This window comes from Vitis vinifera, chromosome 13 (assembly GCF_030704535.1).
Source record: "Vitis vinifera cultivar Pinot Noir 40024 chromosome 13, ASM3070453v1".
Lineage (NCBI taxonomy): Eukaryota > Viridiplantae > Streptophyta > Magnoliopsida > Vitales > Vitaceae > Vitis > Vitis vinifera.
The window spans coordinates 15717846-15789934 of record NC_081817.1 but is presented as its reverse complement, the minus strand read 5'-3'; the positions used below and the strand labels follow the sequence as shown (position 1 = coordinate 15789934).

Sequence of the window (72089 nt, the reverse complement as noted above, 5' to 3'; positions counted from 1 at the left end):
ACACCCTTGATCACTATTTGGTATCCACAATTAATCAATCAATTGCTACACTTGCTTTAATTTATTCAGTTGAGACCTAATTCTTAGGGCTTAGAGGGGTGTTACGGTTTATTACTATACCTTCGGCTTAGAGGGGTGTTACGGTTTATTACTATACCTTCCCGATAAGTAACCTGACCCCCAAACCCATTTCTGTTTTCACAAACCGTCTTTTCCAAATAAGGAGTCACACTTAGGGTTTTCTTTCTTATTTTGTTTTCCCTTTAAAATAAAACAAAAATAAGTGGTGACTCCAAACACTCTTCAAAAAATCAATTTTTCAAAATAAAAAGCGAGTTGTGTCATTTAAGTGGGAAACGCATGCATCGCTAAATACAGGGTCCATGGATTTATAAAATATTGAGTTCTTTTTTCTATATTTTTTTCAAATCAGTGACTGAAAACCCACTCTTCCTTATTTGAAAAGCTTATATGTCATAAATGCCCAAAATACCCTTAAGAGCCTTTTTGAAAAGAAATAAGATAGAATCCTTCACATGACATTTCATATATAAGTAATTGGTGGGATACATGTATAAATCTCCTATTGCAAATGAACATTTCTTTTTTAGGCTAGCAAGCCATGTTTTTAGGCTCATATTTTATACATTTTTTATACCAAAAATATTTTCTGACAATATAATAAATAATTTATTTATATTTTTTATTAGGATATATTCTTTATAGGGAGTTTTGTATTATTTTGTATCTTTAATAGTTAAGAAATTAATTTCTCATATAATATTTATGCTTACAATTTTTCCTTCATTAATTTCATAAGGGAAATTTTTATTATTATAAATCATATATTTGTTTATATTATATATATATATATATATAATATAAACAAATATATGAGTACTAGTCTAAAAATATGTGTGTGTGTGTTTTTGTTAGTATTTCTTGTCTTTTATTTGTTTTAATTCTCATAAATACTTTTCTTTTACTTTGCGAGTTATATGGTTCTAGGGTTGTATTTTTATGAGTACTAGTCTAAAAATATGTGCATTGCATGTGGTAATAAAATATAATATTTTAGCATTTTAGAAAATATAATGAAAATTTTTAATATTTTCCTTTAATTCTTCTGCCTTGATCATAATTTGAAAGACGGTGAAAATGTTTTCTTGATTTTGAAGATCAATCGAGGGTCACAAGTGGATTGTTTCCAAATGAACTCATTGAACAACGAAAATCACATGTATAGACGATGAAGATGTTTTCTTTGTAAGTAACTTATTCTCAAATGACTTTGTTGAAAAACAATGAACACGTGTGTCACTCTTTTATGATTTCTTGGGCTTGTAGGGAGATTTTATAAAACCTTTTGAAAATTTTGATTTTCTTTGTAAGACCAAATTTTGTAGTCTCCCAAATTTTTTCATGTGTCACATTTTGAATATATGTCATATGTCAAATATGTGTACGACCTATCACTCGTTGAGCCAAAATTTTGTTGAATTGAGAAGCCACAATTTTGAAGACCAATTTAGTGATAATTTAAGTCATGAAAAATTTTGATGTCCGCAAATGTCTCACCCCCACTTCAAGATGTTTCACGTACATGCCTTGCAATGTCTACGAGATGGGTCTTGAAATTTAACCTTCCATTTTCTAAGAATTTTTTTTTTCAAAGAAATATTTTAATAGGAAATTTCCTATTTCAAAAATATCTCTTTCTTACTTTTTCCAAATACTATTTTGTTTCTTTCCTTTCTTTCCACATGGTATCGAAGAAAGATATTATATTAATAGGAAAATTTCTAATTTGAACATCTACTTTCCTTTTTACATAAGCATTTTCCTTTCCAATTTATCCTTCATATATTTTTTTTTTATGTAAAAAAAGACAACAATTTAAGAAATCCAACTTGAACTCTCTTGGAGAGGTCTTTCATCCTTGGAGCATAGAGATGTGGGGGCATGCGTGGAGTAGCACTAGTGAAGCTACACCATGATGTGTGGATGACACACAATGAAGATGACTTTGTATGGATGACTCACCATGAGGATGATGATATGCACAACTCCTTAATATATATAAAGATATGTTATAGTGGAGTCGTATAATGGACTCTCGCTATCTTAAATACTTGTCGATCTTCATCATTTGCAGAGATTGAACAAATTTGGAATGTTGAAGCCCTTAAAAGCATGACATGATGTAATAAATTTGGAATTCATTATTTATTTAATGATGTTCCAGTTTCACTTTTATTTATCCTTATTCCATGTATTATACTTTATGAGCATTCTTGTCTGTGTCTTTTGCATTGTATGTGACTTAGGTGCATATGTGTTACATAGAAGATCTAAGTCATGAGTTCTTTGCAAATAGATGATTTGTTCACAACCGGCTCATGGGTCTAGGCAACCCATTAAGGGTTGTACTGTACTACCTCCTAATTGGAGAGATAATTGGTTTTGGCTATCGGGATGGGTTTCCTATGGTGAATGCACTAGTGTGTATAACACATTGGATAGGACCTACGGTGAGTCATGACTTAAGGCTATTAAAACATCATGACCTCACTAAGCTGCTTCATTATGTTATCTCTCAACCTTGAAAGAATATTGAGTTTGTGCTAAAGTTAGCAATGATTTTGACCTATGGGTGAGATCGTAAGTTAATCATATATTCCCTATGTATTGGGTCACCGTTGATGGAAATTAGTAGCAATAAGTATTTTTAATAAAGGCACCACGATACCTCTTGGGATTGAAACAATATGTCCCATTGGGTGATCTTAAGGAAGTGTGTTCATGGAAACTATGGTCATAGTACTTCCTTAAGTCGAACTTGACATAGGCTCTTTGAAAGCTAAGATATGACAATTGAACACACAATAGGAGGATTTGTAACTCAAGGATGGTAGATGTAGTCATGAAAGGTTGATAGCTTTCACATTGTTAAACTATGAACACCAATTCATGGGGAGACTGAACATAATGGATAGCAGGTCACGAACCCGAGCACTTGGTGTCTCGTTATTATTTATATAGGATACTGGAGTTCAACTGATTCTCTACAATGGGATGTTGAATCAACTTTAGAATTAAATTCTGAGGAATCTAGTATTCCTATGGGTCTTAATGGTCCCCTCTCTGAGCTCATATACCTTGTTACCATGGGTTATGAAGGTCGAATTGGCTTTAAGTTCACTTTTGTGCATAAGAGCATCTTGGTAATTACGTAAGGTTGCACAAAGGTAAGTGAACAAGGTCTCTAAATTGGGCTAATTGATTAATTAGGAGGCCCTATTGGGTTAATTAATCAATTATGACCCATTTTGGGCTAGATTAAGTGACTCAATCCCTTAGTGGGCTCAAGTCACTTAAGCCCAATAGAAAACCTTATAAATACCCCCTTAAGGGTTAAGTTTCATACAGTTTTTTTCTAAAGAGTCGTCTTCCATCCCCAGAGAGAGCAAGGAAGAGTCATAGCCTCCATCCTCCCTTCCATCCCCACCGGAAGTGTGTCAAGATTAAGGTTCGCATCATCGGGTGGAAGACTTCCGGTTTACGAGACTTTTTTCATTTTGTTCTTCATTTTCATCATTTGGATTTGATTTGGGAACATCCAAATTTGATGGATGGTTTTCGTTAGCACTTTCTGAATCCCCTTAAAGTTTAAAAATGTTATTTTTTTTCATTGTGCATAGGATTTAAAAAAGGCTTATAATAGTTAATGCATGTTCTTAACCTAATCCAAGCTTGGGAAACAGAGAGATCTAGATTTTTCCCTTCAATATATATATATTCTCTTTTGACTTCAATTGGAAAATTTGATTTTATTTACAAGACAAAATTTAGTAGTCTTCCAAATTTTGCCACGTATCACCTTTTAAATAAATGTCATGTGTCAAATATGTGTATGACTCATCACTTGTCAAACTAAAATTTTGTTGAATTGAGAAGCCACAATTTTGAAGACCAATTTAGTGATAATTTAATTCACTAAAAATTTTGATGTCAATAAATGCCTCCATTTCACGACATATCACGTACATGCCCTATAATATCTACGGGGTGGGTCTTGAAGTTTAACCTTTATTTTTCTTTGAATTTTCATTCTTTTTTCAAATAAATATTTTAATAGGAAGTTTCCTATTTTAAAAATATCTCTTTCCTACTTTTCCCAAACACTATTTTGTTTCCTTCCTTGCTTTCAACTTGGTACCAAAGAAAGATATTGTGTTAACAAGAAGTTTTCTGATTTGAACATCCATTTTATTTTTTACATAGGCATTTTCCTTTCCGATTTGCCTTCCATATTTTTTATATAAAGAGGACAATTATTTAAGAAATCCAACTTGTACTGTCTTATAGAGGTCTTTCATTCTTGGAGCATGGGAATGTGGGAGCATGCATGGAGTAGCACTAGCTAAGCTGCACCATGATGTGTAGATGGTACACAATGAAGACAACTTTGTATGGACGACTCACCTTGAGGATGATGATGTGGATGACTCCTTAACATATATAAAGATATGTTATAGTGGAGTTGTATAATAGACCTTCACTATCTTGAACACATGTCAATCTTTATCGTTTTTACAAAGATGAATTTACTTTCATGTAATTTTTTTTTTAAAAAAAAAATCACCTTAACACTTGAGAAGGAATTTTTAATAAACTTAAATATCCATAAAAAAAAATATGAATATTTAAACCTCATGGAATCAAGTTGTAGCCCTGATGTAAAGTGATATCATATTTTCGACACTTATGTGTTAAAGTCTTCATGGGATTGAGACAAAGTGTCCCATTGGGTGATCTTAAAAAGACATGTTCATGTAAACTGTGATCACAGTAGTTTCTTAAGTGGAACTTGACATAAGCTTTTTGAGAGCTAAGATATATCAGTTGAATATAAAATAAAAGGATTTGTAACTCATAAATAATAAAAGTAGTCTTAAAAGACCGATAACTTCCACCTTATTAAATTACATATACTAATACATAGGGAAATTGAACACAGACCTGAGCACTTAGTGTCTCATTTTTATTTACATAAGGTATTAGAGTGCAGTTGATTCTTTATAGTGGGATGTTGAATCAACTTCAAAATTGGATTATGAGGGAGCTAGTATTGTCCTATGAGTTCTAATGGTCCTCACTCGAGCTCATATACCTTGTTGGAATAGTTTGTGAGGGTTAGATTGACTCTAGGTTCACTTTTGTGCATAAAGGCATGTTGTTAATTACACAAGGTTGCTTAAGGGTAAGTGAATAAGGTCTTTGAATTGGGCTAATTAATTAACTAGTAAGCATGTTGGGTTAATTAATCAAATAGGACCCATTTTGGGCTAGATTAAGTGACCAAGCCCTTAGTAGGCTCAAGTCACTTAAGCCCATTAAGGAACCCTATAAATACCCTCTTAGGTGTTAAGGTTTCCATAGCTTTTCCATAGAGTCATAAAAAAAGAGTCATAACCTCCACCATTTCTTCCTTACCACTGGAATGTATCAAGATCAAGGAAGAGCTATTAGGCGTAAAATCATAGGTTTACGAGACTTATAAGTAGCTCTCAATATCTTATAAGGAAAATTTTTGAATAAAAAATTATAGTTAAATGAGTAACTCTCAATATTAATAAATTAATTAATAATAAATTCATATTCAATTTATAATTCCTAATTATTTACATTATATTAATATTTATTGTATTATTATATTCATGTATCATTAATAACAAATAATTCTTTGTTTTGTACCATTTGTACATTTAATATATTTGCCTTGTACAGTTAGTGTCACACCTTTGTATGGTAGCTCAAATTCTATACACCTTTTGAATGTCTGCCCATAGGTCAATTAACCATGTTGACATTAGTTTAGTCTAAAAGAAGGGGGAAAATTATTGTACAATTTTGTTCTACAATCATTATTATTGAGATAGGTATTCAAATGACCATGTATGAGTTAACTAAAGTGTATGGGATGAGTGTGTGATTAACCAATATGTGTGAAGAATGCCCTCCATTCTTAATCGAGGGAAATAAGCAAGTGAGTTTTTCTTAATCACTTGAAATCCTTCACAAATGGAAGCCTTGTACACCTCTTGTACAGTTAGTGTATTTTCCTTGTACACTTAATATAAATACCTTGTATAGTAGCGCAAATTTCATATACCTCCTACTCAATATGTACTTATAAATCAGTTAACCATGTTTGCATTGATTTGGTTTAGAAAAAGAAGAAAAATCGTTGTACAAGTTTGTTCCACAATCATCCTTAGTAGTGTAGATATTCAAATGGTCATGTATGAGTTAGATAAAGTGCATGGGATGAGTGTGATTACCTAATGTGTGCGAGGAATGTCCCTCATCCTTAGCGAGGAAAATAAACAAGCGAGTTTTTCACAATCACTTAAAATCCTTTACAAAAGACAACATTGTACACCTCTTGGACAGTTAGTAAATTTATCTTTGTACAATTAGGGTAACACCCTTATACAATGGTGTAAATTCCATACACATGCATAAATCATGTATCCACATAAGATGTATGAATCATATTTCCAATGGTTTGGTTCAAAAAATGGTAGAAGACATGAAACAAAAAAAAAAAATCCCAAATATCATTAGTGGGTAAGTATTCAAATTGTCACATACGAGTTAAATAAAGTGCATGAAATGGTTGTGTGATGGAGGAGTGATGGAAGAATGTGTGACATGAGAGTTTGTAGTCCTTGGATGATAAGAAGAAAAGAAAAGAGTTATCTAAAATCGATTGAAATCCTTCACAAAGAGTAGTCTTGTACGCCACTTGTATAGTTGTACATTTGTTTTGCACAGTTAGTATAACACCCTTGTACAGTGGTGCAAATTCCATCTACATGTATAAATTATGTGTCCATATAGGATGTGTGAACCATATTTTCAATGGTTTGGTTAAGAAAATGGTGAAAGAAGTAAAAACAAATTTGTTCCCTAAACATTACTAATGGGATAAGCATTCGAATTGTCATATGCGAGTTACATAAAATACATGAGAGGAGTGTATGATAGAGGAATATGTGGCATTAGAATGTGCAATCCATGGATGATAAGAAAAAAAAAAGTTGCTCAAAATTGATTGAAATTCTTTACAGAGGGTTGTCTTGTATACCCTTTGTACGATTAGTACATTTGTCTTGTACAATTAGTGTAACACCCTTGTACAATGATGCAAATTATATCCACATGCATACATTATGTGCCTATATAGGATATGTGAACCATGTTTTCAATCATTTGTTTAAGAAAATGATGAAATGTGTAAAACAAAAAAAAATTCTAAACATTATTTGTAGGATAAGTATTTGAATTGTTATATATGAGTTAACTAAAGTACATGAGATGAGTGTGTGATGGAGGAATGTGTGGCAAGAGAATTCCTTGGATAATAAGGAAAAAAAATAGTTGTTCAAAATCGATTGAAATCCTCCACAAAATGCATATACACCTCTTGTACAGTTAGTGTATTTGTCTTGTACAATTAGTATAACACCCTTGTACAATGGTGCAAATTATATCTACATCATAATTTTATGTGCACATAGGATATATGAACCATATTTCCAATTATTTAGTTAAGAAAATGGTGAAAGAGAAAAAAAATAATTTTTTTCTTAAACATCATTAGTGGGATAAGTATTCGAATTGTCATATGCAAGTTAAATAAAGTGCATGAAATGAGTGTGTGATAGAGGAATGTGTGGCATGAGAGTGTGCAGTCCTTAGATGACAAGAAAAAAAAATGGTTGTTCAAAATCGATTGGAACTCTTCACAAAGGGTTGCCTACTCCTTGTACAATTAATGTATTTGTCTTGCACAATTAGTGTAACACCCTTGTACAATAATGCAAATTCCATACACGTGTGTCAAATATTTTTCCAATGGTTTGACATTTAAAAGAAAAAAAAACAATTAAAAAATCTTTTTTTATTTTATTTTCAATGTAGAATGCAATTAAACATAAGATAAAGAAATTAGTTAAAACCTTTATTTCTTTGACCTTCTAGGTCTTTGCACTTTGTTCTTGAAGTTCAAGATTCAATAATCTATCATAAAATTATTAAATATTGTCACTTAGTGTTCAAACCTTTTGAATGACTATTATATTGTCAAATATGAGTTTTTATTTCGTAAAACTTTTTAAAAAAATTCAAGTCATACTATTAAATAATTCTAGGAAGTAAATTGTTTGATTTTATTATGCAAAAATTAATTGCAAAATGGCCTAAAGATTGAGATGGAGAAGTTTATTTAATCATAAAAATTATAATAAAAATATGTTAACAACAATAGAATTTAGTCATTATTTATTTATTTTAGTGAAGAGAAAAGTTGAATAAAAAATTTATTTGGCCATAAAAAATATAATTAAAAAATATGTTAAAAATAGAATTTAGCCTAAATTTATTTATTCATTTCATTTTATTTTTTGCTGTGAAAAAAAAAAATTATTTAACCATAAAAAATGAATATAAGATATGTTAGAAAGTAGAAATTAGCCCAATTTTATTTATTTATTTATTTATTTTATTTCTTGTAGTTGAATGTAGAAATAGAGGGAAAAGTATTGTGGACTTGCATTTTTCACGTGCGTTCCCGCTCAACTGACAAGGCTCGTCTTTATTTAAGGTGAAAAACTTTACTTTTATAAAAAACTTGAAGTCGTCACTTACTTTTATTTATTTATTTTTAAAAGGGAAAAATCAAGTAAGAACAAAACCCTTAAAAATGACTCCTAACTTTTGGAAAAGTTATCTGCAAAAAAGTTGAGTTTGAGTTTGAGGATCAAGTTACCTATCGAGAAGGTACCTCTAAAGAGATAGCACCCCTCTAAGCCCTAAAGAGGTCTCTACTAACTAAGTAGAGGGAAATATGGAAATTAGTCAATTGATTATGGATATTTAGATGGGCTAAGGGGATTTTTAAAATTTTATCAACACTAGCAAGACAAACAAGAATTTAAAGCACAATAAACAAATGATTGTATTGCATACCTAAACCTCAATTTAAGCACTATCACAAGACATCAATGGTCAGTTTAGAAAATAAAACACACATCATGCATTTTACTCTATTCTCTTAATCAAACATGGCAAGTCAAACAAACAATAAAAAAAAATATGCTAATGATTACTACTCAAAAACAACACATTTTAAATAATAATTCTCATGAATTCCATACCTTTTGAGTAGTAATCATACCTAATATTCCCAAGTAATACATTGTTGCCCTTGCAAGAGATACTAATGATTTTTGTGAAGTTTTGGAGATATTTCAAAGTGATTTTTGAAGCATAGAGTGACAAAAGAGAAATGGAATTGAGAAGGGCAAATAAAGTGGATGATGAGAAAGAATCAATGCACTTGAACTAGGATTTGGAGTTGATTTGGAGGTAGTTGAGGTGGATTCAAAAGGAAAAAATGGAAAAAATGACAAAAGAAAGCTTAAAAATCAAATATTTCCAGTTCGCATAGTCACGCGAAATGGACCAAAATGTGGAATTATGTTGCAGGCTAAGGAAAATATGCAAGCTGATTTCGCATGATCATGCGAAAATTTCATACAGTCATGCGAAATGCTCTAGAAAGTTGTAATTGCTACTATTGAATTACTGATTTCGCACAACCATGCGAAATTGGTTGAGCTCGTGTGAAATGGTCATTTTGTTTTTAAACTCCAAATTGCTTGATGAAGAAGTTTTCGGAAGACCTCTTAGATGATGTCAGTTGTCCACTTGACCTTGGCCTATAAATAGAAACTTGATTTTCTCATGTAAAGGGGTTTTTGGAAACATTTCTAATTGTAGAATTTTTTAAATTTTCTTTCTCAAGAGAATTCTCTATTTTCCTTCATTTTTCTCTTATTTTCTCACTAGCTAAACATGCCTTGTGAGACCAAACCTTCAAGCATGAGTGGCTAAATCTCATTTTTCTCATAGAAAGAATAATCTAGAGGTAAGATATATGGTGAATTAAAGAAATGAGCTTTAATTGCAAAGGTAATTTGATCCAATTGATTGATTAATTGAATTTTGGGGATTTTTCTCTTCAAATTGTCTTAGATGACTACTACAATGCAAACTAGGCAGATTCATTAAATTCTTAAAGTTAGATTTGATGAGATTGAATAGTTGCGTTGTGTGAATCATTGGAAGATAGTTTGAGATGACTTGAAATATGATTTGAATTGATCTCCTTGATTACATAACCTAATTTGAAGATAAATTAGATCTAGACTTAAAGCTATATCTAAAATCGGTTTAGATGAGAATTTAGGTTGTCAATATAACTTAATGAAAATTAGATCTCAACATATATTCACCATGGAAATTGTTTTCTAGAAAATCCTAACTCCAAGAATTTCATTTCCTATTCATTTTCTTCTATTTTACATTTCATTGTTCTTCTCAATTTGAGACCATTGTTAAATTGATTTTTCACTATGAATTTTCAAATCAATTTCACTTGATCACAATCATTTCTTATCCTCTCATTCAAGCCTTAATTACCAAGAATAATTCATTCTAGTGGATAACACCTAAAAACCACTATATTACGGTAGTTTGGACTAAAACCATTTTTGATCGGGTACAAGCTATTCTAGAATAGTGAATTAAGTTATGAATTGTGTTTTGATGCTATAAATCAGAAAAATCAATCAATCAGCTAAACATGACAATCACATATGAAACAATACATAATTTATGGAATTAAAATGTGAAGGTGAGATGAGTACTTGAATAACATAAATAACTCATAATGTGCTTTCACAAGACATGGAAGGTTAGATCAAAATTATAATAATAAATAATAAAAGAAAGAAATCCTAGCATGCTTGGTATCTAAATAACATAGTAAAAATGATCTGAGTATACAGAGTCATCAATTATCACATACACCTTGCATATTATTCATGAAAAATTGATGGTTATAATTATAACAAGTAGCAAAAGTGGCGGCAAAAATAAGTTTTGAAAAGATTCTTTATGTTGTGGTCCCATCAAATTCCCAATTAATATTCATAAGATTCACTTGTGTATTCCCATTAGCTTGGGAGCACAAGTTCAAATCTATGTTAAGAAAATAAAGTTTTAGAAAACTAACAAAAATGAATGCAACCTAGATAAAACTAAGTTGCATATTTTTTTTTGTTTAAAACAAAGTGAGATCTTGGCATTAAAAACCTAGATTGGATTTTTTTTTAAAAAAAATAATAATAAAATTCCTTTGAGAATGATTTTAGGAAAGCAAAAAAAACCATGTGATTGATAAATCCAAAACAAACAAGATTGAAGGGCTTTTTTTTTTTAACTTAAAAGGATTGTAAAAACAAGATAAATATCAACTTGGATCCTCTTTTTGGCCACCTTTCTTTGGGTTCAAGGGGCCAAATTCATGATGGAGAGAAATAAAAATTAAATTAAATTAAAATTAAAAAATAAAATAAAAATAAATTATTTTTGGTAAAACAAATTTTTATTCAACTCAATAAGTCATTTTAAAGAAAAGGTTTTTTCTAAAGAAAACCAATGCTCAAAGATGATCAAACAATGAATTGTAAATAAAGATATTAAATCATAAAATAAAGAGCAAACTTTCAAAACTGAATAATCAAGCTCCATGTATTTTAACAATGAGCCTAGATCTTAAGCAAATTAACAATCTTAGAAAAAAGAATAACAAGATTTCATGAAAATGAAGAAATAACATAACCTAAAATAATAATAATACTAAACCCTAAGAATCATCCAACTTTCAGGAATTAAAAACAAGAAAAACTAAAACTTAAGAACTACCAAATTTTCAAAAACAAGGACTTTTAATAAAATAACATTCTCAAATAACAAGAAAATTTTTAAATTTAAGAACCATTAAATCTTCCATAGATAAGAACTTCTAACTCGACAATCCAATTAACTAACGTACAAAACTATAAATAAATAAATAAAAAAGTAACTTATTCCCATGAGAACAAATAACCTAATAAATTAAGAAAAATTCTAAAACTTTTGAACTAAATAGGATCAATCAAAAACTAAACTTAATAACTTGAAAACATGAATTTTCAACATGGAACTAATTAAATTAAAAGATGCTAAAAAAAACAAAAATTGTAAAGCAAACAAACTAAATGGGATCAATTAAAAATTAAACTTAGCACCTTGAAAACACAAATTTACCAACATGGAATTAATTAAACTAAATTTAAATAAAAAATTAAAAAAAAATTAAAATTCTAAAGCACATTAACTAAATGAGATCAATTAAAAATTAAACTTAACAACTTGACAACACGATTTTATCTACATGAAATTAAATGACTAGACTTCTTAAATAACTACGCAATTTATATTTGTGAATCAAAACTTAAATAAAAGAACTAACTTACCTTTTTTAATAATGCATGGCTTGCTTTCCACCATTAAAAGTTTCAAATCTTTTTTTATTCATGCACCAAATTCAATCTCCATTGCTTCTTCATGCAAATACTTGCCTCCACGAAGTAGCGTCTATCATCCCCGCGCAAAACTCATGGCTTTCATTATCCATAAAACAACTCTAAAATATCTCGAGTTTTGACCCAAAATGCAACATATAAAAAAAAATTCCATAAGGTAAACCGATTTTGAAAATAATGCCCAATCTAGTGTGTCTATGCCACGTAGGAGTCCAAGTCAAAAAACCGTAGTCACCAATTACGGTTTTGAATTTTTTTAAATCAATCAAAGTCGTAGTTGGTAACTACGCGTTTTGAATCATTTTATCCTTTTCTCTTCATTTTCCTATTAGGCTTCTTTCTTTCCCTATTAGATTTCCTACCTTTAGGGTTTCGTCATTCCCGTTGCATCTAGTTCTCTTTGGTTCATCCTTGGCTCAAATTCAAAATTTTCCAAATTTTCATCTTGTTCTGTCATTAGTCAAGTAAGATTTATGAGTTTTTCAGTTTATATAAATTTTAATTTTTTTTGTAAATTTGTTTGGTTTTCACATATTTTAGTTTGTTGTTGTAGATGTGTTTGGTTTCTGATTTTATTTTCATCTTGAGCTTGGTAAAGATTTGTTTGATTTTATTTTATTTTATTTTGGTAGTGAGCTTAGCAGAAAGAAAAATGGTTTTTTTGGTAAAGAAAACGGATATGGAATGGAGGGCTACCATGAATTTTTTTGTTAAAGATACCAAAAATGGAGGGGACCACTGTAAAAAAAAACTTTTAAAATGAAGGGGACCACTCTTAAGAACTCCAAAAATGAAGTGGACGAGCGATGATTTTTGTTATAGGAATAAAAAAAAATAGAAGTACTCCACTTGTCTATGGTTTTTGGTGAGCTCAAAATTTTCCTTTCTAAGCCGATTTGGAATGCAAGTGTGTCCAGCAAGATGAGTTTCCCCTTCTTCTTCTTTTCAGTGTTCTTTTTTTTTTTTTTAGCATGAGAAATAGATTGGGAGAAAATTCTGACTATTGAGCAACTTATGAGTAGAGGTGAAGTTTAGTTAATAGGTGTTGCCTTTGCAATGAGAAAAGTAAATCCTCTATTCTGATCCTCATCCATTGCAAATAAAAGTCTTTTCTTTGTCTGGTTCATAATTGTTAACCAAGGCTCAACCACTCCCTAATTATAATACCTTGCTTGCTTAAGGTGTGCACTTTATTAGAGGCACACCTCGTCTACTTTGTTTTTTCCTTTTTAACACTTTGTTCTTGAAATTTTTTACTATGTATTAAAATTTATATAATTTCATTACTTTGTTGTTGAATGCTTCTTTAAAATGTTTGGGATCTTAAACTTTTTGTTGTCTGGATTCACAGTTGGCTAATATTTTATAAAATTGATATGCATACTAAGTTGCATTTCACTTTTCTTGGGAATGATTGTGCTTCAAGTGTGCCTTGCTCCTATTAAAACTACGGTCTAGTTTTCCTAAGGTCTTCCCTATTCAGTTAAAGATATTTTTCTTAATTGACATGTTGCTTTTCTTGGAGCCAAGCACAAGCAAATATGGAGGTTGATTCCTCCAAGTTTTTTTTTTGAACTACTAAGAAAGAGAGGAATGGGAGAACCTTTGTAAAAGAGTCGTGATCAAGCTTGGAGACGAAGTATATGCTTCCTAAGCCTTTTGTTTTTGTGGTCCCATGGTGGTTCAGGTTTTCTTTTTGAAAATAAATAAATAATTTTTTTTTTGGACTTCACAGATAGCATGTGGATCAATACCTAAAAAATAAAGTGTCCTAATTGGCTTGTTTGGGTGAGGTTTCTTTTTGTTTTCAGGTGCACTACTTGAATGGATTGTGTGTACATGGGTTGATGAACTTTGAATTTAACTTATTTGGATAAACTTGTGTATTAGCAAAACCTCAACTGCTACAAAACCCCAATAATTTCCTTTCTTAATTTTTTCTACTTGTAGTGGAAGGATTTGCTAGCTACATAGAATTAGCTTAGATTTTAGTAGTGGTATTTCTAAAGTGGGTTGCTATGAACACTCCAGTTTGACCTTTTAAGTCCCCTTGAACCATCTTCAAGGACAAAAAAATAGGACAATTTACTGAAAAGAACTTTGATTCTTTGCACTAACATTTGGATTTGTGTACTTGAGCTATCCTTTGGGTTTTGTCTATTTTAAGTTTATATATGGCATCCTAAAAATTGGAAAGTTGGAGCTTATCCCCTTTATGCTCTTCAAGGTGAGATGTATTGCTTCTAGGATTCAGTGTTCAGTATTGGCTGTTTTGGGTATTGATGTGTGTGGTATATCTGTTGTGGAGAGTAGACTCTAGCTTATTCCTATATCCCTTAGTTTTGAATGCATTAGGAGGGTATTGAAGGAAAATGGTAATCTGTTTGGTGTGAGCATAAAAATTAATTTTTTATTTATTTATTTATATTTTTTCATGTAAAGTGCACTAATCAACATTTGATCACACCACTTCTCCATAGAGATCAAATGAGGTATCATGTACAACAGCAGCTACTCAGTTGTTGGTAAGATTTTTTTAATTTAGAAATGGTTTATTAAATTATAATTAATAAAAAATGATCTTCATCTGTTTAACTTTTTTTTTTTTTTTAGATTACTAGTATGGTTGAGATTGCTAGTCGATCTACTAAGCCTACTTCAGGTGCATTAGGCGACATTCATCGGATTGCTATTGATATTTTGCATGTTATTGGAGAGGAACATCGCATACATTCAGTCCGTCAATTGCCTACATCATCATACCTATCCATGAGACCACCTGTGTTAGCCGCTACAGTTAGGAGGCAACCTATTTGAGGTCAAGGGAAAGATAGTAGGCGAGACGGTGGGTAAGCTAGTCAACAGCCTCGACGATCTATGCATCTACCCGAGACCATGTTAGCACCATCCACATCATCTACCCCATTTGCAATTGAGGCTTCCACACTTCCCCCTTCACCCCTACCATCACCTTCACCTAGACCTTCTCCCTTAGAGCATGTCATATCAGATACCACTCTACCATCACCTATATTTCCTCCCACAAAGGCCACTATACCTGATGTCACTACACCAGAGACTACCCCACTATCTACTAATCTACTATCACATTTACCTTCTCTCGAGGAGACCACTACACCACATGTCACCTCACCATCATCACTTATATCTCCTCTCCTCGAGTCCACTATATCAAATGTTATTGCACCAGCTACCACTACAGCAAATGTCAATCTTCCATCTCCTATATCACATCTCCTAGATGCTACCATATCAGATATCACTATACTTGAGATCGTCCCACCATCTACCACCTTACCATCACCTACACCTCTTCCCATAGAGACTACCATGTATCATACCCTTACACATGTTACACAGTTAGACGTATGTCCATCTAGGAGATGTCGTGGTCCATATAGACGTTGAGTCTTGCCTCTACCAGCTCCATCTCAACCTATACATACTGAGACATGGTAGATTGCACAGATAGATTCCACAAAGATGTCTCTGTATCATATGCGTCCGCAGAGAAAGAGGAAAACCCCATCATGTGGCACTCATTGAGGATTGTTTTTTAGTTTTTGTGTTTATTTTCATTTGCGTTATATTGTTAACTTTTTTTATTATGAACAAATTATTATATATTTAAATGAAAAATATGATAAATTTTAAAATTAATTGAACTTATATATATATACCACTTATATATAGCAATCTGACAATCTAAAAAATTGGTTCTAAGTTTAAATTTAAACTTAATTATACTTATAACTAATTAGTTACTACAACACTATATTGATATCGAAAAAATAATGCATTAAAAATAATTTACAATCTAAACCTCCAATCAAAATAATTCTTAAGAAATTGAACATTTGCATGATTTAAAATTTGAACTAAAAAATTGGTTTTAGGTTTAAATTTAAAGTTATGATCACCAACTACTATTTTGACCTTTTTTTAAAAAAAATTCAAAAACTATGATTACCAATTACAGTTTTGTGATGTGAATACCCACATGAATAAGACACACATCACATTGAAAATTATTTTGAGAATAAAATTAATTTATGAATTTTTTGTTTAAAAGAAATCATTTTTGCCCAAAACTCCTTAGTACCCAATAAAGAACATTTTTCTTATTCTCAATGAATTTATAAAAATATTCCAAAAGCATTTTCATCTATTTACCAAACAGTTAAACTAAATAGTGAATTGATTGGAAAAACAAAGATATTTTCTTTCTACAATTCTATATTTTAAGAAGTGGAAAAACAAATTCTATTAGGTTGGCATTTTAAGTTTAAAATTTTAAGCCTTTCCATTCCATTTTGATCCCATTTTGAAAGGAAAAAAATGGGAAAAAAAAAATTTTGTTGTATTTAAGTAATTTTCCAATCATTTACCCACTTGAAGTCATATTATATTTTGTACAAATGCATAATTGGCTTTAATTTTTGCACAAAGTTACAAAATAATATAATATTCTTCATTATGAGGGTATAAAATAGTATATTTATAACTAATTATATTTATATTGAGTATAGTGCCAAATATTTTTATATCAAATTAAAGACATCAATTATTTAATTTCATATATTACTATTCTTTAAATAATGAGATCAATTAAAGTTAAATATTTTTATTAAACTACTCACATATTTTTAATCAATATAAAATCAAAATAATATAATATTTTTATTAAAAAAATTTATATATAAAATTAAAGTTAAAGTCATAGTTGGTGACTATGGTTTTGACTATTTTTAAAGTAGTCAAAGTCGTAGTCACCAACTACGGTTTTAGAATTAAAGTGAAAGTCATAGTTGGTGACTACGACTTTGACTACTTTTAAAAATAGTGAAAGTCGTAGTCACCAACTACGGTTTTAAACTTAATATTAAAATTGTGGTTGGTGACTACGGTTTTGACCGTTTTTAAAATATAAAACTATAGTCACCAACTATGATTTTGTAATATGGCAATCTACGTGGCACAGACGCATTAGATTGGGCCTTATTTTGGAAATTGGTTTACTTTATAGAATTTTTTTTTTAAATGTTGCATTTTGGGTCAAAGCTCAAATATCTCCACTCACACTCACACATTTGCTCTGAATGTCAATTACCACCTTTCAACCCGGTTGCACCATTTCTTATAAAGAACCCTTGCGTGAGTAGCCTTGTCCAATGGGTTAATAATGCATGTGTGGAGATCTCTATGTAGTTGGCGGTGCCCTCTATTCTCCAATGGTATATGCATCCTACTAGTCCAATCGTCCACCAAAATCTATTCGTAGAAGGTTTTTTTAAAGTGGCAGTATGTGCCCAATCCTCCACTCAGAAAATTCTAGTGCTTGTGTTCTCTCCCAAAAATGCAATCTAATGATGTTTTTCTTCCAAAACCATGTCCTCAATCTTTAAGAGGAAATCTGGTTTTGTGCAAATTTGATGTGCCTTATTCTTAAGGACCAATCTGGTAGTGTTCTCTCACAACTTGATGATGACTTTTCTCAAGAAATTTGATGTTCTCCTCCTTCTTAACAGGTGCATGTGGGATACAAAGAAACTTTAACATTTTCCTCAATGGGCAACTTGTATACTGCTATAATGGGGGCGTGATAGAGATCCCTTAACAAAGCTGATTGTGAGCAAAATGGTGTCTTCCTCCAAAGACCATGCAGGATGATGATAAGATTTCCTCCTCTTGAACTCACGATCTTGTTAATCATCTGATACAGGTATAGTTTATGTTCTCAAAACGAAGACTTACACACACCCCAAAGTGGAGTTCTAAATTCTGTGTGATAGTGGAATCCTTCCTGCAACCTGAATTGATATTCCCTTCAAAACTCAAGAACCATCCCTAGTCTTCTCAAAGTGGATGTTAGAAATCATGTGAGACCTCCTCCATAATTTACACATCAACATTTGAATCAAACCCACAAAAACCCATTTGCCAACAACTGCAATCAAAGATGAATATGATGATGGTGATCAAGGGTTGGGGTGTTGACCCACTTCATAAATTGTTTAAATATTCATATCTCTAAAGACTTTTCTTTTTGTTCTCATCTTCGAGTGGCAGTCTCCTCCCGTTTTCAATAGTCCATCATTCCCCTCCTCCAAGACGTTCCTTTCTTCTTCTCCAAACGTCTCTTGAATGTTCCCCCCTATGTTGTTCTCTCATTCTCCCAAAAATCCATGTGATCTCCTTTTCAAAGACTCCTGTGATTCCCTTTTTCCCATGATGTCTTGAACCTCTCCTTCTGAAAACGCCACTTTCCAAAGTCCCTGGTTCAAATCCTAAAATCGAATGAACACTCCCAAAAAAACCTTTTCCAAAATGGCCACTTCCTCTTCTTCTGAAAATGCTTCCCTACCTTCCTTATTTAAAAATTGATAGATTAAATTAAATAGTCTTATTAAGAAAATAACATGTTTTAGGTAAAGTAAAATAATTTTAAAAAATTATTAAATTACATAAAAGCATTTTACCAAATTATTAACTTAAGTAAATAAAAATAATTTTAGAAAATGATAAAATAATAAAAAGAAGACAAATAAATAAAATAAAATAAAACAAAATAATGGACAAAATAAATAAATAGACAATAATAAAAATGAAAGTCACACAAGTCATGCCAAAAAAAAAGTGAACCATGAAAGTCATGCAAAAAATTACATAAGAAGGTGACCCAGGTAGGCTAGCCATGTCTAAGTGGGTTTCAGTGAACCTAAGTAGGCCTAGAAGTGCCCAAATAGGCCCAAGTGAACCTAAGTGGACCCTAGAGATTTGAAATGGCTTATGTGACATAGGGTGAGTTTGTGTAAGCTAGAAGGTGCCTAGGTGAACCTAAATGAGCCTATGTGAACTAGAATGGGTCTAGGTGAACCTAAGTGAGATCTAACCTAAGGATGAAGGGTGGCCAAGGTCACAATGTGGGTCAAAATGAGTCCCTCAACAAAGGGTCCTTGAAGATGGCTTAGAAAATGAAACTATACAAGTGTCGATGGGCCACCAAGGGATGACTACGAGTTAAGAGAGAATGATGGGAAGACGCCTAGTGTTACATGTACTAAGAGGACAAAATGGAGGATCTACAAGTATATTTATTATTATTATTATTATTATTATTATTATTCAAAAAGTGAAAATACATTCAAATAAATAACCTTAGGTAGAGTAGGAAAATCTCAACCTCCTAATCAACAAAGCATAAAAATAGAAACCTAGCTAACTAACCAAGATAATCTAGATTATCTATTCTAGATATTCGATTATTTATTTGAATCAAAAAAATAAATCCTAGCAACTCCTATAATCACAACACCCACTCTCAAGTTAGGCATACCCCTTTCAAGTTGGTGCATAGATTTTAGTCATGCCCAACTTCATTACAAGTTATTCAAACTTAAGTTTAAACAAACTTTTGGTCAAGACATCTGCAATTTGTTGTTTTGTAGACATAAAGGGCATGCAAACCATCCCACTGTCCAGCTTCTCCTTAGTAAAGCGTCGATCAATCTCCAAGTGCTTTGTGCAATCATGTTGCATCAGATTATGTGTTATACTAATTGTTATTTTGTTATCACAAAATAACTTCATATGAGAATTTTTTTTGAACTTTAACTCTTCTAAGATCCGCTACAACTAAAGTATCTCACAAACTCCATACGCCATAGTTCAATATTCCGCCTCTACACTACTTCGTGCCACAACCTTTTGTTTTTTAATTCCTCCATATAACTAGATTTCCCTCGGGAAATGTACAACACCCTAAGGTAGATCTCTTATTAGTGATTGAACAAGCCCAGTCAATATCTATATACACTTCTAGATTTCTCTTAACATTTTTCTTGAAAAATAAACCCTTTCCTGGAATACCTTTAAGGTATCTGATGATATGATAAACTGCCTCCAAATGTTCTTTGCAAGGTGAGTGCATGAATTGGCTCACAAAACTCACTACAAAGACAATATCCAGTCTTGTATGAGAGAGGTAAATCATTTTTTCAACAAGTTGTTGATACATTCCTACATCCACTGAGACTACTCCAGTTTTCTCACAATTTTTTATTTGGATCCATTAATGTATCACTTGGCTTACAACTACTCATCCCGGTTTCTTGGAGCAAGTCTATAACATACTTTCTTTGAGAAACCACAATAGCTTTCTTTGATCTAGTAACCTTCATTCCAAGAAAAAATCTCAATTGCCCCAAGTCTTTGATCTCGAATTCTTCTACAAGGCCTCGCTTTAATCTGGCTATCTTTATCTCATCATCCCTTGTCAAAATAATATCATCTACATATACTATTAAGATAGTTATCTTACTATCATCTGAGTGCTTAACAAACATTATGTGATCTGATTGGCCTTTATCATACCCTTGTTTCTTCATTGAACTTTAAATCTCTCAAACCAAGCTTTAGGAGATTATTTTAGTCCATATAGGGACTTCTTCAATCTACATACTTTAGCCCCAAACTTGTCTTCAAAACCCAAAGGAACCTCCATATATGCCTCTTGCTCCAAGTTCCCATTAAGGAAGGCATTTTTTACATCTAGTTTGTGTAAGGGTCACTCTAAATTTGTAGCAATAGACAAAAGAACCCACATTGTATTTAGTTTGGCTACTGATGCAAAAGTTTCTTGGTAATCAATTTTGTATGTTTGAGTGAAGCCCTTTGCTACCAATCATGCCTTGTAGTACTCCAAGGATCCTTCTGAGTTGAATTTCATAATAAACACCCATTTGTAACCTACAAGTATCTTCCTTCTTCGTAAATCTGCATTTTCCTATGTGTCATTCTTTTCCAATGCCTCCATTTCTTTAAAGACAACTTTCCTCCATTCAAGAACACCTAAAGCCTCATGCATATTCTTAGGAACATCCACACTTGACAATTGTGAGGTAAATGAAAGAAACAAAGAGGAGAGATTCTTATAAGGCACATACTTAGACATTGGATACAAAGCAAATTTGGTACATGTTCTACTATTTTTCCTAATGGCAATTGGCACATTTAGATCATCAAGAATGGATAAACTTCGCTCAAATTGATTACCTTGACTTGACATAGTTGTCTTCTGAATCTATCCTCAAGTTAGATGATTGGCTTTGTAAGAGAAAGTTGTCTCCCCACTTTGTGTCTGCTTATGCCTCGAGTAGACATTCTTATCTTGACTTGATTTCAAATTTGATTTTGTCCTAGTCTCAATATCATTTTTTGGAGTTGATAAAGATTGATCCAATTCCATTTTTGAAATCTCAAGCTCCATGAGGTTAGGAACAGTAGCTGGTTCTTGCATACCTTTCTCCTCCGCAGTAGAACCTATGACATGGAAAGGTAAATTATTTTCAGGTTCCACATAAAAAAAAGTAGCAGAGTCTTCACTAGATTTCCCCTCTTCCCTAAAGAGAAGTTGTATCAAAGAAACTCTGTGACTCAACAAAAGTGACATCTATGTTCATGAAAAAAAAATGACTTATGATCAAAACATGATTGGTACCCTTTTGTGTTGGTGAATAACCAACAGAAACACACTTTAAAGATTGTGGATCTAACTTGCTTCTATTATGATCATGAATATATACAAAAGCAACACAACCAAATATTTTAAGAGAAATGTCAAAAATAAGGCATGACATGGGAAAAAGAGTTTGAAACTTATGTAATGGTGCTTAAAACTTTAACACTCTCAAAGGCCATTTATTAAGTAAAAATGCAACAATTAAAACAACTCCCCCCCATAGATATTTAGGTACCTTAGTAGAGAATATAAATGATCTAGCTACTTCAAGCAAATGCTTATTCTTTCATTATGCTATGCCATTTTGTTGAGGGGTATCAATACAAGAGCTTTGATGTATAATTCCTTTAGCTGCCCAAAACTTTGTTAAAATACTCTCTCCCATTGTCACTTCTAAATACTTGAATTTTCTCCTAGAATTGTGTTTCAACCATATTGTAAAAATTCTTAAACACTTGTTCAACTTCACCCTTCTTTTTAAGCAAATAGACCCACAAATCCGTGTGTGATCACCAATAAATGTAGATAACCATTTTTTTTCTAGAAAATCATGGTGATTCTTAACAAACCCCATACATTACTGTGAATAAACATGAACGGTTTAGATGGTGTGTATGGTTGCATTAGAAACAATGCACGATGTTGTTTTAAAAATTGATAAACATCATAATGAAAAGAATATGGATTTTGATTATGAAATAACTATGGAAACAATTGTTTCAAGTACTGAAAATTTGGGTGACCTAATTTATAATGCCAAAGCATAATTTTATTGTTACTAGGAATATAAAAAGGCGCAAAACTAGTCAAGTGAGCTTGTCCATGCAATTCACTTCCATCTTCATGGTAATGGAGTCCATAATACTCTTTAATATTGCCAATCAACTTTCCCGAGTTCAAATCTTGAAATTCACAATGAGGTTGAAAAACCTTAGCACAACATTAGAGATCTTTAGGTGATTTGTCGATCAATAGTAAATTAAAAAAAAAGATTTGAAACATAAAGGACATCTTTAAAAACAAGAGTGTTTGAAATAGTCAATGATCCTTTTCCAACAATTGTTGAAATAGAACCATCAACTATTTTTACTTTTTGATTTCCTGCACATGGACTATAAGACGAAAATAACTTAAAACACCTAGTCATACAATTGATTGCACCATAGTCTATGCTCCATGGACAACTAGAGTTAGAGGATACACTAAAGGCAATTGTTTGGAGATGATTACATGTTTGAGCCAAAGAACAAGAAGAATTGTGCGAATGAGAAAAGTTTATACAGTTGGTCTAGTTGTTCCTTACTGAAAAAAGTACTCCTATAGAACTTTCAGCATTTCTTGAATTCACCATTTCTTCTATACTTATGTCTTGAAAGGTTGCTATATATAAGCGTGGTTTCCAGTGTGGTGGCTTGCCATGTAGATCCCAACAGTTTTCCCTTGTGTGTTGTGGCTTATGGCAGTAATCACACCATATTTTTTCACCCATTTTGTTCTATTGTGGTTGTCTAGACGAAGAATAGGGATCGATTTTGGTGACTAGTGTAGAAACTTCGGTGGATGGTCGGTTATTATCTCTTAACATCACTTTACTTCTTCTCTTCTCTCTTCTTACTTCAATAAATACCTCTCATAGGGATGGCAATGGTCTTCTATGGAGCATCCTTCTTACCTCATCTACATCTTTATTCAACCCAACTAAGAAGATGTACACCCTGTCATCTTCTTTCTTCTTAAATGCGTTGCACTGTCCTTTGCACAATCCCATTCCTCATCATAACACAAGTCGAGTTCCTGCCATAAAGCAATCATTTCATTGTAGTAGTCAGTTACTTGTTGATCCCCTTCCTATGGGATGAGTTATCCACATCTGAATAGGTTTCACGAGTTGATTCCTAAACTTCTTTGGTTATTGGGCTCTAATATTGAGTTCACGAGCCATACAATTACCAAGGAGTTTTCAAATCTCTAGAAGATGGTGTACTCTTGTCAATATTGTACGTCGTCTTTACCATCATGAAGATCTAAGAAAGTATCTGTTCTTAGACCATGAACTTTGAAACAAAGGGAAAAGTATATCTTTTTTTTCGTTATTCAGAGAGTGAAAATACATCAGAATAAATAACCACAGGTAGAGCAGGAAAATCTTCTTCTCCCAACCTCCTAATCAACAAAACATAAAAATAGGAACCTAGCTAACTAATACATGATATATATTTGAGTATTTATTTGAATCAGAAAAATAAATCTTAATCACGACACCAATGAAGAAGAAATTAAAGATGAATAAAGAATTTATTTAATCATAAAAAATTGTTAAAAATTAGAATTTAGGCCAAATTTATTTGTTTATTTTATTTTTATTTTTTATGGTGAAGAAGACAAGCTATAGAAAAAAAAAAACATTTGTGAACAATTAGAATTAGAATTGTTTGTACAGAAATTGATTAGAAGAATAAGTACACATGTTATTGTTTTTTATTGACTAGTCACTCTTTTGTCCCTTATTTATGTTGGAGCGTTAGGTTTATAAACCGTGATTACAATATTATACATATTTGATGTGATACTTTACATGAGTATATTTTTTCTTTATTATTATATATCATTCACATCAATTATACAAAGTGTAGTGTATTTACACTAATTATCAGTCTTATCAACCCTTAAAACATAATAATTTTAAGAAAATTTGCCAAAAATAAAATATTCATGTCAAATTCTCTTTTTAACTTTAATGGAAAATTTTGTTTCAAATTTATATAATAATCTTAAAATAATATTATATATATTTGATGTGATACTTTACATGGGTACTTTTGTTCCTTATTATTATATATCATTCACATCGTATAGTCCATTCATACTAATTATCAGTCTCATCACCCCTTAAAACATAATAATCTTAAGAAAATTTGTCAAAAAGAGAATATTCATTTCAAATTCTTTTTTTAACTTTAATGGAAAATTTTGTTTCATTTATTTAGGAAATTTGTAAACAAGATATATCTTTTATCTATTTTTTTAACTTTAATTATTTTCTTTAATTTTATTTTGCAAAACTTGATTTTGTAACCTTCCCGATTTCACCATGTGTTACATTTTTTTTTTTTTATCACTTTTCAAGTCTAAATTTTATTGAACTAAATCACAATTTTTATTTTTATTTTTTTATCAATTTAATGGTAATTTAATTGACCAAATTTTTTTATGTATGGATGGTTCTAGTAAAAATAAAATATATACCTTTGATATGATTTTTAATAGATGAAGTGGCAGAAATTTGACTTGTTTAAGTGAATTTACGAGGTACAAGTGAAGTGTGGGAAAGAGTTATTCCCCTTTCCAAAGTTCCAAACCCTTTTTCAAAACTTTGAATTTCCAAAGACCGCAGAGTGGAGCAATCGGTTGCACGTCAAAATGAAAGACATGGAGACCTTTAACTTCCATTCTCATTACGTTTCTCAATTTTTTATGCGCTCCCGGGAAAATAAAAACAAAATACAAAATCTTTGGACAGTTGACTTTCTCGAGAAAAGCCCAGTTTGGTTGTCAACAACTTCTTTCGTTGTGGGGGATTCCATCTTTATATTTCAGATTGTTGCTTCATTATCCCATTCATGAATGTGGGGCTCTTTTGTTCTTTCCTTGGTGAATAACTCTTCTCTTTTCTTCTTTTCTGGCATATTTCACATATGATTTTAACTTTTAGAACATGGGTTTTGGCCTTTGAAGTTGGGTTTCATTTGCTTTTGGATTCACCACATTCGCTTTCCTGGATTACGAAAAGGCTGTGCTTGGTTGCACAGTGTTGGGTTTGGTATGTAATGCAACCAAAAGGGGATTTTGAATTGGAACCTCCAATCCTAATTCCATGCAGTCAAACAGGGTCTCATCACAAATTTCTATGGAAGCAGAGGGAATTTTAGGATAGTTTGCTCTCTCATTTTGTTTGCTTTTATACATTTACGGAATGGGGGAATTCTTTAGTTATTAATGGGTTTAAGTTTATGTTTGTGAAGGGTATAGATTCAGCTCTCCCCCTTTGATGATCAGAAATGGCTCTAAAGAATGGAGACAAGGGAAAAAAGGTTAGACATATATATATCTTTCTCTGGAGTTGATTTGATTTTCATGTCAGTCAATTTTGTGTGTGTCTAATTTCCTTCTAATTTTCAGTATCTTTTCTGGTTTATGGTATTCTAAGAGTTCAAGGGCATTGAGTAGTCATTGTTGTTTGATTTTGGTGCAATTAATTACCCTATGCTTTTCCTTATTTCTGATCTTTTCATATGTTTGTTTCAGTCCTTCATTCAGAAACTTTTTTCAACTATGGAAAGGACTGGAAGGAAAATGACTAAAGGGTTATTTGATTCCTCAGGTGAGTATAATGAAATCTCAGAATAGTTGCTCATCGTTGTGTGTGTGTGTGTATTTTTTACTTGTTTTTTTAGTTTCCTAATACATTATAAAAATAGAGTTTTAAATCTCCCTCAATGAGGCTGATTGTGTAAGGATATGTATATAAACATTATCTGTTCCTTTTTCAGTCAGACATATTATTCTAGTTTCTTTCTTCAAAAAGTGAATGTACTTTTCTTCATTTGAATTGAAGAATATTCCTTTTCTTAAGATCAAATGCCAAAGAAAATGTTCAAAGTACAGAAGAGAATATGCTTGGTAAGCCTAATCATGTAGAAACACGATTCGTTAAAAGGGTGTAGGAGTGAAAGGAGAAAAGAAACGGCATCATTGCACTTTGGTCGAAATTTTGAGAATATATTCATGCTTCAACTTGCCTATGTATTGTCTCTTTTCCACATCTTTGTTTGATTCCTATAAATCCCCAACCCTTAGATTTCTCTATGCCATCTGCAAAGGTAAACTGCTTAAACATCCTTCAGAAATTTATGACATTGATTTTTTCCCATTTAAAGAATTTCCCCTTCATGTTTCTAATTCACAGGAGCAAAGTCCAATCTAGACATTGGGAATCTATTTTTCTGTGGTGAAGGACCTCCTATGTCTAATGGTCAAGGTGTTGAGCCCGTCAGGTACTGAGAAGCTAATATGTTTCTTGGTTCTTTCTTCCTTATGTTCATCCCTTTCCTATGTTGCTGTTCGTTTAGATTAAATTATTTACTTTTTCATGTCCAGGGTTTTTGTAGCAACGTGGAATGTAGGAGGAAAATCTCCTCACAGTGGCCTCAATCTGGATGATTTTCTTCATGTCCATGATCAAGCTGATATATATGTTTTGGGGTATTGACTCTCTCTCTCTCTCTCTCTCTCTCTCTCTCTCTCTCTTTCACTCACTCTCTCACTTCTCACCTTTGAGCATTTAAACTTCAAGATTGCAAAAAATTAAAAAAAATAGAAATGAGAATTTGTTCTATCTGTTGTTTTTCCTCTTTTTCAGTTTTTTTCCTTTTTCCTATAACGTAAGTCTGTTGATGATTGAAACTCCTGTTTTATGTCTAATTTTCTAGAAGCAAGAATATCTGCCTCATGTATGATTTGTCTGGCTGTGTTGATCTTGGGACAAGAATGAGCTCATGCATTTGGAATACTCTTTTATTTATGCTCATACATGTTTCCATTTTGGATACTCATTTGATTTTTGCTCAATTTTTTTCTTCTTTTGAACTATCAGGTTTCAGGAAATAGTTCCATTAAATGCTGGAAATGTGCTGGTTGTAGAAGATAATGAGCCTGCAGCAAGGTGGCTACAGTTAATCAACCAGTCCTTGAACAAATCACCCGCAGTTTATGTGTTCAACAGCCCGACACATCCCCATGACAATAGATCTGTTGGTCTGAGGGGTCTAAAAACGACAGCCACAACTGGTGGCTCCCTGTTCTTCCCAAAGTACTCTCTGAAGGCTTTCAGTCAAACCTTCAGGACAGAGAGTGGAAAGAGGCTGAAAACTTGCAGTTGCACCAGTGAATTGGAAAGGAAGTATGGTAAAGATTGCTGTTTTCAGTGTCCAAAATCATCCATACGTGACGATGAATCTTCTTCAGAAGAGGATGACGAACCAAACAGCTTTTCTACTGCCTCTAGTACCAAGCACATGAAGTACAGCCTAATAGCATGCAGACAGATGGTTGGAATTTTTGTAACTATTTGGATGAAAAAGGAGCTTGTTCAGCATGTAAGCCACCTGAGGATCTCCTGCATTAGTCGTGGGATAATGGGCTGCCTTGGGAACAAGGTAAGGTTGAAGTTCAATTGGCATAGATATGCGCTGTCGTAGGTACAACATTTATGATGAAATAAGGAATGGCTTATTTTTCCATTTTAATCAAGATGTTAGTTCTCTGGCTGCAGGGTTGTATTTCTGTGAGAATGACTTTTCACCAGACAAGCTTTTGCTTTATCTGTAGTCACTTGGCATCAGGAGAAAAAGAAGGAGATGAGCTGAGACGAAATTTAGATGTCATAGAGACACTTAAAAACACTCAATTTCCAAAAATCTGCAGAACCCCTGCCAGTGGAGTGCCAGAGAAAATTCTAGATCATGAGTGAGCATCTTTGAATATCTTCCTAATAAGTTTATAATTCCTGCTTAGTCATAACTAATCTATATTTCTTATTTTTATGTTCACTAAATATCTTATTTTCCATGACATTAGGCGGGTCATATGGTTTGGGGATTTGAATTACCGGATTGCTTTGAGCTACTCTGAAACCCGGAAGCTTCTGGAGGAGAATGCCTGGGATGCGCTTCTTGACAAAGACCAGGTAGAGGATGGTCATCTGTTGCATAGATAGAACTTATAATTTTTAGATGGAGCATTTTGATACTCTCATACTCAATGGAGTTGAAATCATTCATTTGGTCTTCAGGAGCAATTTGACAGCAGATCTCTATCGCTTGGAATTGGTTCATTACTCATTACTTGCAAAATAGGTCCCTTTCATAAATTTAGCATAGCCTAACTGAAAGGGTCATTAGTCATTATTCACAAAATAGGTTTCATCATTGAAATTTGAGATCGGATAACTGAATTAATGTTTTTTAGTGGAATCCTGGAAATGACCCGAAATATGAAAAGAAAAGTACATGAATTTCATGTGTGAGGTAAAATAAATGATCCCTTTTCTCTTTTTTATGCCCAAAAACTTGGACAAGCATGGTATTTTATGCTTTGCATCTCATATTTTGTGATGTTTTCCTGCACACTCATATAGAGCTCTTCTCTCTAATAGCTCAAGATTGAAAGAGAAGCAGGACGAGTATTCAAGGGATGGCAAGAGGGGAAGATCTACTTTGCACCTACATACAAATACAGGAACAACTCAGACACTTATGCTGGTGACACTACTAAATCTAAAACCAAAAGGAGAACTCCAGCTTGGTATGTTCACATTCATCATAGGACTTGCCAAAACATGCTACATTTAAATTTAAATATGTACTTCAAACTTGTAGGTGTGATAGAATACTATGGCATGGACATGGGATACGACAACTTTCTTACATACGAGGGGAGTCCCAGTTTTCTGACCACCGACCTGTTTGTGCCACATTTCTGGTAGATGTTAATGTTCCCCACAGTAGAGCTGAAATGCTCTAATCTCCAACCAGTAAATATTTGCAGCGACAAGTGTAAGTTTGAGAATATACATTGATTAATTCTGTAGAATAGTGAGCTCAAGGGCCAGGCTCCATGATAAGCAGCTGTGAATCCCTAAGGGCAGTAAAGACCTGAAACAACAGGTAGCTTCTGGTGTAATGAGAGCTGCTTTCAGTCTTTTTGACAAATTCATTGCAGCCATTGGGACTCCACTACTTATCATGGGGCCTCTCTCTTTGATCTAGACTGGGTTTGTTTGCCTCAATATCCTTCACATCAAGAATATTTTCTGGATTTCTGCTTACTTTGCCAGGTATGGATGAAATAACTGTTAGCCATTGCAAGATTGAGGAACATGCAAACTTTACCAGTGAAGGTTTGAGAAGCTCTTGCAGTTCTGATGTGTGTTTTCTCAAGAGCCACCGTCCAATAGTTTCACTTTAATGTTGATTATAGGCAAAATTATGTTTACTAATGTCCTAAACTTGTCACATAAATATAATTTGTTTTTTTGATGCACCTCCAAGAAGAGAAAGAGGGAAAATGAGAATAGAAACCACATTGATGCTTCTCAATGAGGCAAGAGTTATCATGACTGTAATGTTCGTCTTTATTATATGCTTGAATTCTTTCGGTGTGACTTGATAATGACTACTTAACATTGTGTTTAATGTCACATTATAGAAAGGGAAATTTGTAGAGTAATGAAAGAGCATGCAAGCATGTTCTTCAAGTCCTTTCCATTGACCTTTCCAAAGTGGAGAACACATCTCCAACTCATATTCCACCCTCTGAAATTTGCCTCTCAGACCCAACTCATAGCCCACCTTCTCTTAAAAAATTCATAATCCAAGATTTGTATTTTGGGCTACTTTGGACCTTTGATTCTTCTTGCACAATACATATCTTTCTTCAGTCAAAACTGCTTTCTTACTCTGTTTTCTTCTTCCACATGCTCTGTTTTCCAGGATGCCCACAAGCCAAAGCATTTGGAAGGATATATACATAACAAGTTCTCATAGAAATGCTTAGCTTAGTGGGTTGATAGAGAATGACACGGCTGGAAAGGAATAAAGGAAAAGTTTATGAGTTTGATGATTCTCAGGAGCCAGAGAATGTGCTTAATGATCGATAGGACCTTACGCCAAACCTGTATGAGATCATTAAAGTAGATTTCTTACAGGCCAATCCTCTTTCAGAAAACTGATTGCTTTAATGAAAGGGGACAATGATGCTTTGCGTCTTCAATTCTGTACGTGGACCAAAGTCCACTTATGCTGCCTCTTTTTATCTCATAATCTATGGCTTTCAATAGAATTATTGTAAAGAATATTTTTTTTGTTTTCGAAAAATTATTCTTCATTCCATTTTGTTTTTAAAAGCGGTTTCTAGAAAATATTTGCCAAACAAGTCTATAAATTTTTAAAAATAATTTTATTATTTTTAAAAACTGAAAATGATTTTTAAATCACTCTGTAAAAAATAACTTTTAAGACTTGTTTGGGAACGTTTTCAAAACTAATTTTTAAACTCGGGATAAAAGTTTATTTTAATTTCGTTTTCTATATTTGATAATATTTTTTAAAAATAGCTTTTATGGTATTTTATTTTCAATCATTATTTATATACGTAGAATTAAATTTTTAAATAGCCAAGAAAAAGTGAAAATAATATAACAACGAAGGTATTTCTTAAAACAGTATTTTCTATCAAACATATTTTTTTTGTGTAAAAAATGGTTATTTTATTATTAAAGAAAACACTATTTAAAAAAAAACAGTTCCCAATCTTTAAAATAAGTTACTTGAAATATTTTTAGCAAAAACGTTTTTTTTTTTAAAGTGTTTTTAAAAGAATCATAAATCAAGTATTTCTCTAAAAAAAACATAAATAATTTTGTGATTATTTTCCAAAAACATTTTTCTAGATAAAAGCCCAAGGATTTCTATCAAACATATATATATTTTTTTTTGTGTGTAAAAAATGGTTATTTTATTATTAAAAACAAAGACTATTTTAAAAAAATAGTTTCCATCTCTAAAATGAGTTACTTGAAATATTTTAAATAAAAGTGTTTTCTTTTAAAGTGGTTTTAAAATAATCATATGTCAAGTATTTTTTTTTTAAAACATAAATAATTTTGTGATTATTTTTCAAAAACATTTTTCAAGATAAAAGTCGTAAGAGCTCGCGGATCAATGTTAAACACACTCTTAGAATGTATTTGTGAGTAATTCTAAAAGGATTTTTAATATTTTTAATATTTAAATAAAAAAAATTAAGTATTAAAAATATTAAAAAAAAATTTAAAGAATCATTCTCAAATTCTTAATCCGTTGGTTGGACTACAAAATATGGAAATTAATTACTTTTGGCATTTGCAAACAGGAAAGCAAGTTCAAAATGTCATGCGAACGGCGCCATTTTACTGGGTTTGAAACGACTCTCTCTCACCAACCAAACGGCAGATAGATCGGCAGATAGAGAATGACACGGCTGAAAAGGAATAAAGGAAAAGCTTATGAGTTTGATAATTCTCAGGAGCCAGAGAATGTGCTTAATGAATAATGGTCGATAGGACCTTACGCCAAACCTGTATGATATCATTAAAGTAGATTTCTTACCGGCCAATGCTCTTTCAGAAAACTGATTGCTTTAATGAAAGGGGACAATGATGCTTTGCGTCTTCAATTCTGTACGTGGACCGAAGTCCACTTATGCTGCCTCTTTTTATCTCATAATCTATGGCTTTCAATAGAATTATTATAAAGAATATTTTACTTGTTTTCTAAAAATTATTCTTCATTCCATTTTGTTTTTAAAAGCGGTTTCTAGAAAATATTTGCCAACAAGTCTATAAATTTTTAAAAATAATTTTATTATTTTTAAAAACTGAAAATGATTTTTAAATCACTCCATAAAAAATGACTTTTAAGACTTGTTTGGGAACTCAAAAATAATTTTTAAACTCAGGATAAAAATTTATTTTAATTTGGTTTTCTATATTATTAAATATTTTTTTTAAATAACTTTTATGGTACTTTATTTTCAATCATTATTTATATATGTAGAATTAAATTTTTAAATAGCCAAAAAAAAGTGAAAATAATATAACATCAAAGATATTTCTTAAAACAGTGTTTTCTATTGAATATATTTTTTTTTTTTGTAAAAAATGGTTATTTTATTATTAAAGAAAAGACTATTTTAAGAAAATAGTTCCCGTCTTTAAAATAAGTTACTTGAAAATATTTTTAGTAAAAACATTTTATTTTTAAAAGAATCATCTATCAAGTATTATTTTAGAAAAATATAAATAAATTTGTGATTATTTTTCAAGTTAAAAACTTAAAGGTTTTAGTATTTTTAACACTTGAATAATAAAAAATTTCAAGTATTAGAAATATTAAAACCGAATCACCATTAAACGGTTCTTAATCCACTGCAAAATATGGAAATTAATTACTTTTCGCATTTGCAAACAGGAAAGCAAGTTCAAAATGTCATGCAAACGGCGCCATTTTACTAGGTTTGAAACGACGCTCTCTCACGGACCAAACGGCAGATAGATCGTCTCACCCGTGTCGTAGAAACTGAGAAATCAGCAATGAGTGACAACATTTCAGGAAGCGATCCTTCGGTAATAGAAATCGAAAGCAATTTTGATAGCGGTCGAATCTCAGATGTGAAAGCATGGCTAGCCTCTCAATACGATGCCGCCGGCAAAGACGTCCCTGATTTCGAATACACTCCTCGAACCATCGGTCGTCTCCACAACCTCTCAACTCTCTCCCAAGCCAAAACCCAAGCTGCCGGCATACTAGCCACCGATTTCCGCCAAAAAGCCGCCGAATATCGTTGCCAAGGTTCTTTTTAATTTCATTATCTGCCTTCATTTCATATTATTTATATTATCTTGTTGTTGAAGCAACGTTTTTTGAAAATTTGGTGAACTGTAGCGGCTAGGGTTAGGGAGATATTGGAGAATGTGGGATTGCCACAAGAGGGTTTGCCTTCAAATGTGGTTGCCTCAGCGCAGTGTCTTGCGAATGTGGCAAATTTGTTGAATACAAGAGATACTGAATTGAGTAGGTGGGTTGGGTTTTTGTTAATATTCCATTACCGATGTTCTTTATTATTATTATTTTTTTTCCTGCTTTTAGGATTTTGGGTTTTATATGAGGGGAGATGTGGATTCAGTTTTCTTGTAGCAATGGGGGACATGTCTTTGAGGAAATCTGAAGTGGAGGAGAAGAGGGCTAAAGTGCAGAAGGAGTCCAAAATTCTTCTTGATTACACCCGAAAAGCAATTGCAAGGATGACTTATTTGAAAAGGTCAGTTCTAAAGGGTTCTGTTTATGTGTTTGTGTCAATTTGGGTTTGTTGGTGAAATTCTTAATTTATAGTTGGAAATGCTTTTGGTAGAATTCTTGGACAGCTGGAAGATGATGTAGCTCCATGTGAGGCTCAGATGGAAAATTGGAAGACAAACTTGGCAATAATGGCATCAAAAGAGCGACAATACCTGCAGCAATATCGTAACTATAAGGTACTACCACTGTGATTTCGGTAGTTTATTGTTGTGCCACTGAATTTCTCATTGTCTTGACTCTTCTTACCTGGTTGAGATAGCTTGTTTGTTTAGGTTTGGGAATTATTATCAGACATGAGCTGAAAATATTGGTATGGTTAATGCAACATTGTCATGCTGATCCTAGTGTGGTTGAGTCAGCTAGGTGTCAATACATTTTTTTATTGAGAGGGTTCGATTTGGAAGTGCCTCGTGCATCTGTCAGTCTTTGGGAAGAGAATTGGTTAGATTACTCAATTGGAAACAAGTTGTCACAGATTTTACTAATGAGACATGGGTTGTATGAGATTACTTTTCAAGTACTATACTGATTTTGAATTTGTCCTACTTTGTGCCATTCATAACTGATAATAGTTTGTCGAGATGTTTCGTAAAAGCTCAAGTTGTTAGTTATCTGGAGTCTACATCAGAAAGTTCTTATAGCAATTTTAAGGGATATTTCAGAATGCTGTGCATATAAATAGTTATTAGATCTCATATGCTCTCGATTAGTGAGATAGGTGTACAGCGGTATAAAATGTAAGTCTTTATGCATGTAAGCAAACATCATACTTCACTTTGTTTTATGGGCCATTCAATCACTACTGATTTGAAGTTTGATTTGGTAGGAAATCTGTTGATCTTTTATATTGGGGTCTTCAAACATTGGCTTGATTTTCCATGTAGTTTGTAAGGAGAAAAAGTTGACTGGAGATGCATGTTATTTTAGGGTATGTTTAGGCCATTGCTTGTTTTTAGATCAAAATACTGGAGAAGGTAATCATATGCAAGAAGGTCAAAAAGAAGGAAGATAAGAGTTGAGACTGTGGATCATAATCCCAAATCTGGCATTACCACTAAGCTGGGTAGCACTGACAATTCTACTAGGGAGCAGTTAGCAGTGGCTATGTTGGACATGTGTCTGATGCTTCTCCCACACATTTTCCATGATAAAAAGGGCATGTTTGGCATGTATGCACTGCGTCACCATGTTTTCTGTGAACAGCATTAATGATCAATATCCCTCGACATGTGCAAGCTAACTAAGGAGACAATTTGTGGGAGAACTTGATAATGAGGGTGAAGAATTTTTAGATTTATATTATAAAGTTTTGGGGCACCATTTTGCAAGCACTTTTAAAATATTCTCCTAATTTACCTATAAAAAAAAATAAAAACTATAATGTTTTGGGGCCAAGCGATGGCCCCTTGGGATTGATCGACCTGCATTGGAGCACCCTTTCCTTGATCTTACCTCTTTGGCATTCTTGAGACATGAAAATGAGTACACTCCTTGGATACACAGTGGACTGTTGACTTCCTGTTTCTCTTTATTATACAAAGAGTTAAATATGATAGAGTGAAAAAGCAGTGAGTGCATGGGTGAGTATGTGAGTGAGTGAAAAAGCAGTGAGTGTCTATGAGTATGCATGAGAGAGAGTGTGAGTGGCATTCTTGAAACATAAAAATGAGTACACTCCTTGGATGCACATTGGACTTTTGACACTGTGTCTGCCTATCATACAAAGAGTTAAATATAAGAGTGAAAAAGCAGTGAGTGTGTGTGTATGAGTATGTGAGGGAGAGAGAGCGTGAATTCTTCCTTTGTGAAATTTGGCAAGGCAAATAAAACAAATTTGTTGTTCTTTTCTTAGAGAGAGAGTTCTGCAAAAAAAGCTTTGATGCTCTTTTTTTTTTTTGGATAGGCAAAAGGAGAAAAAATATATATTAAAGGTACCTAAGCAAATGGCACAACAAAGTAAATGCTATTAAAATATTTGATGCCACTTGCAATGCTAACGTATTTGTAGAAGAATAGAAAGATAAAACTATTCACACAAATGTAGATAGGGTTTTTACGTAGTTTGGGTAACCATATCTTCATTCATAGATAAGAGAAAATCATTTTACTTTACCATAAAGAGTATTACAGAGTACCAAAAAAAGGAAAAAAAAACACATACAACTATTGAATCATGAAGCATTATGTATTTCCTTGCTTTTTGTATCAACATTAGAATCACAAGCTCTTGTTCACTAAGTGTCTCCCACTCTTCTTCACATCTCTACCTACTTGATATAAGCTTTACTTGCCCATTTCCATATAATAACTTTTTCCCCCATGACCTATAATATTAATAGAATCTATCTAACAATTTTGTAATTCTATAAGAAAACAAATTTTAAAAGGAAATACAAATATATAAAAATGCTCTATTTCACATCTCTACATACTATTGATGCCTAAAACATCCTTAAGTTTTCCTACTCCTTGTATCTAGACCCTAAACCACGAGCCTTTGCTCCATTGAGTGTTTTTCACTTTTCTTTGCATCTTTGCATCTTTGCCTACTCAGTATAGGCTTTACATGCTCATCTCTATCTCACAATTTTTTTCCCTCATGATTTATAATATTTATAACGTATTCCAAACAATTTTCCTTATTGTATGAGAAACTTATTTCCATATTGAATTGTAAATATATAAAATATTTGATTCAATATTCTTTTACCAAAAAGAATGTATATTGAATAAAAATTTTGAGATATTTTCTAATAATTTCCACCTTGGATCAAATTCCATCTTTATGTAATATTTGTGCAATGCGCACTTGCCTTTATAGATGCACACAACTAAACTAATTTACCACATTGGGGAACTTATTTGAATTAAATTCTTACTCCATACCATGACTTTTTGGTGCACCACAATCTCTTTTGTGTGTGCCATAGACACTCCTTATTCAATGGATTCAAATTGTTCAACCACTTAACTATTCTACCTTTCAAAATCTAATAAAGTGTATGGGAAATACTACGCTTGTTCCAGATAATAAAGTACATACTCTATGTATCACTTTTCACTGGAAGAACAAATGACTCCACCATCAACCAAAATTCCTTTTGCAATCCTCTTGTGTATTCCACTCTCCTTGATTTTTCCAGAGCCTCAATCTTATATTCTTTTAGAAATTTGGACTTGGCCTTTGATACCACTTGTTTTTTTATTGATTTTTTTCCTTTATTTAGGATGTATTCAAGTGTCCATGTATGTTATTGATGTCCTTTTTAAGAGTCCCCTTATTTTTTTTTATAGGTAAATTTTTGTCCTCATTGGGACTTGAACCTAGAACCTCCCACAAACTCTTCCCATCCCTCTACCACTTGAGTCGAGCCTCAAGCAACAGAGTCCTATATTCTAGGACTTGTGAGTGTGAACGATGAACCTAGCTGAGACCCACACCAAATCCATGCAAGAAAGCTCTCTATTATACAAAGAGTTCAAGATGGTCTCTCTCTCTCTCTCTCTCATACACACATACTCACTACTCTCTCTCTCTCAGTCATACACACACATAATGCTCTCTCTCTCTATCATACGCACACATAATGCTATCTCTCTTGGTTATACACACTATGCTCTCTCTCTCTCTCACTCTCTCATACACACACATAATGGTCTTTCTCTTTGTTATACACACATATGGTCTCTCTCTCATACACACATACCCATTGCAATTCTTTAAGAATTTATTCTGTTAGTTTGTCTATTAGTTCCTTATTTGTGTGCATGTGATAGATTCCCTCCTAAACAAATTTGAGTATTCATTAATATCAAATCTTCTGTATCATTGAAATCCTTTAGGAGGTAATTTTTTTTATTTTAATATATGTAATTCAAGATTTATTAAGAAAGAAACTTCTTTATTTTATTTTTTTCAATGAGGACATGCAACCAAATAAATAGGAGAGAATGGCTACAAGATTGCTATCAAATCTCCTTGATACAAGGAATAAAATGCCATCCCTATAAAGTAGGGATATACATGGAAAAAATGAGATTTGAAATATTTATTCCTTATCTCTTTATTAACTAATCAACTAATCCCTACAAAATAAGGATTTTTATTTTGAAATCCTGGAGGATTTTATTTTGAAATCCTATACTCCCTCTTAAGTTGGGAAATAGATATCAATCATTCCCAGCTTGGATATCAAGTCTTCAAATTTGACACATGGAAGAGCCTTTGTGACAATATCAGCAACTTGGAGCCTTGTTGGAGTGTGAGTCAACTCGAGTATCCCTTCTTTGACCTTTTCTTTGATGAAGTGATGATCAAGTTCCACGTGTTTGGTTCTATCATGATGAACCAGATTTTTTGTAATACTAATTACTGCTTGATTATCATGGAAAATACGCATTAACCCTTTAGTTTCAATTTGTAATTCTCCAAGCAACCTTTTTAACCACATTCCTTCACAAATGCCTTGAGCTAGAGCTTTGAACTCTACCTCAGCATTGCTTCTTGCTACTAGTAATTGTTTTCTACTTCTCCAAGTTACTAAATTTCCCCAAATATAGGTACAATACCCAGTTGTAGATCTTTAGTCATCTACAGATCTTGCCCAATCTGCATCAGAATAAACTTCAACCCCCCTATTGGATCATTTTTGGAAAAATAAACCTTTTCTTGGTGTCATCTTTAAATACCGAAGAATTTTGTATACAACTATAAAATGCTCTTCATTTGGATTATTCATGTATTGACTTACAACACTCACTGAAAAACCTATGTTAGGTTGTGTATGTGATAGGTAAATACCCACAAGGAGTTAATATCTCCCTTTGTCAATTGGCGGACTATTTGTCATTAGTCCAACTTTAGAGGTTGATTCCGTGGGTGTGTCTAAAGGCTTGCACCTTATCATCCTTGTTTCCTTTAGTAAGTCTAGTATGTACTTTCATTGAGACATAACAATATCCCTTTTTGAGCGAGCTACCTCCATATCTAGGAAATATTTGAGATTTCATAGGTCCTTAACCTTAATTTCAAACTCTCTGGCCAACACTTCCTTCAATCTTCGTACTTCATCTGTATTGATTCCCAATCACAATAATATCATCGACATAGACAATGAGAATGGCTATCTTTCCATCATTTGAATGTTTGGTGAATAAGGTATGATCAGCCTGCCCTTGTGTGTACCCTTCACAACCCTTGTGAACCTATCAAACCATGCTTTAGGAGACTATTTAAGTCCATATAGAGACTTTTGAAGCTTGCAAACTTTTCCAATATTGGCACTATTTTCAAATCTCTGAGGGATTTCCATGTAGATTTCATCTTCTAGGTCTCCATTGAGAAAAACATTTTTGACATCCATTTGTTGAAGAGACCAATCCAGATTGGTTGTAAGTGTGACAACAGTACTTTTACGGTATCAATTTTGGCTACGGGAGCAAATGTCTCCTAATAGTCTATATCATATGTTTGAGTAAATCCCTTAGCAACAAGTTTGGCTTTATACTGTTATATGCTTTCACTGGTTTGTACTTAATAGTGAAAATCCATTTACAACCAACTGGATACTTTCCTTTGTGAAAATCTAACAGTTTCCAAGTTCCATTCTTTTTTATAGCCTTGATTTTATCACCAATTGTTTGTTTCCACTCAGGTTTTTGTAGGGCTTCATGGATACTCTTTGGGATCTCTACATTTGACAGATTAGTAACAAAAGCATAATACCGTGGGGATAATCGGTCATAAGAAATGAAGTTAGGACAATCTAAGAGCAATGGGTATATCAAGATCATCAGGACCATCACTACTATGAGGATAATTTGTCATAAGAAATGAAGTTAGAGATTGGGTGCTGAGTACACAACCTCACACCTTTCCTAAGAGCAATGGGTATATCAAGATCAGCAAGAGCATCACTAACTTGAGTGTTATGAATTTTACCTAGACTTTCGGATTTAGATCGGATTCTTAGTTTTGCTCAGGTTGAGTGTGGTACTCTAATTCCTCTTGAGGTCGCTTCCTCCTTAAGTGAACATGTAACTTAGTTTCTCTTGCATGTTGTGTATGAGTGGGTGTGGATGGAGTGCGTAAAGGCTCAAAAGACTCGAGTGGCTCAGATGGCTCAGGTAGAGGTTGATTGATAGGAATACTTGGTTCAAACCTATGAGATAATTCTTCTTGAACCCAAAAATTCCATTCTTGTAAATTTTCCTCCCCCAAAATGGGATTTTTGGTGTAAAGGGTTGTTTTTCAAAGAAGGTGACATCCAAGTTAACATAAAATTTCCTAGTGATAGGTGAATAGCACTTATACCCTGTTTGTGTAGGAGGGTAGCCAAGGAATAGACATTTGGTGGCCTTCAGATCGAGCTTACTATGATGATGATCATATATGTGAACAAAGGCCATACATCCAAAAAGTTTGGGTGGTAAGGTGAACATAAAGTGTGCATCAGGATAGTTTTGAAGTTTCTAGAGTGGTGTTTGGAGTTGAAGAGTTTTAAAGGGCATTCTATTGATAAGGTATGCAGATGTGAGATTGACTTCACCCCAAAAAATTTTAGGCACATTCATGGTAAACATGATTGATCTCGCAACATCAAGAACGTGTCTATTTTTCTGCTTGGCCACACATTTTGTTGAGGGGTATCAATACAAGAACTTTGATGAATTATTCCTTGGTTCACAAAGTATCCTCCTAGATTTGAATTAAAATATTCTCAGGCATTATCAAATCTAAAAATTTTGACTTTTGCCTGAAACTCATTTTGGATCATATTATGAAATCTTTTAAAAATGGGACCAACTTCAGATTTTTCTTTCATTAAGCAAACCCATGTAACCCTAGTATGATCATCAATAAAAGATACAAACTATCTAGATCCTATGACATTATTGATTTCAAAGGGATCCCAAATGTCACTACGGAAAACTGGTTCTTGCATGTTTTGACAGTTGACAAATTTGACATTGAAAAGACTTAGCATTGGAATTTTTAAATAACTTTGGAAACAAGTTTTTCAGGTACAAAAAATTTGGATGTCCTAATCTATAGTGCCACAACTTGATGACACTATCATTATTTGGAGAATTAAAGGGAATAGAAAAAGACGCACTACATGTAATTTGAGTTTGTTTCTTAGGACTATTAAGAACCTCAAGAAGATAGTCCTGCACATTCCTTAGCATTGCCAATCATCCTCCCCGATTCCAAGCCTTGAAATTCACAATGTGTTGAATAAAAGTTAGTGACAATTTAAGTCTTTGGAAAGCTTGCTAATTGATAGTAGATTGCAGATAATATTAGGAACCAATAAGACTGATTTTAGAATTAAGTCTTTAGTGAGACATATTGATCCTATTCCCACCACCTTGGACATAGAACCATCAGCAATACGAACTATAAAGTTCTCAGAACACAAGTTGTAATTGTGAAGTAAATCAACATTACCAGTCATATGGTTGGAAGCCTCCGAGTCTATTATCCATTGGTTATTCTTCTCCTTTTGAGAGCTCTAGGCAATTGAAAAACTACCTTTTTGAGCAACCAAAGCTGCTGCTGTTGAGTTTGTTTGGGAAGCGGCAATCTGAGAGATTAATTTCTGAATAATCTTTACTTGTTCTTTGCTGAAAAGTGTGGACTTCTCAGTTGTCTGCTACAGTAAGTACTTAATTCTGAAATCCTACAGTAATTAAACTTGGAATCTTGCACCAAACTCTTGCAACCTGAAGACTAGTAAGTACTTAATTCTGCTTATGTAAAAATTGTTTGATTTTCCAGGCCATTTTTTGTTGCCATTAAATTGTTGTTTATCTATTTATTGAGCATGCATTGTTGAATTTATATCTTACAAGATCTTTATATCTAAATTTATTTTGTGCATTTTCATTCTAAATAGCTCTCTGTGAGCAGGCATTACTTAATCGTGTGGGCTACACCCCAGAGATCAGCCATGGGGTGTTGGTTGAAATGGCTGAGCACAGGAAGGATTTGGAGAAGAAAACAAAGCCCATCCTTGATACTTTGAGAAGCTACCAGGACTTGCCTCCTGTAATCAATTGGTTACTATGATCAACAAAGCTTCACTTTTACACATCTCTTGCATATTTTTTACAGGAAAATAGTCAGATTAAATTCTTGCTTTTTCTGCAGGATAAAGCCTTGGCTGCTCTAGCCATTGAGGACAAGAAAATGCAGTATGCTGCTGCAGAGAAGCGCCTTGAAGATGTGTTGCAATCAGCTCTTGCCACTTCTGAGTAACATGCCAGAGCTTGTTCCTCCTGTATCACATGAGTCCCTAACACAGATACTCAGGTTGCTGTCTTGGCTTCGTCTGTCTAGCCAAGCTAATGCAGGTAGGTGTTCACTCTTGATCCCCAACTATCTTCTTTGTGGAAGATTTTGTTTCTTTCTTCATCATTTGTTGAAATCTATCATGTAAAAATCCCAACTTTCTGGTATAGAAGTTCAAACACAAGCACAATGGTTCATCAGTACCAGTTTCTACTTATATTAGGAACCATGTGATTGGGATGGCATGAAACATAACAATATCATTGTTTTCCCTTTTTTTTGGAAGATTAGCCAATTCTGTCCAATTGACAATAGCAAAGAATTCTAATTGCAAGTCACCCACTTAGAAAGTTGCCTTATGGCAGTTTATATGTGGCAGTCAAGTTCCACACTCTAGAGAATCGGTCAAGAATCTGTTTTCCTTAATTAGAGTTTTTGGTTATAATTGTATATTCGATGATTGATTTGATTTCTGTAATGTATTAGTCAGGATATTATAGGAAATTAGGTGTATTAGTTGTAAAGATACATTAGTCTTCATAGCCTAGCCGATAGTCTCTATTTCCTTTTTTATTCTTAGCAATATTGTGTATATATTCAGCCCTATATATACCAATTTTGAAATCAATGAAAAATTTGGAAATCTTTTCCTAAGAAAACCAAGGATGAAATTTTCGGATAATTTCGATAAAATTTCGTGTATCGACGACCGACAACCGATGAAACAAAACAAGTAGGCGAAAAATCGACGGGGTGATTTTTAGGAAAAATTAGGCCGAAATTTCGGCATTTACCAATTAATCGACGAAGTAGGGAAAATATCTCCAGTTGTTGACATTTTTCCAGTGAAATTTTGGAAATTTCTGCCAGATTTCGCCAAAAAAAATGTTGCTAGCTCTAACACAGGCCACCTCCAACATGGGCCGAGCTGCAAATCAAAGCTCAAAATGCCTTATTTTCTACTTGTAGTTGAGGGGACTCAAAGCCGAAACAAAATATTTAACCTACACCTAGGAGCAAGCTCGACCATTTTAAACATATTACACCATAATATGTATATATATATTCAAATTTATCATATAAAAAAATTTTTAAAAAAATATTTTAAAGAACAAATTAATTATAATTATTTTATAATTAAATGAAAATTTTTCATTTAATTAATTACTAAAAATATAAAAATTATCATGATAACTTTCTTTATAGTGTGTTTAGTATTATTAATATATTAATTAAATATTAAAAAATATACATATATCATCGTTTATTTTATATCATTTAATACAATTGAATTAAATGTATCATAATTTTAATATTAAATATATTTTAAAATTAGACATATTATAATCAAATATAATAAATTATATCATACATATATCAAATTATTTAACAAAACAACTTTAAAATGTCTATTATACTTCTAATTACATTTCTATGAGATTTTTCTTACATTGACATGAGTTTTGATGAATTTTAGGCTTATCAATTTTTTTTTTTTAAATATCCGTCAATATATCTCCGATATATCTGTAAAATCGAAGTACCGATATATTCATAATTACTAATATTTTCATCCTTAAAGAAAATCACATGTTGTCAGAGCCGAATATTCAGTCAGAGAGTGAGTGATATCGTCATCTTCCTGAAAGAGAGATGGCGGAGAAAGGAGTTGAGGCAGGAGAGAAGCTGGCGACCAGTTCAAATCCCTCTCCCACTGAAAACCCAGTGATTCAGAAAACAACCCATAAGTTGAACAGAGAAAATTTTCTCCAATGGGCACAATCAATATGATTCTTCATAAGTGGTAGAGGCAAGATGGGGTATTTGGATGGCACACACAAGCTTGTTTTGCCCAAAGAAGTTGGATATCAAACCTGGTTTGGAGAAACAACCAAGGAAGCCTTATTCCTCCATGATCTGAGGAAGTTAAGGGTTGGGGAAAGGAACATTATTCAGCTGCGAAGATGGTCGCCGAAGGAAAATGCGGAATTAGACCGGAAATTTAGAGAAGGATGGATCGAATTAAGGGGGTTGCCATTTCACCTATGGTCGGAGGTTCACCTGAAGAAGATAGTGGATCAATGGGGGTCTGTAAAAGAAATTGATTGGCGGACGCTGAAGTTATTCGATCTCAGCAGTGCGAGATTAAAGATTGTAATGAGGGATAGGGCAATCCTTCCAGCCATGTTAGAGGTGACGGATGGGGATTGGGCGTTCACAGTCGTCGTCGTGGTGGTCGAAGATGAAGAAAGACGGAGAGGTAGCGAGAAGGATGAGTCGACTCGGGTGGCTGTCGCTTCTCACATGGAGACAGGTGGAGGAAGGCGAGGGGAGTGCGGAAGATCAACGGAGGAGGGAAGGTATCGTGTCGGGGAGGATAACAGACATAGGAAGGAGGGAAATAGGGGTAAGGGCTGCCAGCTCCCGTCACAGTCTCGTTTGAAATCAACAGATGGGATGGACGGGATTGGAGAAGAAGGAGAAGTTCGGGCCGGAGAAGATGAGGCTAGTGCTGATATGGGCTGTCGGGCCCGAGAGAGGAAGGCCCAGTTGCTGGCAAAGACTGATCCAAGTGGAGCTGTAATGGGTTGCAAGATTAAAGGCATGCTGGGCTTGGGCCTAAGCCCAGATGGGGTTACCCCAGTTGTTACAGCGGCGTCGTCACGCGAGAAAGAAGAAGACGCTTCTTCTGCAAACGAAAAGGTGAAATCAGCTCCTGGACTCCTCGAGTTTCAGTCGAGCAGGTTAGCGGAGAAGAAGGTGTTGCACGGTTCAAGGAAGCGGTGGTCAACTTTCTTTCCCCCAAGCTCAGAGCACCGACAAGGTATCCGGAGCAATAGCGAGCCCACTTCGCGCGGAAAAATCAAGGTGGACAGCGAAGAGGACCCAAAGACAGATGATTTAGGCGCCGAATCTCAGGCAAACAGAGGATTAAATGCAAGCCCTCTCTTTTCTCCGTGTTTATCAAGGCCTCGCAAGGAAAATTTAGGGGAAAGGGACTCGTCGCCGAGAAAGGAAGCAGATCTGAAATTTTTTTCATCCAACGAAGATATGGAAGGTTTTTTGGGCCGAGTGGGGTCTGATTCTCGTGGCTCAGCAGTCATTGTTAAGCCTTCTTCGCCAGAAACCAGAGGTAAAGGGCCTAGCTTGATAGGGAACTGTGTTCCGAGGGTTGCGGAAAATCTGGAGGTAACGTCTTCACTTTTTAATTCCATACATCCACTTATACCCTCTTCTAATTCCCTCTTGAATCCTCCCGTACACATTCAGTGTCCCTCTACCCCCATGTCCCCCGACTCATCTTCTCAATCTCTGGCACCCATGGAAAACCGAGTAATCTCTAAATTTTTTTCCAAAAAAGGCAACGATGAAGGTCATTTTCCGGTTGATATTCCTAGTTTAGAAATGGAAACGGAGGTGATCCAGCCTGCTTGTCCTTACCAGATGTCTGAGAGTGTCAATTCTCTCTCAGCTATTTTAAGATCACCTTGCAAGGAGTCCAGTAAGGCTACAGTTCACTTGGGAGGTATTGCGGGCTCTCCTTCGGGCGAGTTCCAAATAGAAGGACTGTCCCCTAGGAAAATGGCAAAAGTACGCGAGGTTTTAAAAAATCTGGATATCAAGGTATATTCCAGGAGGAAGAGCAGATGCTCCACAGGATTGTGAGACTATCTGGTTTTGGTTCGGAGTTTAGGGTCACAATAGTTTCACATGAAGATAATCAGTTGGAATACCAGGGGATTGGGCTCAAAGAAAAAGAGAAGGGTGGTTAAGGATTTTCTGAGATCAGAAAAGCCGGATGTAGTGATGTTTCAGGAAACAAAAAAGGAAGAGTGTGATAGAAGATTTGTGGGTAGTGTCTGGACAGCCAGGAATAAGGATTGGGCAGCCCTTCCGGCATGTGGGGCTTCGGGTGGAATTTTGATCATATGGGATGCTAAAAAATTGAGCAGGGAGGAGGTAGTGTTAGGTTCTTTTTCGGTCTCAATCAAGTTTGCATTGAACGGTTACGAATCTCTGTGGCTATCGGCAGTTTATGGCCCAAACATCTCAGCTCTCAGGAAGGATTTTTGGGTGGAGCTTTCAGACATTGCTGGGCTGGCTTCTCCGCGTTGGTGTGTGGGAGGTGACTTTAATGTCATAAGGAGAAGTTCAGAAAAATTGGGCGGTTCTAGATTAACCCCAAGCATGAAGGATTTTGATGATTTCATAAGTGATTGCGAATTGATAGATTTACCTTTAAGGAGTGCATCATTTACTTGGTCAAACATGCAAGTGAATCCAGTTTGCAAGAGATTAGATCGTTTCCTGTACTCAAATGAGTGGGAACAAGCATTTCCTCAAAGTATTCAAGGAGTACTACCAAGATGGACATCGGATCATTGGCCGATTGTCTTGGAAACTAATCCGTTCAAGTGGGGTCCAACGCCGTTCAGGTTTGAAAATATGTGGTTGCAACATCCTAGTTTTAAGGAGAATTTTGGAAGATGGTGGAGGGAATTTCAAGGAAATGGGTGGGAAGGGCATAAGTTCATGAGGAAATTACAGTTCGTTAAAGCCAAATTGAAAGTGTGGAATAAGGTTTCTTTTGGAGAGCTAAGTAAAAGGAAAGAAGATATATTATCTGATTTAGTTAACTTTGATTCATTGGAGCAAGAAGGGGGCCTAACCCATGAACTTTTAGCCCAAAGAGCTTTAAAAAAAGGAGAGTTAGAGGAGTTGATTTTGAGGGAAGAAATACACTGGAGACAAAAAGCTAGGGTAAAATGGGTAAAAGAAGGGGATTGCAATTCAAGATTTTTTCATAAGGTGGCCAATGGCAGGAGAAATAGGAAATTCATTAAGGAGTTGGAGAATGAAAATGGCCTAATGATGAATAATTCAGAGAGCATAAAAGAGGAGATTTTAAGGTACTTCGAAAAGCTCTACACGAGTCCTTCTGGAGAATCTTGGAGAGTGGAAGGCTTAGATTGGTCCCCTATATCTGGTGAGAGCGCGTTTAGGTTGGAATCCCCCTTTACTGAAGAAGAGATTTTTAAGGCTATATTTCAGATGGACAGGGATAAGGCTCCGGGGCCGGATGGCTTTACCATAGCAGTGTTTCAAGATTGTTGGGAAGTGATAAAGGAGGATCTAGTGAAAGTGTTTACAGAATTTCATAGGAGCGGAATTATTAATCAAAGCACCAATGCTTCCTTTATAGTTCTGTTACCTAAAAAAAGCATGTCAAGGAGAATCTCAGACTTTAGACCTATTAGTTTGATCACTAGTCTATACAAGATAATAGCCAAAGTGTTAGCAGGGCGTATAAGAGGGGTACTTCATGAGACCATCCACTCTACTCAAGGAGCCTTCGTACAAGGGAGACAAATTTTGGATGCAGTTCTCATAGCCAATGAGATAGTGGATGAGAAAAGAAGATCAGGGGAGGAAGGAGTTGTATTCAAAATTGACTTTGAAAAGGCCTATGATCATGTGAGTTGGGATTTTTTGGATCATGTGTTGGAGATGAAAGGGTTTGGTATTAGATGGAGGAAATGGATGAGAGGTTGCTTGTCCTCGGTTTCTTTTGCAGTCCTGGTGAACGGTAATGCGAAAGGGTGGGTTAAGGCATCTAGAGGTTTAAGACAAGGAGACCCTTTATCACCGTTCTTGTTCACTATAGTGGCAGATGTGTTGAGTAGGATGTTATTGAAAGCTGAGGAGAGAAACGTCTTGGAGGGTTTCAAGGTGGGTAGGAATAGAACAAGGGTTTCCCACTTACAATTCGCAGATGATACCATTTTCTTTTCCAGCTCTCGGGAGGAGGATATGATGACCCTTAAGAATGTCCTGCTAGTGTTTGGGCATATTTCCGGTTTGAAAGTTAATCTTGACAAAAGCAATATCTATGGTATTAATCTGGAGCAGAATCACCTTTCTAGGTTGGCCGAGATGCTTGACTGCAAGGCTTCTGGGTGGCCTATACTTTACCTGGGTCTTCCTCTGGGAGGGAATCCTAAGACGAGTTGCTTTTGGGATCCTGTGATTGAGAGGATATCAAGGAGATTAGATGGGTGGCAGAAGGCATATTTATCTTTTGGAGGCAGAATTACTCTCATTCAATCTTGTCTCACCCATATGCCTTGTTATTTTCTCTCCTTGTTTAAGATTCCCGCCTCTGTGGCAGCAAAAATTGAGAGAATGCAAAGAGATTTTTTATGGTCAGGCGTAGGGAAAGGCAAAAGAGACCATTTGGTTAATTGGGACGTGGTATGTAAGCCGAAATCGAGAGGGGGATTGGGTTTTGGAAAGATATCTATAAGGAATGTCGCTCTTTTAGGGAAGTGGTTGTGGAGATATCCTAGAGAGGGTTCTGCTCTATGGCATCAGGTGATTTTAAGCATTTATGGATCACACTCCAATGGTTGGGATGTCAACAACATAGTTAGATGGTCTCATCGTTGTCCTTGGAAGGCCATTGCACTAGTCTACCAAGAGTTTTCCAAGTTTACTCGGTTTGTGGTAGGTAATGGGGATAGAATTCGGTTCTGGGATGACTTGTGGTGGGGGGAACAACCTTTGGGTGTCCAATATCCAAGATTACTTAGAGTAGTCACGGATAAAAATGCTCCTATTTCATCAATTCTTGGTTATACCCGCCCTTTCTCTTGGAATTTCACTTTTCGCCGAAATCTTTCTGATTCTGAGATAGAAGATCTAGAGGGCCTCATGCAGTCTTTAGATCGTCTACACATTTCATCTTCGGTTCCAGATAAGAGATCTTGGTTCTTATCTCCTTCAGGTCTTTTCACAGTCAAATCTTTCTTTCTGGCCTTATCCCAATATTCTGAGTCGCCTACAATTTTCCCTACCAAGTTTGTCTGGAATGCTCAAGTCCCTTTTAAAGTCAAGTCCTTTGTCTGGTTGGTGGCTCACAAGAAGGTTAATACTAATGACTTGCTACAATTGAGAAGACCCTACAAAGCACTTAGCCCTGACATATGTAAGTTGTGCATGAAGCATGGAGAAACAATAGATCACCTCTTCCTTCATTGCTCTTTGACGATAGGGTTGTGGCACAGATTATTTCAATCAGCAAAGATGGATTGGGTTTCCCCAAGGAGTATCTCTGACATGTTATCTAGTAATTTTAATGGTTTTGGATCTTCCAAGAGAGGGATTGTTTTATGGCAAAACGCGTGCATCGCTTTAATGTGGGTGGTGTGGCGGGAAAGAAATGCAAGGATTTTCGAGGACAAAGCAAGGAATTCTGAGTATCTTTGGGATTCCATTTGTTTTCTTACCTCTTTCTGGGCTTTTTGTTCTAAGGTTTTTAAGGGGATTCCTCTTAACATGCTACAACTTGATTGGTTAGCGGCGTGTAACTAGAGTGTCTTTTCTCTTTATGTACTTTCTTATTTTTGATTTCTTGTAGTCTTGTTTTTCTTTGCTGGGAGGATTCCTCATCCTTCTTTTGTACCTTCTTTTTATCAATATATTCCGTTGTCGTTTCCTATCAAAAAATGGCTTACTTTACAACACAGCAAAGGAGATTTGGGATGCAACTAATTTAATGTACTCAAATCTGGGAAACGACTCTAAACTCTATGAGTTGAGTGAGAAGGCAAGGTCAATTCAGCAAGGAGACTCGTCAATAATGGCCTATTTCAATTCTTTAAATATTTTGTATCAAGAAATTGATTTGTGTCAGGATATTGTGTGGAAAAACCCAGAGGATCATGCCACTTACCGAAAGTTGATTGAAAAGGAAAGAGTCTTTAAATTCCTTCTGGTTTGCGGCCTGAATTTGATCAAGAAAGGGGTAGGATTTTAAGTAGCTCGCCCATTCCATCTCTTTGGGAGGTCTTCAACTCAATAAGGAGAGAAGAGAGTCGCATAGGCTTTATGATGAGTGGACCGAAGTCAACTGCAGCTAAAACATCTACATTATCAACAACAAATCAGCCGACTACAGGAAACAAAAATATTAGAGCAAATTCGGTCTATGTTGCAGGGAAAAATGCAGGGAAGAAGGATGACAAAGATAGTCTATGGTGTGATCATTGCTAGAAACCACAACACACAAGAGATAGCTGCTGGAAAATTCATGGGAGACCAGCGAATTTACCCCAGAACTTTGGAAAAGGTCATGGTTGGAATAATGGTGGTGGAGGACGAGGTTGGAACCTAGGATCAGATGGGGGCCGAGGCTTCCAAGCAGTAGCAGATTTTTCAAAACAGCCCAAGCAAGGAAATACTGGAGTTCCAAACCCTACCAAGGAGCAACTTGAGCAATTCTATAGGTTTATATTCCAAAATTCCCAAAATATTACCTCTGCAAATTTGGCCTAGTCAGGTAATTTTAGTACAAACCTTTCTACTAAATACTTGAAATCTGACTCCTAGATCATAGATTCAGGAGCAACTGATCATGACAAGGAATTCAAGCCTGTTTTGTTCTTATACTCCTTGTAATGGGACTCAAACGGTAAAAATTATTGATGGTTCCTTAACTAAAGTAAAAGGAATAGGCATTGTTCAAATTTCTAAGAACCCGAGTCTTAAATTTGTATCACATGTGCCTAACTTGTCTTGCAATCTTGTTTCCATTAGCAAACTTGCCAAGACTTGAACTGCATTGCTAATTTTCATCCAAAACATTGTCTTTTTCAGGATCTGTGTATGGGGAAGAAGATTGGTAGTGCTAGGGAGGTTGATGGACTATTTCTCTTAGAAGAAAAAATGCAAGGTGATGAAATAAAAAGGGTGTATCAAGCTAAAAGTAGTATAGCAGAGAATAAAGAAATCTGGTTGTGGCATTGTAGACTAGGACACCCTAGTTTCTCTTATCTAAAACTGTTGTTTCCTAGTTTATTCCAGAATAAAGATATTTCTCAATTTAAATGTAAGAATTGTGAGTATGCCAAACACCATAGGGCTTCTTTTCCCATTCAAATTTATGAAAAATCTTGTCTTTTCATGTTAATTCATAGTTATATTTAGGGACCTTCTCGTGTTAAAACTAATACTGGAGTTCGTTGGTTTATAACATTCATTAATGATCACACTAGAGTGTGTTAGGTGTATTTGTTGAACGAAAAGTTTGAAGCTGCTAGTGTGTTTAAACAATTTCACAAGATGATCTTAAATCAATTTGAAACCAACATTAAGATCCTTCACACGAATAATGGGAGAGAGTATTACTCAAATATTCTAGGAGAGTATCTACAAAAAGAAGGAATCATTCATCATTCATCATGTATTGACACTCCACAGCAAAATGGAGTGTTGGTAAGAAAAAATCGTCACCTTCTTGAAGTTGCCCATGCCATGATGTTCCAAATGAACATTCCAAAGCTGTTTTGGGGAGAAGCTATTTTGACAACATCCTATTTGATCAATAGAATGCCAACCCATGTCCTAAAATACGAAACTCCCATAAATACCCTAAAACAATGTTTTCCTGCCTCTCATCATTTGTTTTCATCCCTAACTCCAAAGTTTTATGGTTGCACAGCTTGTGTCCATATTAATGGCCACAATCATAGCAAGTTTGATCCTAGGGCACATAAATGCATTTTCCTTGGATATCACCCAACTTAGAAAGGCTATAAGTGTTATCACCCGTGATCACGAAAGTATTTTACATCTATGGATGTATCTTTCTTTGGGAACCAACCTTACAACACCCAAAATTCTCTTCAAGGGGAGATTAGAGGAGAAGAGAATTTTTGGGAATATCCTAAGAAAATGAGTCAGGGGGGAGAGATAGGAGAAATTAAAGGAATTCTTGAAAATATTTTAGTTGAAGAAAAAAAGAAAGGAAGAGAGCTAGAAAAAAAAAATTGACAAGGAGAAGAAGTGGATTACATATTCCAGGAGAAGAGGAAGAAATCCATCTCCTCTTGTAGAGGGCCAATCTTCAACTCCGGAAACAAAGTTGAACACTCAGGTAAATCCATTTCCTAAACCCTTGTTTGATGATCTTGATTTACCTATTGCTCTCAGAAAATCTAGCCAATCCTACACACAACATCCTCTCGCTCAATTTGTTTCCTATGGTGCTCTAAATGGCTCATTTGGAGCATTTACCACTAATCTATCTCATGTTAGTATTCCTCGTGATGTTCATGAAGCACTACAGCTTCCAGAATGGCTAGAAGTAGTTAATGAAGAGACGAAAGCTCTCTTTAAAAATCATACTTGGGAAGTTATTGATCTTCCAATAAGAAAAAAACCGGTGAGGTGCAAGTGGGTGTTCACAATCAAGTTCAAAGTAGATGGAAGCATAGAAAGATATAAAGCAAAACTGGTGGCTAAAGGTTACACCCAAACATTTGGTATTGATTACTAAGAGACCTTTGCCCTAGTAGCAAAGATACATACAGTGAGAGTTCTATTGTCTATTGCAGCAAAGATGGATTGGGCTCTACAACAACTTGATGTAAAAAATGCCTTCTTACTTGGTGACTTGGAAAAAGAGGTGTTTATGGAGTTGCTGCTAGGTTTTGAAGATCAATTGGGTAGAGGAAAAGTGTGTAGGCTGAATAAATCTTTGTATGACTTGAAGTAGTCGCTAAGGGCTTGGTTTGAAAAGTTCACTCTATCGGTGAAAAGCATGGGATATACTCAACGGGCAGACCAACCACACGATGTTTTACAAACATTCTTGTAATGGTAAAATAACTATTTTGATAGTTTATGTTGATGGCATTATCCTCACAAGAAGTGATGGAGAGATGCTAAGATCAAAGAAAGCTTTGGCACAGTCATTTGAAATCAAAGACCTGGGAAACTTGCGATCTTTAGCTCGGTCAAGAAAGGGAATTGTCCTGTCTCAAAGGAAGTATGTTCTAAATCTTCTTAAAGAGACAAGCATGTTAGGATGCAAACCTATTGACACCCTAATAGATGTGAACATCAAGATGAGTGTTCATATAGGTGGTAAGGAGGTTGATAGAGAAGGTTATCAAAGACTAGTGGGGAAGTTAATTTACCTCTCACACACTCGTCCAGACATTGCCTTTGTTGTCAGTTTAGTAAGCCAGTTTATGCACAATCCCAAGGAAGATCATCTACAAGCAGTATTTAGAATCTTTAGATATCTCAAAGGGTCTCCTGGAAGAGGACTGTTGTTCTCTAAACAAGACAAGAGTTTAGATGTGGAAGCTTTTACTGATGTTGATTGGGCAAGTTCTGTGGATGATAGAAGGTCTACCTCAAGTTATTACATTCCTAGGAGAGAATCTAATAACGTGGAGAAGTAAGAAGCAAGCGGTTGTTGCGAGGTCTACACAGAAGCTGAATTTAGAACATTGGCTCTTGGAATCTGTGAGCTTATCTAGATAAAGTCATTGATGAGTGAATTGAGAATGCCCCTGATGATACCAATGAGGCTCTACTGTGACAATAAAGTTGTCATTAGTATTGCACATAACCCAATTCAGCATGATAGAACCAAGCACATGGAGATTGATTGACACTTCATGAAAGAGAAGATAGAAGTTGGGCTTATAAACTTGTCTCATGTTTCTTCAAGTAATCAGGTAGCAGTTATATTAACAAAAGGGCTTACTAGACGTCAATTCAAGGAGTTCAAAAGCAAGCTGGGAATGGAAGATATCTACCATCCAGCTCCAGGGGAGTGTAGAGAATCAGTCAAGAATCTTTTTTTCTTAATTAGAGCTTTTGGTTATAATTGTATATTAGCTGGCTGATTTGATTTCTGTAATTTATTAGTCAAGATATTATAGGAAATTAGGTGTATTAGCTGTAGAGATACGTTAGTCTTGATAGCCTAGTTGGTAGTCTCTCTTTCCTTTTTTATGCTTAGCTATACTGTGTATATATTCAGCCCTGTATTCCAATTTTGAAATCAATGAAACATTTGGAAATCTTTTCCTAAGAAAACCACACACACCATTGTTGTAGGCCTCTGAAATAAGACATTGATAATGCTAAAAGCTTTGCCCACTAAGCTCCAACATTTGCCCCTCTGACCAAAACATTTTTCCTTCAAACCAAAATACTAATTTTCAGCATATAAGGGAGATGGGGAATTACCATGTCAGAAGTGATTTTAAGTTCTCGGGATATGAAAACACTCAGAAAACTAGTACCTTTTGATGCCCATTTGGAACCTGGTAAATACCTTGAATGGGAAACTCATTCCGCTACACCTCAGGCTTCAACATGCCGTTGGTTTTCCACCTTCAACACTTGCAGATCCTCCAGTCTGTCTCTGTTCCCTTCATTTGGAACTTTTGCAGCTCATTTGGGAGAAGATTGGAATTCCGCTTGTGTTCAGTAAACCACCATAATTTTATTTTATTTTTAGTTATTTGTCACCCATCTTTGTATTCTTGTCAAGTCCCAAGCACAATGACTAGTACCCAATGAGTATTTAGGTGTCAAACCCAAGAGAGTGACTGAAAAATGAGTTTTAGGAGATAGAAAGACAATTTTTGGTATTTCTGTTCTTAATATACAAGAGATAAAGCTAGAAAGTAAGAAAATCTAATATTTATGTCTAATCTAAGAGCCTTAGGGGATATATTTTTCTTTTCTTTTCTTTTTTGGGAAATTATGGGTGAGATCTAGCAGTTCACCAATTTTTTTAGACAGACTAATAGCTGATGCAGTTATGGTGGAAACTAGTGGCCTACAAGCTTTTGGAAGAAAGCCATAACTAGAAATTCCACACAAGTAAACCCAAAAATCTGATATGAATTAATCTTAAGTCTCTGAATGAACACCCATAAGCCAACAGTAATCCATTTAAACCACTAATAACCAGATTCAACTGCAAGTGGCAATCAACACCAAGAAATAAATAACCTAAATCGAAATAAAGAACTCAACAAGCCCAACTGCAAAAGAGCTCCATGAATGAGAGGAATAAACTGAAATTTAATTTGAATATCCCTATATGAATAAATTGTCACCAAACAAAATCCCATTCTTCCCACTTGCTTCAGAGTGGCTTCAGCACTTTCTATGGTAACTTTGTCATCAGTTGCATTGCGGTTCAGTATTCCTAAATCATAAAACTTTCTACGTGCGGTACTTTGTTATTCTGATATCCTTAACTTCTTAAACTAAAGTTCAGATAATCGACCAATTATATACAGGCAATGATATAGTTTTTTTTTTATAACCTCCTTTTGAAGTAAACGACTTTACTTGCACTTTAGATCTTATAATAGCAAGATCAGAGACTGATGAATATAATTTGGTTATATTTGACTGGTCAAAGAATCCATTCATTTGCTGCAGGGGGTTATTCAAAAACTTTGATCTTTGCACAAATCAGTCCTTCAGAACAGGACTTGGGGTGAAACTCCTAAGTTCATTGAACTTTGCAACTGGAGTTTAGGGCTCCTCCACCTCCCAATCATTTAGGGCTCTTGAAAAATGGGGATTCCAGCCCCCCCAACCCCCCTCCACCAAGGGGTCCCAAATATCCGCCACCTGAGCTTCCTTATCAACAGCCAAAACAAATAAGGAAGGAAATAACACGCACAAAGGGGAGTCCCCACACTATCTATCCCTCCAAAACCTCACCCTCCTCCCATTACCTACACGGAATGAAATTCGGGCGCCCACCAACTCCCAGTCCATCCTTATTCCTTTCCAAAGTCCCACACCATGCGCCTCTCTCACTTCCCGAGAGCACCAACCCCCTCTATCTTCCCCATACTTCCCTCTAATCACTTGATTCCACAAAGCCTCTTTCATTTGCAAAACGCCAATTCCATTTAGAAAGAAGAGCCTTATTGAGAATGGGAAGACATTTAACCCTCAAGCCCCCTTTCTTTTTACATAAGCACACCAACTCCCATTTTACTAAATGAGGCTTTCGCTCCAAATTGCCACCCCCCCAAAGGAAATCCCTTTGAATTTTCTCAAGTCTTCAGCTAACTGAGCTTGGCAAGCGCAACAAGGACATAAGATAAATAGGAAGATTCAACAAGGTGCTTCGGATTAGAGTCACTCTTCCTCTCTTAGATAAGTATTGTCTCTTTCACATGGCCAACCTTCTACGAAAACGCTCTTCCACTCCATCCCACACTGACACTGACTTAAACGGAGCACCCAAGGGAAGGCCCAAATAAGTGGACGGGAGACTACCCACTCTACAACCAAAATCCAAAGCGAGATCATCAATATTCTCTACCCTTCCTACTGGAATGAGTTCACTCTTCTCCAAGTTTATCCTGAGTCCCGACACAGCCTCAAACCACATGAGCAATCAACTTAGGTAAGTCAAATTGTCTTGAGAAGCTTGGCAAAACACCAAAGTATCATCAGCAAACAACATATGGGATATCTAAATTCCTTCTTCACTCCTACCCTTCATCCTACAGCCCGACATAAAACCTTCATCCACAGCTCTTTTAAGAAAAAGGCTAAAAACCTCCATGTCAATCACAAAAAGGTAAGACGAAAGAGGATCGCCTTGCCTCAACCCCCTTGAGCTTTGAAAGAAATCCGTAGAAGTGTCATTAACCAACACAGAGAAGCTTGCAGTGGATATGCACCACTTAATCCACCCTATCAATTTCTCCCCAAAACCCATTTTCGGTATAACTGTGAGGAGAAAAGACCAGTCCACATTGTCATAAGCCTTCTCTATGTCAAGTTTGCACAAAATACCATTCTCATTATTCTTCTGAAGCCTCGATGGCTTTATTAGCTATCAACACTGCATTTAGAATTTGTCTACCCTCCACAAAAGCCCCTTAAGCCTTAGAAACCACCTTTCCAACCACCTTTTTTAGCCTATTGGCTAAGACCTTGGCCAACCACTTATACAGACTTCCCACTAAACTTATAGGCCTAAAGTCCCTTAAATCTTCAACCCCCGCTTTCTTTGGGATTAAGACCACAAAAGTTGCATTTAGATTTTTAACAAATTTATTGTGATCATAGAATTCCCTGAAAAAATTCATCACATCATCCTTCACAAAGTCCTAAGCAAACTACCAGAAAGCCATTGAGAAACCATCAAGCCCCGAAGCTTTATCCTCATTACATCCCAATAGCACATCATACACCTCCTCTTCTGTGAACTGCACCTCCAAAACACAAGCATCCATATTCTCCAGTGTCTCACACTGCAGCCCAGATAAAGGAGGACGCCAGTCCCCTGGATTGGACAGCAAAGTCCTAAAGGCATTGACTATTGCTTCGTTGATCCCATTCTCCTCCGAATGCCAAATACCATTAATCCTTATTTGGTCCACATTGTTTCTTCTTCTGTGAGCATTGGCCATCTTATGGAAGATGCCCGTATTTCTGTCACCCTCTTTCAACCACACTTCTCTAGTTTTTTGCCTCTAAGTAATCTCTTCTAGTAACACCCATTTTTTATTTTCTTCCCTCGCTTCTCTTCTAGCTTCCATCTCTTCCAAAGACAATCTGTTAGTCTTCTCCTTAGCATCCTAGAACTCCATCTGATCCAAAGCCAAATTCTTCCTGTATTTAACCCTACCAAAGACATCTATGTTCCATTCCTTCAATTTAAACTTCACGACCTTTAGTTTTTCCACCAAAATAAAACTTTCAATGCCATTAAAGTTGTCCCCCTCCCACCAAGATCTCAACAAATCCTTAAAACTCTCCACTTTTAGCCACATATTCTCAAATCTAAAGGGGGAGGGTCCTCTTCTCAAACCCCCTCCTTCCAGCAGAATCGGGAAGTGGTCTAACACTAGTCTTGAGAGGACACATTGTCTCAAACCACTAAAATGGCAATCCCACTCCTCATTAACCAAGAATCGATCTAGCCTTGAAAATGACTGGTTGTTCACCCCTCCACTCCAAGTAAAAAGACCCCTAAGTAGAGGCAAATCCTTTAACTCTAAATCTTCTATTACTTCTGAAAACCTTTTCATGTCTGAATTCAAACTCCCTCCTCTACTGCACTCATCAAGGCTTAAGATGGCATTAAAATCCCTAGCAACACACCACGGACCATTCCAAAGGCCTTTTATAGCCCCCAACTCATCCCAGAAGCACTCCCTGTCCCTCCTCATGGTCGGGTCATACACCCCTGTAAAAATCCAGATGAAGCCATCCTCACAATTCTTAAAATGGCATGAAATTGAGAACACTCCCTTTTCTAGGTCAATCAATTCCAACGCCCTATTATCCCAAAACACCACTATGCCACCAGCAGTACCCCTTGAATCCACAGAACCCCATTCTAAAAATCTCCCCACTCCTAGACTACGGACAAGGCCCCTTGACATTTCTTAGATTTTAGTTTCCTGCAAGCAAACCAAATCCACCCTATTCTTCTTAATCAAGGCTTTGATTACCTTCCTCTTATCACAATTATTTGCCCCTCTTACATTCCAAGAAAGCATACAGATCTTCATCTAGACCTGAAAAAACTATCCCGTCTTCTCCTCCTCCTCCAATATAATTCACGGTCCATTCCAGCTTTCTCAATTCCCTTTCGAACTTTGACGACTCCAATTTTTTCTTTTTCCTACCATCCAACTTCCCCTTCTGTAATTTCCTCTCTTTCATTCTTTTCAACAAAAATAAAATCTCTCCTTTGAAACCCTCTGTCGGCATTCCAAGGCATCGGCTAAACTTAGCCAAGCAACTAGACTGCCAGCACGGCTCACCCGCTTCGTTTCCCTCCTCCATGACTTCTTGAAATGCCCTTTCCGATACATCCTTTATCTCCTCCTTAACAGCCTCATTAGCCATTCCCAAGAAACCAGAGACCGCTGCCTCCCTTCCATCCGCCAAAATCATCCTTAAAGGATCCAAATCTGTTCCCCCGACTGTTTCTAAGCTACAATCCCGGCCTCGGCTCCCATCAGTGGCGACGATTACCCCATCCCGCCTAGAAAGAATAGAAGAAGAAGAGAAATCCCACTTCCCCAACAAGAATAGAGCTCGAGGATAAGAAGCTGTGTCCTTGGAAGCCTCCTCCATCAAAGCTTCGTCTGTAAGCTCAGTGAGATTTAGCGTCGGTGGAGACGACCCCAGCTGGATGCCTAAGACATCCCCGTCTGGTCTCCCACAGTCCACATCGTGACATCCCCTGCAAGCCCTAGCCCCAAATAAGACTTTAGAGTCGGATCGTCCCACCTGATTTGGGCCTTTGGAAGATGCCACCGTGGGTCGGCCCACTTCCAAGAGATTTTTTAAAGCTGCATCAAAAAGGCCTTCCTCGTTGGGCCTCCTCTCTACATTCATTTCCAAGTCTTGGCCCAAAGGACTATTAACTTGGGCTGCAGGCCAATTTTTTGAAACCCCCTCCCAAACAGAAAGCAGCCTGCCTCTGACCATTTCAGCCTCTGCCCCTCTTGCCAACATCGAGTCAGAAAAAAGGGCCTCCCTATCTTTTCTGCAGCAATCTTCTCCACTCTCACACGGCACAGTCACCTTTGCAGACTGCTCATGGGATTGAATATGCTCCACATTATAGCCGGTGCGTGAAACACCCCCTTCTTCATCCTTAACCTCTTGCTCCTTTCCCAAACCATTTCTAATTACTGAGATCACTTCCGACACCCTTGGTTGCACCTCCCACCACAGTTGAATAGCAAAACAAAAAGAGCTAATTGCCACCTACAAAGAACTTGGCCACTTTAACCTTTTAGATTTCACTAATAATCTAGCCCATTGCAGCTCTTTAAAGGCAGCAGTGTTTTCATCCACTGCAACAAAACCCCTACAGCAATCCCCAATCTTTCTAAACACTTCCCGGCTCCAAAAGTGCAGCGGTAATCTCACTACTCTCACCCAAACTTCCTTAATTTGTTCACAGTATTGAGAACACCCCACTTTTGGGTCCCACCTTTCCAAGTGCAGAAACGAATCCTTAAAGCACCGAAACCCTCTTAATAACACTTTGTCTGCCTCTGCTTTATTCTCAAACTCAATCAGAATGAAAGGGCCCCCCAACCATGCAAACTTCACTCCTTTAAGGTTCCAGTGATATTTTCCCCATCTTCCCAAAGCGGACAGGTCTGGAGCCGACACAGGAGACTCTCCCCATCTCCCAACCAGACACCAGTCCAACATCTTCCTTCCACTTAACACATCTTCTTCTCCCAGCTGTAGCCACACTGGTTCCCCTAACCTTCTCGCTCTTGTTTTCACCACATCAACATAGGAATTTTTTGCCTTCCCTTCATGAGCCCCAACTCTACTCTCTGTCCTAGAGAATACTAAAACTTCCCTAGGCTCATCATGTGTCGATACTCCAAGAGAACGGAGCTTTTCAGCCAACAAGGTCCACCCTCCCAGAATACCTTTTCCTTCCAGGAACACTAAACAAAATTTCTTTGCCTCTGAGTCAACCACAGAGCACAATAAAAATCTGTCTGCCTCATTTGCTTGACATTCCAATTTAAACTTCCTACCTCCATGCTCCCAACTTTTAATAAATCTCTGAGCAAACTCACCCCTACAACAATCCTCCACTCCCTCCAACAGACAACTCAAGCTAATGCTCCCAAATTTGATCCACAAAGTAAATCCTCTACTTCTTTCCACAATGATCCCCTTATGTTTCTCTGTTCTTAATATACAAGAGATAAAGCTAGAAAGTAAGAAAATCTAATATTTATGTCTAATCTAAGAGCCTTAGGGGACATATTTTTCTATTCTTTTCTTTTTGTGAAAGTATGGGTGAGATCTAGCAGTTCACCAATTTTTTTGGACAGACTGATAGCTGATGCAGTTATAGTGAAAACCAGTGGCCTACAAGCTTTTGGAAGAAAGCCATAACTAGAAATTCCACACCAAGTAAACCCAAAAATCTGATATGAATTAATCTTAAGTCTCTGTATGAACACCCATAAGCCAACAGTAATCCATTTAAACCACTAATAACCAGATTCAACTGCAAGTAGCAATCAACACCAAGAAATAAATAACCTAAATCGAAATAAAGAACTCAACAAGCCCAAGCTGCAAAAGAGCTCCATGAATGAGAGGAATAAACTGAAATTTAATTTGAATATCCCTGTATGAATAAATTGTCACCAAACAAAATCCTATTCTTCCCACTTGCTTCAGAGTGGTTTCAGCACTTTCTATGGTAACTTTATCATCAGTTGCATTGCGGTTCAGTATTCCTAAATCATAAAACTTTCTATGTGCGGTACTTTGTTATTCTGATATCCTTAACTTCTTCTTAAACTAAAGTTCAGATACTCTACCAATTATATACAGGCAATGATATAGTGTTTTTTTTATAACCTCCTTTTGAAGTAAACGACTTTACTTGCACTTTAGATCTTATAATAGCAAGATCAGAGACTGATGAATATAATTTGGTTATATTTGATTGGTCAAAGAATCCATTCATTTACTGCAGGGGGTGATTCAAAAACTTTGATCTTTGCACAAATCAGTCCTTCAGAACAGGACTTGGGGTGAAACTCCTAAGTTCATTGAACTTTGCAACTGGAGTTTGAGGGGTGGAGTTAGGTCCTGCCAAGAGGCAGATTGATATGGGTGAGTTTCAAAAGATGAAAATGATGGTAAGCTCAAAACTGTTTAATAGGAATGTTCTTTTGGTCAACTATGTCCTACACACATTAGCATGTCCATATGTTGAATTCTTTTAAACTGTAATCTGAATGAATTAATACTTAGCTTCTGATTTTCTGAAGCTTGATAAAGTAAAGCAAGAATCCAACTCAAAAGATGAGGCTTTGGGGAAATTAGAATAGAACTTTCAGAATTTGGAAGGCCAAAAGCAAGGATCAGATTTGCAGGAATCAAAAGGAAAAGGTTTATGAACTAGAACTCCAGCTTGAGTCAAAGACAGAGTTATGTAGACAGCTGTAGAAGCAGTTATTTCAACTCTCAGTGGGAGTGAAGGAGGAGGAAATTGGCTTGACTCTCCAGCAAAAGGTTGCTTCTTAGGTGAGTTATTTTTATTTCAATTTCTTACTTTGTCACGGTTAACCAACAATTGGCCCATCTAACCCTACTATTCTTGCACAAGGTCAAGGAACTAGAGAAAAAAAATGAAAGAGCATGAGCTTGAGGAGTTCAAGACATGATGACGACTCGCTCCATACCATATGCCATTGGTGGCTGCAATGGTATTAGAGGTTAATTCAAAAGACATGTTTAACCTCGTGTACAATTGAATAGTATGGATGATTGATATGACCTAAGAAGTAGAAATGATATAGTAATTTCTCTACATGTATTAAGCAGGTCGAGCTGCTTGAAAACCAGTTGAAAGAGAGGACACAAGATTTTGAACTTATTACTAGTACAAAAGGTTGCTACAACTAATGAAATGTTACAAAATTTTCTCCCTTATCATTATGAATCTTTTCAATTTTCAAAATTTCTCTTGAGACTACTCAATCAAAACCCAGAAAATTCCTGCTAATGGGATATTGGTGATACTGTGTTTGTATAGGGTGCTTTTGTATAAGAGGTTAGCCATGTGGGACGATGAGGTGTCAATAGTTTAAGGTGAGAGTGGAGCAGAGTGTGAAGTATGACATCTTCACAAGGATGAAAGAGATCATCTCATCATATGGAGAAATCATTTTTCTTGTTACAGGAGGGAAACAATCAACCCTCTCAAGTGCAACCCTCTCAAGTGCACATAGCGTCACCTTCTCTAAGAGGTATGTGCACTTGAAAAATTAATTTAAAAATACCAATTTTTAATGTTTTAAATTTTTGAAAAATAAATTATTTCAATCAAATAAAATGATAGTATTATTTTTTTAAATAGAACAAAAAAATAAAAAATAAATATTTTCTTGTATGATAAAAAATGGATACAAATTTCACTTATTATTACTTGCTTTATATTATTATTATTATTCATAAATGATTTTTATTTTTTAAAATATTACTGAACCCATTTTTTTTTAAAGAGATCAAAACAATAATTAATAATTAAATACATTTATTAATATGGTTTGAGATTTATAATAAAATTAAATTCAGAATTATTATATTTTAAAATATATTAAATAAAATTAAATGTTTAAAATTTTGGTGAATAGGATGTAATTGACCTGTCCTAGGCATATCTCGTAATTACAAAAATACCCAACCTAAGCACTACATATATCAGGCCCCAGAACGCAGTAACCCTAAGTGATAATGTGATATGCTGGCTGGCGGCCGCCATCAGGGTTTATCACGTTGTCGCCTGTCGTCATTGTGGGTCGACCTCCTCCTCCCACTAACGGTAATTCATGGCCCCCATTTGGTTGCTGAGAAATTGAAGGATTTTTTTTTTTTTTAATAATTCCTTTCTAAGTTTCCTCGGCAAGGAAATGGATTGGGAATATGCCCTTCATTATACCGAGGATTCTTTATTCTCTAGATGTCCATCGTTTAATTCAGCAGGTTCTTGTATTTCTTACAAAATGTTGTTTCTAGAAATTACATGAAACTTCCATTAGACCTGAAAAAGGTTTTGGTGGTTATGGTTGTGCATATTGATTTTGTTTTCTAGTCAAGAGGGTATATCATCTTTGCCCTTGATGACTTAATTTCACAGAAAATTTTAATTTTATTGGCTTAGAGTTTGAGCAAGTGTTTGAAATTTAAATGCCAGATGATGTTGGGACATAGCGCAAGGGCTTTGAGTACCATTTTACTATAGTGTTTTAATGGGACAATGAAATCTAATGAATATGGTCTATCCCATCTGATGGCAACTGCATTGATTTATGACCAAGTGTAAAGAGCATACTGTTTTGCTTTTCTTCCTTCATTCATGTCTTCCTACAGGTTATGTAACTGAATCAATTTAATTGCGTTTAGAAAATGCCTGTTCTTTGGTGCCATTACCTATAAATTTCATCATCCATAGCTAGACAATGGTGGTGATGGTTATTATGGGTACAATCTAATCATCTACTCTTTTATTCTGATTGGCATTACCTATCTGAAACTCTTGTTTCTCAAGGTGATAGGCCACATTCTTTCTCGTTGTGAGTGTGATCCTTTTTTGGTGATGGATAACAGTTTTTTCCTCTTGAGAATCAAACTTGGAACCTCCCATATCCTCACTCCAACCCCTTCCCTTTTGACTGAAGCCTGAAGTGCCTATTTTCCCTTTCTATGACATATGACATGCTCCTGAGCAACCTAGTCGACTCCCAAATTTACCTTGTTCACTTTGCTTATGATTTTAGACAACTGTAATTGGTAGGGATCAGAATTAGTTGAGTTGAGCTTTATATTTATGACCTTTTTAGTTGTACGATCCATGGAGGAAATGTTTGCAAAGATGATCTTTATTTGATAAGCAACTTGGAAGGTTGGTTTCAAGGTTCCCAAATTGAAAAAATGGAGGATGAAGAAAATATAGCTATTAAACACAAGAAGTTTAAGCACAAAGTCATAACCCAGTAGCCAAAGATGAAGTCAGAATGGGAAATAATTCAACCCTAGAAACAGTCCTCCCATGAATGCTTCAGGAAATTAGTCTCAGAAAATGTCAATCCATGAATCAACTTAAAACCATCTAACCAAAATAAATAAGTAAATAAAAATAAAAAATGGAAAAACTGATGTACCACTTGCATAAGATTAGCATCACTCATAGGCCCAATGGTCCATAGGTGAGTGACCCTTTCAGGCTTTTGAAGGTGATCTACCATATTGTTGGATTTGCTTAACTTCTAGTCTAGTACATAATATGAATATCCAGAAAAACATGGATTATTTTTTCTCATTTTATTCCTAGGGTATGGTTACATGATTTAGAGGAAAGGAAGTTTCTAATGGTCATTGGAGTACATTGTATGGTATGCTGTTTGATTGGTTGCCAAGGTAACTTAGCTTTATATATAGGTTCTTCTCAATGCAAACTGGAGAATGCCTTGAGACTTTATAAAACATGCACTAGTTTTATTATGCTTAGACATTCAAGGTTTAGCTGGGGATGCATCTTTTCGTGCCTCAATTTTTCTTGTGTACAAGCCATACATAATATTTCTATAATGATGTTTATTATATTTTTATGTATATCTTACCAAAATTTTTAGATATATGCATGTGCATGCACTAAGTATGCATTTATGCTGACATTACCATGTGTCTTTATGGAATCATGTTCTATTGGTTTTCTATTTCTATGGATATTATTTTCATATTTTCATCTTTGACTTATTGTTCTCTGTGCAAGAGTGTTTGACTTTGCTAGTGCCCTTCTAATAAGATGTTTAAAATTTGTTTCTAGTCAAGAGGGTATATCATCTTTGCTCTTGATGGCTTAATTTCACAAAAAAATTTGTTGCCAGATGATGTTGGGACATAGCGCAAGGGCTTTGAGTACCATTTTACTTTAGTGTTTCAATGGGACAATGAAATCGAATGAATATGGTCTATCCCATCTGATGGCAGCTGCATTGATGTATGACCAAGTGTAAAGAGCATACTGTTTTGCTTTTCTTCCTTCATTGATGTCTTCCTACAGATTATGTAACTGAATCAATTCAATTGTGTTTAGAAAATGCCTTTTCTTTGGTGCCATTACCTACAAACTTCATCCATAACTAGACAATGGCGGTGGTGGTTGTTATGGGTACAATCTAATCATCTGCTCTGTTATTTTGATTGGCATTACCTATTCTGAAACTCTTGTTTTCTCAAGGTGATAGGCAACATTCTTTCTCTTTGTGAGTGTGATCTTTTTTTGGTGATAGATAACATTTTTTTCCTCTTGAGAATCAAACTTGGGACATCCCACATCCTCACTCCAACCCCTTCCCACTTGACCGAAGCCTCAAGGGCCTATTTTCCCTTTCTATGACATATGACATGCTCCTCCTGTGCAACCAAGTCAACTCCCAAATTTACCTTGTTCACTTTGCTTATGATTTTAGACAGTAGGGATTAGAAGTAGTTGAGTTGTGCTTTTATATTTATGACCTTTTTGGTTGCATTATCCAAGGAGGAAATGTTTGCAAAGATGATTTTTATTTGATAAGTAACCTGGAAGGTTGGTTTCAAAGTTCCCCAATTGAAGAATGGAGGAGGAAAAAAATTATAACTATTAAACACAAGAAGTTTAAGCACAAAGTCGTAACCCAGTAGGCAAAGATGAAGTCAGAATGGGAAATAATTCAACCTCAGAAACAGTCCTCCCATTAATGCTTTCAGGAAATCAGTCTCAGAATTTGTTAATCCATGAATGAACCAAGTATGCAAAAATAAAAAAATGGAAATACTGATGTATCACTTGCATAAGATTAGCATCACTCATAGGCCCAATGGTCCATAGGTGAGTGACCCTTTCAGGTTTTCAAGGTGATCTACCATAGTGTTTCAGTATTGCTCAAGGTCACCACTAGGAGTGAAATAATATTTGTGTGTCTGCTTAACTTGTATCTTGTACATAATATGAATATCCAGAAAAGCATGGATTATTTTTTCTCATTTTATTCCTAGGGTATAGTTACAATGAATAGAGGAAAGGAAGTTTCTAATAGTCACTGGAGTACACTCTATTGTATGCTGTTTGATTGGTTGCCAAGGTAACTTAGCTTTATTTTAATATATGTTAGAAAAATATGGATATTAATAATAATTTAAAAATAATAATTGTTAGTAATATTTTATTTAAAATGAATCATGAATAAAATTTAAATTTTTTAACATGTAAATGAGTCAATTTTATTTTTTTTATTACATGTGCACATTTAGTTTTCAATTAGGAAAATAGTATTTTGGAATATTTTGACTTAAAATGCAATTAATTGAATTGGTTTTTGGAATTTTAAATTATTTTTAAAAATGAAAATATCTATTAAAGAATTGTGCATATATAATAAATAGTAAAGCCATGATTTAAGATTTATAATATATTAGTTTTGATTTATTATTTTTTGTAGTGGTTGGATATATATTTTGAATTTTAAATTAATTTTTTAAAAATTTAAATTCATTAATAAATTTGATACAAAATGGCACTTGATTTGAAGTTCATCTATAATAAGAAAATTTATAAAAAAAATAATTACATGCATAAAAAAAAAAAAATAACAGTTATTGTGAACCAATTGTTATCTATAAATTTTTAGCAATAATGAGTCACTTTTTTGAGTTTCAAATTACTTGAAAAAGTACTAGACTTGCTAATGAATTTAAGGTATTAAGTCTTATTCAATTCTAGTTTATTTGTCTAATGATGGTAAAATATGATTTTATATGGAAGAGAAACCATAGATTTATGTCAAATCATTTTTTGTTCATAAATTTTTAGTATTAATTACATCACTATATGAATTTTATATTATTTTTAAAATTTCTTGTACTCGTTAATGAATCTAACACCTCAAGTCTTGTTTGATTTGAATTTTATTCGCTTAGTGAAAAAAATTTGTAAAAATAATATATATATAAAGAAGAAATTAATCAAATCATTTAAAGTAAATTTTGGTATGTAACCTTCTAATATAATTGAATTTCATGACTTTCTAATACTAATTAAATCAGTTTTTGAGCATATTTCATCTTTTATAAGAAAAATCATAGGCCAATATTGAGATGTATCAAATTTCACAAATTAATCAAGATTATAATTTTGTCCATATTTTTTTGGAAATTTGTGCACTTTATTTTGTGAATAGTAAAATATGAAACTAAAATAAAAAGAAAAAAAAATGGAACCAAAATAATAGAAAAATACTGGTTTATTATTCTTCTCAATAATAAAATATGAAAATAAAATAATATTAGGATTTCACCTATAACAAAATAAGGTAATCATCCAAGAGGGGGAAAGGGGGAAGGAGGGGGTGAATAGGTTGATGGTCACTTTTTAAAAATTTAAAAATTATATGAATGCAAGTAATAACTTATGCAATTATGTAAATACAATGAAAAACAATTGTATATAAAATAAATAGAGCAAAGAAGAGAAATTGTAAACACTAGTTATTGTAGTGATTTTGGTGCAACTCGACCTTCACCCAGTCTCCTCAAGTTTCAACCGCATTGAGGATTTCATTATTTTGAAACTTCCAACCAAATCCTTCAAGCTTAAGATTGGATTACAGTCCTAATCAACTTTTTTGGACTTATGGCTCCAAAAATCTTATTGGATTATGGTTTCAAACACCATTTTTAATAAGACTTTTCAAGAGAAAATCTTTAAAATGTTTTCATTGGATTGTGGTTTCAAAACACCCTCAAAAGATATAAAAATAAAAAATAAAAAAAAAAGATTCCTAGTTTATCAAATTTGCTCAAGTGGAATTCAAAGAAACTACGGTTGAATGATGCCTAAGATAAAATGCAAGTTTGAAAACAAGTGGACCCTAAAAAATCCCCTTTAAAACTCAAATAATATTTTTTAAAAATGATGTGAAACTCTTCCCTCATCAATAAAAAAGTTTGAAGCATTTAGATAAGAGTTTGGAGCCCAAAAACTAATTGTTAGACATAATTTAGGTTCAATCGATTGACGGTCAAACCGGCTACTAAAATATTAGAAAAATCTTGAAGTTAAGAAGGCCTTGCTAGTAAAGAAAATTAACAAACAAAATGTTATTATTGGAATTGTAGAAGCCAAATTTAAAAGAAAAAATCTAAAAATAATACAAAATTAAATTAAACAATAAAAATTCTTTAAGAGTGAGGATCAAGATTAAAATAATGATTTCATGAAAAGTTGAAAAAAAAATGGAAATATGAGAAACTAAAAACAACCTTAATGGCCTGATTTAGTTAAAAGAATGCAATTTTGGAAAAGAAAAGAAAAAATTATATTTTACTTCTGTGGAAATAAGCAACAAATCAAAAGAAAAAAATTATGAGATTCTCTCTATTTTTAATTTCACTCGGATTTTTTTTTTGGTGTTTTGTTTTCAAAAATTAACTGTAGTCTTTTATATTTATTCATTGTTCCTACATTTTAGTCTTTAATTTGCCAAAATCTCTTTATCAAAAGCATTTATTCCTTTGTTGTATCAAAGAGTTGTCTCATTTTGTTTTTATTTTTGATGGACGATTGGATTTGATTGGATTTTAGGGTTTATTTATTTATCTTTTGCGTTTTGTTCAGGGAAAATTATACTTATATCTACCAGAACTCTTTTAACATCCATCGTATTTACACATCCACCTAAAAATTTAAAACTTATTAATACTTCACCTTACAATTTAAAAAATTCCCAAAACGCCCTTCTCATTTATCCCTCCCTAAATCTATCTTCTTCCTTTTTCTCTTAATCTATTTCTTCTCAACCACAAATCTTAACTTCAAATTATCTTGTTTGAAGATTTTTTTTTATACCATAAAACTATTGTAAATATATTCATAACTAATTTGAATTTTTTTTTAATACATTTTGTTTGAATCCATATAACTTATAACATGGATATCTTTTAAGGCTTATTTATATATAATTTTTCTATTAAAAAAAAAAAAAAAAAAAAAAAACCTTCTTGTTAAAATGGTTGAAAAGCAATTAAGAAGAATTTAGAAGATCCAACATCATAGCTATGTTTGGTGCTAGAAGGCTGAACATTTTTGTGTTGAAGGGTACTTTAGGGCTTTCAAGCAAGGGGCATTTGTGTCTTAAGAAATTTCATCAAGAGGATGAATGCAAAGGGAGTTTTGGTAGATGCAAATATAATTTTCCTTACTAATATATCCACCTTACAATTTAAAAAATATCCAAAACACCCTTCCGATCGTCACTCCCTAAACCCATCTTCTTCCTTTTTCTCTCAATCTATTTCCTTTCAACCATAAATCTCAACTTCATATTACCTTGTTTGAAGCTTATTTGATATTGTAAGTATATTCATAGCTAATTTGAATTTTTTTTAGATATTTTGTTTGAGCCCATATAACATACAACACAAATATCTTTTAAGGCTTATTCATATATAACTTTTGACAAAAAGAAAAAAAAAATTAAAAAATGAATGATTTGCTGCTTTTCAGGATATTATTCTCATTGTTTATACACAGAAAATGAATGCATTATTTGGTACTCTCAGTATATCCGAGTATCTCTTCAATGTTTGAGGCCTGTTGCCGTCACTGATTGGTAGCATTCCAACCTAGACCGGATGCCCATGAAGTCCCAGTTAGAGTGGAGAAATCCTTTTGAGAATGAGGCCTATATAAAGAGGGATTGCAACCTGATAACCATCTTTCTGCTTTTAAGGGGTTGAGCAGGATGCTTACAGCATAATTGAATTTTGACACTTCTCTATAAGGCTTGCAACCAGGCCTATACCCAGAAATTTGACAAAGACAACAATCCAACTACCCCAAGACTCAACCATCAGATGAAAATCTTGTGCATTTTATAAGGTGCAACATGCAAGAGGGACAGGCCTATTTTTCTGGACAACGAGATTTATTCATCCACCGTTTCTTGAGAAAAGTTTGTATCTTAAAGATTCAAGTAAGATTATCAATGATAGGGCTACTTTGACCCAAAGAGATAATCTCTTTCTTGGACTTGGAATTAAAATTAATTATCAATAAGATATGTGTTGCCACTAGAACCCCTGCAGATGTAGATTGGCCAGGAAAACAAAAACACCATGTAATGAATGCCTTTGGTAGAAAGCATGTATGGCATAGCAGATGGCTTAATCACCTTCAGTTGAACAGAGCTGAGAGACGAGCTTAACTACACCCCACATGGGTCCATCATTCTGCAAGAAACGATAACCAGAAGCTGTGAATCATCAGGCTAAGAAAAATGAGCTCTCCCTCATAACAGTGTGTACAAGCATTCTCGGGACATGCTCAAACAATTGAGATGATGAACCAGGTATTTTTGCACATTTAGTCGCAATGAACCTAAATGAGGAAATAGGTAAACCACAAGAAAAATTTTAAGGGCATTTAACTAACCAAGTAAACAAGATCAAAGGCTTTGCGGTAGCTATCAAGAGACTTCTCTACGTTGTCATTCCTGAAAAAGCATTATATCATGTAGTTCAGTCACTAAATCAATTTATCAAGTATCCTGCTTAGCATTTTCTGAGCATGAGAGGTGGAATCAAAACCAAATGAGAGAAGCATACCCACTAGGAAGGAATCCAACAAACTATAATGATCAAGTAACAATGTAATGATTATAAATACTAGGATAGTAAGCAAAGGAGTGAGCCGGAGTCTCTACCTCCTACATATATCTATTGAAGAGACATCTTTTGATGGAATTCTACAACTTCTACCATTCTATAACTTTTTATGCTTATATGAGAGATTTTTCCCTATATTATTTCTATTTTATCTGATTTATACTTCTATCATTGTTGGGATATTTTTTTAGCTCCTACAATTTGGTGTCATCTGTGGGAACAAAAGTCATCTTCATCATAGCGCACAACCAGGGTCTTCTTCCATATTGAAAGTTGAACAAAGTAAGATACACCATCAGTGCTAGAACTCAAAACCTAGCTTAGAATTCAAAACTCTTATTAGAGAATGATACTTACAGGGAAGAATTTTCCTTGTTTTTAGTCTTCATTTATATAGGTAATATTTGGTTCCTAAAAGTACTAAAGAAAAAAAAATGCCAAGGAAAATGATTTTCTCACATTTGGTTGTCCTATGGAAACTACCAAAGAAAATCAAATATAATTAAAATTAGTTAAAAACTTATGCATTTTCAAATTATTTAATCTTTATATCAATAAATTAAAATAAGTTAAAGAGTTTGAACTAACAAATAAAAATAATTTATTACTTCAAATTGATTTTGTTTTTCTTTTTCTTTTTCTTCCTTTTATTTTCTTTTCCTTACATTTTCCCTCAAATTTTCCGAGAACCAAACAAAGCAAATTACAATTATTATTTAAATGTTTCATTTGTGGGT

At 34.5% G+C, this 72089-nt stretch overlaps 3 protein-coding genes and 2 long non-coding RNA genes across 16 annotated transcripts in view; 4 read left to right on the top strand and 1 right to left on the bottom strand.

Moving 5' to 3' along the window:
• Positions 1 to 2255, top strand: part of LOC104881223 (uncharacterized) — a 5427-nt gene extending 3172 nt beyond the window's left edge. The window contains exons 2-3 of the long non-coding RNA XR_787214.3: positions 1179 to 1266; positions 1889 to 2255. This is a non-coding gene — a long non-coding RNA (uncharacterized LOC104881223). The remainder of the gene's footprint in view (positions 1 to 1178; positions 1267 to 1888) is intronic.
• A 23160-nt stretch (positions 2256 to 25415) lies between these two features.
• LOC100262823 (type I inositol polyphosphate 5-phosphatase 10) lies at positions 25416 to 30866 on the top strand. 4 transcript variants are annotated; one of them, XM_010660577.3, is made up of 11 exons: positions 25416 to 25692; positions 26064 to 26132; positions 26347 to 26422; positions 27008 to 27095; positions 27199 to 27303; positions 27695 to 28256; positions 28373 to 28566; positions 28678 to 28786; positions 29255 to 29403; positions 29478 to 29654; positions 30591 to 30866. In XM_010660577.3, exons 2-10 carry the CDS (start codon positions 26100 to 26102, stop codon positions 29620 to 29622), a joined length of 1461 nt encoding a protein of 486 aa, XP_010658879.1. In that variant the 5' UTR covers positions 25416 to 25692; positions 26064 to 26099; the 3' UTR covers positions 29623 to 29654; positions 30591 to 30866. The 4 variants fall into 4 exon arrangements, with proteins under 4 accessions (XP_010658879.1, XP_010658878.1, XP_019079534.1 ...); XM_010660576.3 differs by lacking the exon at positions 30591 to 30866 and adding an exon at positions 29936 to 30293 and having other exon boundaries at positions 25417 to 25692; XM_019223989.2 differs by lacking the exons at positions 25416 to 25692; positions 30591 to 30866 and adding exons at positions 25723 to 25861; positions 29936 to 30293.
• Positions 30867 to 33099: 2233 nt separating this feature from the next.
• Positions 33100 to 62608, top strand: LOC100264615 (AUGMIN subunit 1). Of its 6 annotated transcripts, none has more exons than XM_059742099.1 (10): positions 33100 to 33488; positions 33582 to 33714; positions 33823 to 33957; positions 34048 to 34171; positions 41908 to 42045; positions 42148 to 42350; positions 50944 to 51019; positions 61619 to 61784; positions 61917 to 62160; positions 62255 to 62608. In XM_059742099.1, exons 1-6 carry the CDS (start codon positions 33230 to 33232, stop codon positions 42253 to 42255), a joined length of 897 nt encoding a protein of 298 aa, XP_059598082.1. In that variant the 5' UTR covers positions 33100 to 33229; the 3' UTR covers positions 42256 to 42350; positions 50944 to 51019; positions 61619 to 61784; positions 61917 to 62160; positions 62255 to 62608. The 6 variants fall into 6 exon arrangements, with proteins under 6 accessions (XP_059598082.1, XP_002264816.2, XP_019079476.1 ...); XM_002264780.5 differs by having other exon boundaries at positions 61917 to 62172; XM_019223931.2 differs by having other exon boundaries at positions 41908 to 42056; positions 61917 to 62172.
• Positions 62609 to 63363: 755 nt separating this feature from the next.
• On the top strand, positions 63364 to 65859 carry LOC104881224 (uncharacterized). Its single transcript, XR_787216.3, has 2 exons — positions 63364 to 63472; positions 63845 to 65859. It is a non-coding gene; the product is annotated as an uncharacterized LOC104881224 (long non-coding RNA).
• A 4679-nt stretch (positions 65860 to 70538) lies between these two features.
• Positions 70539 to 72089, bottom strand: part of LOC100242328 (uncharacterized) — a 6141-nt gene continuing 4590 nt past the window's right edge. For all 4 annotated transcript variants that reach the window (XM_002264452.4, XM_019224573.2, XM_059741811.1 and 1 more), the window contains 2 exons: positions 71120 to 71180; positions 70539 to 70917 (listed from right to left, as the gene is read on the bottom strand). In XM_002264452.4, coding sequence (XP_002264488.1) covers positions 70852 to 70917; positions 71120 to 71180 — 127 coding nt within the window. In that variant the 3' untranslated portion in view covers positions 70539 to 70851. The remainder of the gene's footprint in view (positions 70918 to 71119; positions 71181 to 72089) is intronic.

Bases quoted from the DNA above. Each gene is read 5' to 3' on its own strand.
- LOC100262823 (XM_010660577.3), top strand. From the start codon at position 26,100: ATGGCTCTAAAGAATGGAGACAAGGGAAAAAAG. The intron at 26,133-26,346 runs GTTAGACATATA...TGTTTGTTTCAG, and splicing joins ATGGAGACAAGGGAAAAAAG to TCCTTCATTCAGAAACTTTT. The intron at 28,787-29,254 runs GTAGAGGATGGT...TCTCTCTAATAG, and splicing joins CGCTTCTTGACAAAGACCAG to CTCAAGATTGAAAGAGAAGC.
- LOC100264615 (XM_059742097.1), top strand. From the start codon at position 46,000: ATGAAGATAATCAGTTGGAATACCAGGGGATTGGGCTCAAAGAAAAAG.